Here is a 70,496-nt window from a genome sequence, read left to right on the forward strand (position 1 = left end):
ATGCCACGTCCCAGCAAGCATGTTTGATTACACCAACGCTGCTTCCGTAGCAGCTGTAAGATGGCTGCTCACAGACTGAAGGAACACCAGTCACACCGCTAACCCTCATCTTTTTCTTGCCACGAATTTGCAGCCGCGTCGCCGTCACCCCTGCGCCTCTTGTGTGTCGCTAACTAAAGCCCCCCTTGCTACAACAGGTAAACCGGAACGACATATTCGTGCATGAAACATAAGGTTGGGGATATACAGACTAAAACAGGAATTATTACACTCAGGTTTTGAGAATGAACAACATACTGGCTCAGCTACATACCCCCCCCCCCCTGAACTTCCCAGAACTGCTCTAGTACAGGTCAGTAGGTGAATTGTGGGTAACACCAGCATAGCTTATTGTTATCCCCCAGCATGCATCGCTGTGTGCAACGTAAGCATCTCCCAACTAAAAGGGAAAGTGACATAAAGAAGTGGGCCAGATTTCTAATGTCCACTTGCTGAAGAAAGTGCCCGATACCCAATCTTGTACTGATGATTAAAATAACTGTTACATCCGGGTAGCACAGCAGTCTATTCCGCTGCCTACCAACACGGGGATCGCCGGTTCGAATCCCTGCGTTACCTCCGGCTTGGTCGGGCGTCCCTACAGATACAATTGGCCTTGTCTGCGGGTGAGAAGCCGGATGTGGGTATGTGTCCTGGTCGCTGCACTAGCGCCTCATCTGGTCGGTCAGAGCGCCTGTTCGGGGGGGGGGGTGAACTGGAGGGGAACAGCGTGATCCTCCCACGGCTACGTCCCCCTGGCGAAACTCCTCACTGTCAGGTGAAAAGAAGCGGCTGGCGACTCCACATGTATCGGACGAGACATGTGGTAGTCTGCAGCCCTCCCCGGATCGGCAGAGGGGGTGGAGCAGAGACCGGCTCAGAAGAGTGGGTTAATTGGCCGGGTGCAATTAGGGAGAAAAAAATAAATAAACCGGTTACCCTGTCCTTGAGTTTACTCAAAAGACCGCACAATCGCAGAGAATTTAGGACTATCCTAATGACATGACAACCGGGTCCTACCTACATGAAAGGAGTTTGGGCAAACCCGCTGACCAGATTGTTTGTGTTTTTCTCTGCGTCATGCTCCGGATCAGTCTATTAACTGGCTTTACCATCCTGCCCACTCTTGTCCTGATGTGACCCACTGAACTACTTGGTGGCCGTCTGTCAGATTTTAAGACTACCTCAGGGGTTTCTCCTTTGGCTGCTTGAGTCTCCGGAAGAATGACGCCCAGTTTTGGCCGTTCACCACTGTCCTAATCTCTGCTTCATTGCTGCTATCCATATCTGTTTCGGTGCAAAGCTCTGTCTCATCTCTGTCGCTCTTTCCGACACGAACATATGGTTCACTTTCATCGACCCTAACACTGTCACTTGTCTGTGGCTTCTGAATGGCTGGTTCAGGATTATCAAGGGGTTCCGAAGGTATATGCTCTCTCTCTCTCTCTGGAGTCTGCGGGGGAAAGTAGCCTCTGCTACCCAGCTAGCAGTGCGTTCTGACCAGTCAATCTCAGATTCGGTCACCGGGACCAGTTTTATGTAGCAGCTTATAAGATGGCTGCTCACAGACTGAAGAACGCCAGTCACACCAGGAATCAGGTTCTGCACATTTATTCATTACAAGAGCTGCTCGCCTTTTTGCGGCACGTCCCTCCTATGTCTCTTGTGTACCACTAATTAAAGTCCCCCTTGCTACAACAGGTAAACCAGAGCTGCATATTCATTTATTAAACATAAGGCTGGGGATATACAGGCTGTAACAGAAAACATTGCACACAGGTTTTGAGAATGTTCACCAAGAAGAAAAACATATAAAATACAGATAATATGAACAACATATTGACTCAGCTACACTAGCAAGTTTGCTAGACCCAATAGAAGACAGCTTAGTTATAATGAGGGGAATACACATCTTTAGGCTACGGTCACACATGCGTGAAATCAACATTAGTGAATATTTGCCTCCCGGTCACTTCCATTCTATGGGAGCGAAGAGGCGAATGAAACATTCGCTTGCGGTGGCGACAGAAATTTGTGTCTTTGCTTCGCGTGGCGTTCAACTTTGGTGAACTTTGACCGGCGAACCTGCAGCCTCAACCAATAGCAAAGAAGTGTGTGTGGTCCCCAGTGCGTGGGGGTTAAACCCAGCCATTTAGGATGCACAAGCCAGTGCGTTCTTAGTGCCGGTCCCAAGCCCGGATAAATGGGGAGGGTTGCGTCAGGAAGGGCATCCGGCATAAAACCTTTGCCAAATCAAATATGCGGATCATAAATCAGATTTCCATACCGGATCGGTCGAGGCCCAGTTACCAATAACCACCACCGGCACTGCTGGCCAGCAGGGTGCCGGTGGAAACTATGCTACTGTTGGGCGAAGGAGAAGGAGAAGGGGAAGGCATGTCCAGAGGAAGCGGGGGAGGAGGAAGGGTAGGCGTGTCGAGGTGAGAGTCAGAACTTTGAAGGTTAGCACCATAACTGGTAAAGGGAGAGAGCTGGTTGATATGATGGAGAGAAGAAAGGTAGACATACTGGCTGTGCAAGAGACCAGGTGGAAGGGGAGTAAGGCCAGGAGCATCAGAGGTGGGTTCAAACTCTTCTACCATGGTGTGGATAGGAGGAGAAACGGGGTAGGGGTAATTCTGAAGGAAGAGCATGTCAAGAGTGTGTTGGAGGTGAAGAGAGTGTCGGACAGAGTGATGAGTATGAAGCTGGAAATCGAAGGTGTGATGATGAATCAGCACATATGCCCCACAAGTTGGGTGTGAGATGGAAGAGAGAGAAGAATTCTGGAGGGAGTGGATGACGTGGTGGGGAGGGTACCCAAGGAGGAGAGAGTGGTGATTGGAGTGGACTTCAATGGACATGTTGATGAAGGGAACAGGGGTGATGAGGAGGTTATGGGTAAGTATGAAGTTTTTGGGTAAGTATGAAAGCCAATGAAAGCCACTTTATTTGACATTGTATTCTTACAACGAATTTGTTCTCTGCATTTAACCAATTCTATTGTAGAGGAGCAGTGGGCAGCTGCAGTGCCCGTGGTATGGTGTCAAGGAGAGGAATGTGGAAGGACAGATGGTGGTGGATTTTGCGAAAAGGATGGAAATGGCTGTGGTGAATACATATTTCAAGAAGAGGGAGGAACACAGGGTGACATACTAGTATAAGAGTGGAGGAAGGTGCACACAGGTGGACTCTATCTTATGCAGGAGGCACGATCTGAAAGGGATTGGAGACTGCAAGGTGGTGACAGGGGAGAAAGGTAGCTAGGCAGCATTGGATGGTGGTCTGTGGGATGACTTTGGAGATTGAGAAGAGGAAGCGAGTGAAGGCAGAGCCAAGGATCAAATGGGGGATGTTGAAGAAGGAAGACTGTTGTGTGGAGTTCAGGGAAGAGTTAGGCAGGCACTGGGTGAAGAGTTGCCGGGTGGCTGGGCCACCACTGCAGAAATAGTGAGGGAGACAGCTAGGGAGGTATTTAGTGTGTCATCTGAACAGAGGAAGGAAGACAAGGAGACTTGGTGGTGGAATGATGAAGTACAGCAAAGTATACAGAGGAAGAGGTTGGCGAAGAAGAAGTGGGATAGTCAGAGAGATGAACGTAGACAGGAGTACAAGGAGATGCAGCGCAAAGCGAAGAGAGAGGTGGCAAAGGCAAGTAGAGGTGATGAAAGTCAAAGTCAAAGTAGCTTTATTGTCCCTTACAGGGAAATTAGTTTGCATTCAGAAAATATAAAACTCTCACACGGAAACAAAACATACAAACACCAAGGCGGAATTGACACATGACTGATGGACAACAAAAAAACAACAGGACATCACTATGTCAAATATGCAGACCATGGAAACAAGCGATCCGCAGACAACAGATGAACACTATCTGCTATTTAACAACTGAATGGCAGTGGGGACAAAGGAAGCCCTGCATGTCTTAGTCCTAATACAGGGCATCCTCAACCGACGACCTGAGGGTAACAGCTCAAACTCTGGCCGAAGGGGGTGACCTTGGCGCTACGGAAGGGAAGTAGCCTTTCTGAACACCCTCCTATTATAAAGGTCATTTGATGAGTCCATCAAGCCTTTTATTATTGGCCAGAGTCAAATGACCAAACCAAGCAACAATACAGTACATTAAAACAGTTTCAATTAAACTTGTATAAAAGAGAGTCATCATCTGGGGGGAGACATGAAATGTAGGCATCTTCCTCAGGAGAAAGGGTCTTTGTTGGACCTTCTCTGATGTGGAAGCAACACGGCTTTCAAAGCACAACATGTTGTCGAGAACAAACCCCAGATATTTGTAGCTGTCCACAAGCTCCATGTCAGCAGCTTTAACGCTGATTGGTACAGGACTAGGAGGAGTCTTTCTAAAGCTGATTCTCGTGGCTTTAGTTTTAGACACATTTAAGTGGAGAAAGAACTCATCACGCCAAGACGCAGAATCATCGACCACAGGTCCATGTTGTCCCCCGCCCCCCGCCCCTTCAAGAAGACTTAAAACCACTGAAGCATCCGCAAATGTGAATATGTGTCTGTTGGTATGGTTGCTGCGGCAGTCATTAGTGTACAAGATGTAGAGTAACGGGGAGAGACAACAGCCCTGAGGGGAACCGGTTGAAGAGTACAGCTGATTGGAAAAGGAGTAATTAACCCTCACACGCCGGGACCTATCAGTCCAGAAGTCCAGTATCCAGTCAACTAGATTAAGACCCAGTTTGAAGAGATGAATTAGCCTTTCTGCTAACAGAAGGCATATGAGTTTAAATACTTGGGGTCAACCGTTCAAAGTAACGGGGAGTGCAGAAGAGAGGTGAAGAAGAGAGTGCAGGCAGGGTGGAGTGGGTGGAGAAGAGTGTCAGGAGTGATGTGTGACAGAAGGGTACCAGCAAGAGTTAAAGGGAAGGTTTACAGGATGGTTGTGAGACCAGCTATGTTATATGGTTTGGAGACAGTGGCACTGATGAAAAGACAGGAGGCGGAGCTGGAGGTGGCAGAGTTGAAGATGCTAAGATTTTCACCGGGAGTGACGAAGAAGGACAGGATTAGGAACGAGTATATTAGAGGGACCGCTCAGGTTGGACGGTTTGGAGACAAAGCAAGAGAGACAAGATTGAGATGGCTTGGACATGTGTGGAGGAGAGATGCTGGGTATGGAGCTGCCAGGGAAGAGGAAAAGAGGAGGTTTATGGATGTGGTGAGGGGAGGACATGCAGGTGGCTGGCGTGACAGAGGAAGATGCAGAGGACAGGACAGGACGAGACGGAAATGGATGACCCGCTGTGGCGACCCCTGACGGGAGCAGCCAAAAATAGTAGCAGTAGTTTGTGGTTGACCCCACTTGGCTGTAGTTGGCTGTAGTTTTCTTAGTGAGTCAGGGTAGAGGAGACTTTGATTACCGCCGTCTAACCAGCTGGTATTATACGACATTGCCCTTGAAAACTACAAACTGCCCCACAAGAGAGATGCTGCCTGGCTAGCAGTGAGTTGGGGGACAGGCTTTCGAGGTACACAAAACTAACTCGTACACCGATGTTATTCCTCTGTATTTGTCCATGGAACTACGATAGGAAGTACAAGTGAGACGGTTAAGGGGAAACATTTATATATCTTTCTCTGGACTTCAGCGTACATTTTCGTGTCACAAAACCTTCATTATCTAACAGTAGCAAAGCTCTCGGTATGATCCCGGCTCTTTTATGAGGAGCTTAAACAGGTCTCCACAATCCAAATTCGTGGATTTTAGGTGAATTGGAGACCCAAAATAGGTTTCGGTGACGGCTGGTGCGCGAGTGCTTGTGTATGTGAGCCCTGCGATGGACTGGTGCCAAGCGACCCTGAACTGAGCATGAATGAATGGGCTGGATATTATATTATACCACAGGTTGTGGGTGCTTGTGGTACAGAGCTGTCAAAGCCGCACAAAACGCAAAGCATTCTGCTACACGCTAATAGCACGCAGACCTGTTTCGTATTTGCGCGGGATTAATGTACTTATATGACAGTAGGATTACACAGACCATGATGTGGGGCTTTTCAAGTCGCCTGTCATTTCTCTTATCATCATCGTCTGAATTTTATTATAACACTCATCGTATGGGTGGTGTATGTGGCACAGCTCTCTAATCTGGGCCCTCGAAGCAGTTTAAGACAAATCCAATCTGAGCTAACGATCACAGGAGAAAAGAGAGGCAGAAAAGGCGCGAGCGGAGGAAAGGGGAGGTGAAATGAAAGAACAACTGAGATTTAATCCGCGCCGAGACCACAACAAAAGGGGAATGCGAGAATAAGGAGCCTTTCATGGACGCGGCGGCCACAGCCAAAAACAAGCATCACTCTGCACATTCCCCGGCATTACTCTGCGCATGACTTACCAAAGAGCCGGCGGTGGAATATAAACTTGCCGGCCAGGAGGCCGGTGATGACGGCCAGTATCCAGCACAGCACTTTCAGGACATTCCACCCTCCCCCGGGGTACTTGTTGAACAGGAAGGAGAAGCAGTTGCCCACGACGATCATGTGGGCCTCCGTCTGGCTGTGAGAGACGGGGTCCTCGGCGAAGATGAGGAAGTTGAAGAAGGTGACCAGGTAGGCCACGATGAGACGGGACCACGGGTGCTGGAAATAGTAGCGAAAGCGGGCATCTATTTCCATCCTGGAGCTCCCCCGGCCACCTGAGAGCAAAGGGGGGGGGGAGGGAGAGGGAGAGCAAGAGAGAGAACATCTTTCCCTCAGATTGCTTTACAAAACACGGTGACAGTGGTAAAAAAAAACTAAAACACGCCCACACAGAGTTTCTAGATAGCGGGACAGGTTGTGCATCCAGCGCTGCTGTTATAACCCAGATAACCAAGAGAGGCCGAGTAACACCAGCTTTCCCTACCAAAACACGGCCTTAAGAGTTATTGTTTCTTCTATCTTCTTCCTTTAGCAGCCTGGAAATCCCTCTGGTTAAACAGGGGGACTGTTAGCATGAGGCATCTCTTTCTGAATTCCCATTTTAACAAGCATTTGTTGCTCAGTGACAATAACAACAAAAAGATGTTTTCAAATGAGCTCTTCGAAGACTGACTACTCGGTGGGTCGGCGAGGCACGTAAAGGCCGAGGCGCCTTACCTGGGCGAGGTAAGCTCTCCGCTTAAGGAGCAACAGTGTTTATTTAGACAGGCGATGCCCGCAGCCGCAGGCCGTGCGCCGCCCTCCCAGCTGCAGCAGCCATGCGTCTGGGTGGCGGTGGCAGGGGACGCCGACCTAAGCGCCGCTTGTGTAACTTCCCAACAGTCATCCCGTCTGCCTTTTTAAACCCCCACCCGGCCTATCGCTCACCCGTGAACTCCACCTCCTCCAGCTCTCACTGTGCTGCCACACAGCCGGTCTGGCTTTTTCCCCGGACCTCCGGGATCACACACACACACAGACACACACCCATGTCCCAAAATACCCACGGTGGCAATTAAGGGTGAGGTAACGCTCCTGGAATTAGCCCTGTCATATTGGACCATTGGCGTGGGTATTCAATTTCGCAGGCATCACACTTTGGTTTGCTCTGTGGCGGACTGGCAACCTGCCTTTTGTGCCCAGTGCATGCTGGGATAGATTCCAGCCCCCTGCGACTCTGAATTGGGTAAAGCTGGTACAGATGACGGACGGATGGATGGATGGATGGATGTTGTCTGGCAAGACTCCGACTGGTCCTGTGAGAAAGGACAGAGCCTCTTTAGGCTGCAACACTAAGCCTCCTCCGCTTTCATTTTCATTAAGCTGTAGCAGCTTCACGTGCACTTTCCCCTCGGGTCTGTCAGTGATTTTAATTGTTTTTATTTCACCGCAGACCACCTTAAAAAACTATATTTGGCCTCGGACTGACCAATAGGGGAGACCTCTGTGTCAAAGTGTTACCGGAAATACACGAAGGCGCTCCGTCAAACCGGTTCATCTCTGGCAGATTCTGAACGACTCTGTCTGTAATGTGACCAGCGCGAGTCGTTGGACCCAGACCTCCCCACCCTCCCCCACTCTCCCCCTCTCTCCCACACACACCACACACACACACCACACACACACGACTGCCACAGCAGCGATGCCGCCAAACGGCACTGCAAATCCGGGCCCGTCTCGGAGATTACGCACCAGCCAGCTCCACCGGAACCCTCCGATCACACCATTCCGACGCCGATGCGCACAGCGAGCTGGGACACGGCGAGGGACACGAAACAACACACCCCGAACCAAACGCGGAGACACCTTACCCCTGTACCCTCCCCTCTCCCCCCCCCCCCTCCCATGTGTGCAAGACGGCAAAGCCCACGCACCTGTTTGTCACCACGCCGATCTGCGGTTCCCCCCCCCCCCCGTCGGTCGATGGCCAGGACGCGTGTGCCCCCCGCTTGCCGCACGGCTTCTCGCTGCCACATCCAGTCCGCCTCTGCTCCCGCCCTCTGCAGTCACCCCCGACAGCTACCGAGGTGCACCGGGGAGGGCAAACGGGGCAGGATTACCCACGCGACCTGTTGTCCGCTGTGACACAGGAGCCCCCAAATCCTCTGCCATTGTGCAGGCGGGGGGGGGGGGGAGAGGACCGTCCGTGCACGCGCGCCCGTCCACGCCGGCTGCACGTCCGCGGGCACACGCTCGGTCAGCACGAGTGGAGGCGGACTTCCTGTTGGCTCGGATCCGTTGCTGAGTTTCCCGGGAAGCCCGCCGACGTGAGGGAGAGGCGCTTCGGATGGCGGAACGAATGGCAACGATAACAAAAAACGGGAGCGTAAAGTTCCGCGGCGCGCATATATACACACTCACGCCACCCGCGTGACGAGACGTGCAGCAGTGTCCTCCCCCCGTCCCCGCCGCTTCGCTGCGGTGGTATTTATCCGGCCATGTACGCGTTCATCGATTCGTCCGCACGGGAGAAGAGCTGCCTGCGCGCGGCGGCAGGGGGCAGGGCTGGAAGCGGCGCCTCCAGATGTTGCCGGATTTAGCGCCGAGCAGGCCTCCGTAGTGTCTTCCCGGTCGCGCGGCTAGGCTCGCGGCAAGCAGACGGGACTGCCCCGCAGACAGCCAAAACCCCCCCCCCCCCCCCCCCCGAGTGTAATCCAAACCCTGCATAGCTTCTGTATGGGGGGGATTCCTCAATTTGGGGCACTTCTGGCTTTTGAATTTTTTGAAAAAAATAAAAAAAATACATTTCTTTAAAATCTGTTTTTTTTTTAAAAAAGCTCTATTAATTAAATGGTCCGGAACAAATATCTTAGCATAGCTTTGATCGTCCTACAATATAAGTTTGATATCATGATGCTTTTTATCAAAGCTGTAACAGCAGCACGTGACGGCAATGGCACGTGATGGTAATGACGTTTTCACTTTTTGGAGATAAAGGTGGCCAAGTCTTAGACTTGCTAAGCTAACTTGTTAGCTAATGTAAACTACTAATAACACACGTTAGCCCCTAACTAACGGGTCTGACCCTTTAGCCGAGCGGTTAGTGATGTCGCCTTGTGGTGCGGTACACCTCGTATCGAATCCCGCACCGGGCAAGAAAACAATCGGTTACATTGGTGGCAGCGGCGGGATCCGGACGTGTGCAGATCCTCAGAAGTCTCTTCAGAGCGCGGGAAGAACAAGCGCTAGGGCGCGCTTCCGGGGAGGGTGACGACTGTAAACTACTAATAAGACACGTTAGCCCCTAATTAACGGGTCTGACCCTTTAGCCGAGCGGTTAGTGATGTCGCCTTGTGGCGCGGTACACCTCGTATCTAATCCCGCACCGGGCAAGAAAATAACCGGTTACACTAGCGTGCGATGTACCACGAATAAAGGGAAATGTCTTATTTTTGAACTAAATTACTCAACTAGTAACTTGTTTGGTACTGACGCCTAATAACCGTACTCTCAGATCAGGACGTGTACATCTTCACATCACTCACATTTGTGGACATGAAAGAGTCACGCTTCTGCCATGACCGGTCATGCGCATCTGGCATTTCTCGTTTCCATGGCAACCACGTTGTTGTTGTTTGAAAAGACGTCATTGCTCTCTAAAATGCTCGGTGTGACGTAACGTATGAGGGACAGCGATATTTAAGCATAAAAATGTGCAAATTGCACATATATGAATTTGAAATATGTCTTTTTAAATTACCATGAGGAGATGCAAAGTAAAGCCTTAATGAATTTAACCATTTGTATTACTTTATTATAGAGGGGAAGTTAAAAAGTCTGGGTTGGGGACAAGCCCAAAACAGTGAAATTCTGGCACATTTGAATTTTCAACATCCTGAAAAAGTATTAAAATATCATTATTGAGACACAAATCTTGTTTTGATAGCTAACAAAACATAACTCTAACAAATACATTGGTTTAAAAAAACAATTCTTGAAAATCTACCCTGGGTACAGAAAAACTCCCTTAATTGAAGAATCATCCATATACCTTTTAATCGTGAAATTAAAAGTTCTCATTGATACGAGCTGCACTTCCAATGAACCCGCTAACACTCGGCTAAGATCAGGTCTTAATGGGAAACTCACATCTATCACGTTGTGGTCTAGCCTTTCAAGACTAGAGTCACACAACACACTGTTACGTTGTTAATGTGGTGGTCCACAGTGTATGGTGAAGTTCTAGGCCTCTATGTCAGCTGTGTTTCTGTGCAATCTCAAGAAATAACTGGGGAATATATATTATTACTGACTCTTCTGTCAGGTTGAATCCTGATTGTTGAGACCACGTGTGTGAGGCTGCTAAAACAAAGAAGAGCTAACAACTAAAACTGTTGGCCCTCACCTTCTTAGAGGTATTAGTAGATCAGTACAGTTTCATAATGTAGTATATTAGTGCAGTGTATTAGTATGGGGCTATTAGTGGTAGTTTATATTAGTATAGTAGTAGTACAGCAAATTACTAAACTAATTTAGAATAAAAGTACGATTGTATTAGTATGATTTATTAGTTTATTACACGTGTGGAAATTGCCGGAAAGTAGAAACGAACGTATTTGTCATTTATTCTTCCGTACAAAATCACAACGAGAGCAACACGGCACTGCTCCAACAAACACAGTCCTCGCTCCACCCTGTCAGCCTGGAAACACTCTCTTAAAGGGCCCGTGTCTACCTAACACAGAACATCAACCAATTATGGTGAATTATGTCCATATAGCCCGCTACATATGTACCCCCACAATTCATTATAGAAAAATTCAACACGGAGGGGGGGGGGCGGATGGCCCGGCCACAACGGCTTTGCCGAACAGGTGTGGATGTTGGGGTACCTACAGGAGGGGCCTTAGGGACCCTGTGGTGGGGCGTGGGGGTAGGGAGGTAGAGGAACCTTAGGGGCCGGGATCAGGGTAGGAGGGTGCCCCCGCCGTGGGGGCTGGGCAAGTTCAACAGGTTGGTCTAAGGCCAGGTGAGCCAGTTTGAGGCGATTCACCGACATGTGCTCTGGTTTGTTGCCGACTTTCACGACAAAGTGCTTGTTCCCGGTCTCCAGGATGTGGAACGGCCCGTCGTAGGGAGGCTGCAGAGGTCCACGGTGGGCGTCGTGGCAGAGGAAAACGTATTCTGCTGGCTGCAGACTTGCAGGGATGCGAAACTGTGGGAGGCCGTGTTGCGAAGTGGGGACTGGTGCGAAAGCTCTGGAGTTAACAGTACCGCGGGTCGGGCCCTTTAGTCGAGCAGTTAGCGATGTCTCCCGCGGTGCGGGAGCGACGGGTTCGCGTCCCGGCTGCGGCAGTTCCTGTGGTTGCCCCCCGAATTCGCTACGGTACTGTTATGTGGCGTCCGCGGTGATTTCCCGCAATGCGAACTGCGCTTCAGTCTGGGCGAACCAAGCCGAGGCTGACCACTCCCAGAACCCCGGCAGCTTGAGAGAAACCGCATTAGTCGCCGTGTTCATAAAGATTTGTCTCTGGAAACGTCCAGCAGACAAACGTCGGGGTCACCGATGTGGAAATTGCAGTAAAGTAGAGACGGACAATTTCTCTCACTGACAACGCGTATCTTCTATTTTTCCGTCCGAAATCACAACGCGAGCAACATGGCGCTGCTCCAACGAACATAGTCCTCGCTCCACCCTGTCAACCCGGAAACACTCTCTTAAAGGGCCCGTGTCTACCTAACACAGAACATCAGAGTGCATTTGTATAATCCATGGATGGATGGATGGATGGATAACTCTAACCCGGAGCCTATCCCAGCAGTCAATGGGTGGAAGGCGGGGAGACACCCTGGACAGGCCGCCAGGCCAGCACAGGGTTCGTCCACCATCTATACACACACGTCTTTGGACTGTGGGAGGAAACCAGAGCCACCGGAGGAAACCCACGCAGACACTGGCAGAACATGTAAACTCCTCACAGAGAACGACCCGGGACGACCCACCAAGGTTGGACTTCCAACCCAGGACCTTCTTGCTGTGAGGCCACTGCGCCACGTATTTGTTATAATTTGGGAGCATATTTCGGTTATCTGCTGTAAACTAACTTACTAACTTGAATATGAAGAGGAAACGTTCATAACTGACACGTATGAAGTTCTCTTTGGGGGGGGGGGAATACCGCATTTTCTATTCTACTCTATCCTACTGTATTTTTCTATTTCGTTCCGTTCTAGTCGTTTGTTCGACCACGTGACCACGCCGTTGATGAGGTCACGCGCAGCGCGCAGTCCACTTCCTGGTTTTCAGCTCAGGTTCGGCCGATCAGCTGCCCCGGTCTGTTGCCGTACACTAAAACAACCATGTCGCATCAAACGGGCATCCAAGGTATTTGTGTCTCTTCTCTTTTAACGGCATCTTCTCCACACTCTCTCCCCGCCCCGGGAGCGCGTGAAGCCCGCTCAACTTTTAAGGACGGGGTTAGCTTAGCTAGCTTCCTCTAAAGCTAGCTTGACGCGAGCGAGCGTGCGCGCGCTGTGGATGAGCGCTGTCCGGATTTTGACTTCGCTTCTCCTGTCCGATCACACCGGGTGACATTTTTTTTTTAGTTGGCCGCTATCGAATTTACGAACCCCAAAAAATCGTTGAAACTGTGGACAAATCGCCTTTTTTTCTGTTTACCCGATTTTGTGAAGCTTTTCTGACCCCGAAGCGAGTCTTCGGAATTTACGGGGCAACGCCTTCATTCAAACGTTCCACGGACTCTTGCCGGTGTTCGATACATTGTATCGCGCCCCTCTAACGTAACGTTATTTTGTATCTCCCGTGTCTCTCTCTCGCCATTACCGCCCTGCTACCCGCGCTCTTTCGCCTCGCGTATAGCGCATTGCATTTTAATGGACGAAATAAGATGCATAAATATGGCTTGATTGATTCAAATCTGCTGCTCTAGTAGGTCTGGGCGTAGTTGACCCGTAGTTCTGCCTGCGAAGACATACCATCTGCTTTTCAAAGGAGCCCAGGAGGGTGTAGAGACTACAAAGCGGCAGTAGATTTGTTTATTTATTTATTTATTTTGTGGTGGTCTGCAACACTATGGACCCCTCTCACAGACGTGTCGTTGCAGCTGCTGAAAGTGACAATGGGTGATTTCGGTGTACCAAAGAGCAAGTGTGCTACTCATTATTACCTCTATGAGCTGCAACTGTGTTTGTCCTGCCATGACACCTCTGTGAAAAGGGTCCGTTCAGCTTTTACCGCAAGAGAAACAACGTTTTGGCTCGGCTGCTAGAGTCAACAATAAGCTTGCTGTTTAAACGAACTCTGGCAGTACTGAAGTGTGTTATGGAATTGTCATTTTGCTCTGGTAGGAATATTACGAAGTTCTAAGAAGTATGATTTGAGCATGATTAGAAAGCATGAGTGACGCAATACTGACCATACTGATGTGTGCTTACTATGTTGATCAACTGTAGGAGGCTCAGAAAGGCCGAAATTGTGCAGAACTTAGCCTACATCCCTTGAATGTGTGGAACATCTCAGATACTCTTTAGTCAAAATCAGCTTAAAAGGTTGCAACGATCGATATTGCTTACGAAAGAATGATTGGTTGTTTTTTTTTAAGGTTATCGCAATCCATGAACCATTTATTACAAATGATGTAATCCAGGTCTAATTTGTCCATGTTCCTTGACCCATGATAGGAGGCTAACTCATTCTGGTTATTTCCTCAGCGGGAAATGACGTGAAGGACATCTTTGCCGATGCCAGGAGCGGAGACCAATATCGAGTCTTAAAGATAGTGATTGAAGATGGTAAGCGGTGACCCAGAGGTCCCTAGAGTTTGTTTTATGCTTTTTCTGTCTTCTGTATGGGTGACAGCAACCCTTAATAGGTCTTCAATCCGCCATAGGCGACCCTAGAGTTTGAGGTCAACTGACAAGTCTTTGTCAAACATGATCCACCATTGAAGTGTTTGTTCTCGTTGTTCTTGTTCCTTTCTACAGAGCAGCTGACACTCGGTGGGACCAGAAAAGCATCAAAACAGTGGGATCAAGAGTATGATTCGCTAGTGCTTCCCCTCCTGGAGGATGACGTGCCCTGCTATATTCTGTACCGGCTGGACTCCTCCAACAACCAGGGCTATGAGTGGCTCTTCCTGGCCTGGTCACCTGACCGCTCTGTTGTAAGACACTTCACCATATGGTGCTTAAGGGATAATAACAAATAAAACAGCCTAATCCTTGTGGGTAAATTCAATAGTGCTGTAGCAGGCAGAATCTACAACAATGCAACCTTAACAACCTTTAACCTTAACCTTTAACCTTGCAAGGGACAATTGAGGAAATGTAATAACACAACTTACCTAATGGGGTTTTTCTATTAGCACTCTTTAGCCGCGGCGTGCCTTGATGAGTTATGTTTCGTTATGCACTCACAGCAGCAGATTCCTGCACCCACCCCTATTGTGTGGTATTGTTTAGATCCTGCTTGTGAGCAGGGCCAAAATGTGACAACGCCCACCCTCAACCAAGCTGTGTAGACATCACAAAATGTCGCCGTTCAGACTACAGAAAACGATAAAGAGTGCCCACATTTAGGACGCCGCCACGTTTGACACGCTTTGGTTTTACGGTTGAACTGCTGCCGATCGCGTATTTGCTCATTTGCCTGCGTTTCGCCATCCAGCTCCATGTCTTGTTAATCTATAGAAAAAAATATACCCTTAATAGAAAAACGGCAAACACCGTAAGCGCTAAGCCGAAAATCGAACCATACGTGGGAATGTGTCCTTTAAGTCCCCAGCTCAGGTGTTCAACTTGATCAAGGTAAGCGACTCCTGTTCCCTCGCTATTCCTGTCTAATGGAACATAGCTGGAGTCGTGCTTGCACAGTATGGCTGCTGATCACAGTTGCTCACGACACAGTACACTGCTGGTAAATTGTAACAAATGAAAAAGCCCCATAGTGTATTGTGGGCGGGGATGCAATTCCAAAGTAATTGCCGCAGTTTGCAATAGTCTTTTTATAATGTTGTGTAGGCTGGGTTTAATGGCGCAGTAAGTAAATGACTTTATTTATGTAGCACCTTTTGAGAGCAGAGATGTCACAAAGCGCTTCACAGAAGAAATAAAACATAAACGCACATGCAAACATAAAATACAATAAAAACATGAATACATGGAAAACAGAAAGATTACACAAGTGCAAGTCTAAACAAGTGGGTCTTGAGCTGCTTTTTAAAGGTGTCCAAAGCGAGAGGGTTCCAACGTTAAGGAGCCACAACCTCAAAAGTGCAACCTCATTTAGTTTTAAGCCTAGCTCGAGGAACAACCAGCAAACCCTGATCAGAGGACCTTAGAGACCTGCTGGTGACACAGGGCCATAGTAGATCTCTAATGTAGGCAGTTGATCATGAGAACTTGAAATTGGATTCTGAATTTGATGGGGAGCCAGTGAAGAGCAATCTGAATTGGTGTCATATGAGACCTTTTGGAGGACCCTGTCAAGAGTTTGTTTAGCAGCAGCACATTGGATCGCTTGTAAATGATCCAGGGTTGTTTTGCCGAGGCAGGTGAAAAGAGAGTTAACAGTTGTCAAGGCTGGACAATATAAAAGCACGAATTGAAGTTTCCCATCTCTGATTGAGACACAATAGGCCTGAGCTCTGCAGTGTTTCTCAGCTGGGAAAAACAAGAGCGAATCAGACACTTGACATGTTGGTCCAGAGTCAGAGCCTGAGCCATATTGACACCCAGATTTCTTATGGGGGATCTAACCGATGAGGCAAGAGACCCAAGACCATCTCTTATCTTAGGGACAAGACTAGGAGGGGCAGAAATAAGGATTTCTGTTTTGCAGAGGTGTAAAAACCAGGTCCAGAAAGTAAAAGTCCAAACCACGTATTTGCTCCACTCGTGCACTACACCAGCAGATGCTAGTCAACACCACACCTCAACTAGGTAGGGAAAACTAGCTAATGAAATCAGCTGGTGTAGTAACATGATTGGAGCAAATACACGGTTTGGACATTTACTTTCTGGACCTGGTTTTTACAACTCTGCTGTTTTGTCTGCATTTAGCTGTAAGAAATGGTCTGCCACCCAGTTTTTTATAGTCTTTAGGCAGTTATTTAAAGCTGACAATTAAGCTTTGTTTTGAGGTTTAAATGAGATGTATAACTGAATATCATCTGCGTAGCAGTAATAGGAGATACCTTTAAAGTGCCTTATTATCTGTCCAAGGGGAAGCATATACAAGGCAAGCAATAGGACCAAGGACTAAACCTTGACGCAAACCACAATACAGAGTTTCAGGTGAGGGGGCAAAGCTGCTAGCAGAAACTGCAAAATTCATCGGGGAGGGAGGAGGAGAACCACTGCAGGGCTGAGCCAGAGATACCCACCCACCGCCCAAGTCTCTCAAGCTAGATAAGGTGGTCCATGCTATTAAAAGTTGCACTGAGATCCAAGAGCACCAACACAGGACATTCTTCGAGACTCTAAAAAGAGGTGTTTCTGTTGAGTGTAACCGCCTCAAGCCAGATGGACTCAAACTCATCAAAGCTATTATGATCATTTATTGCAGTTGTGAGCTGCTTAGCAACCACTTTTTCTAAAATATTGGCTACAAAAGGGAACTTGGAGATAGGCCTGTAATGTTGGGGTAGAGAACGATCAAGGTTTGATTTTTTTTTTTTTTTTTTTTTTTTGAGAAGTGGTTGAATAAAACCTTGTTTGAATTGAGCAGGGACACGATCAGATAACAAAGATTTGTTGATTATGAAGAACACGGCAGGACCAGCAGAGCCAATGGCAGAGCACTTAGGGCTGTACCAGGACGGAGTCAGACATGGAGAAGGATGCCAAATTAGCTTTCAACCACTCTCACTCTCATTGAATCTCAGATGAGATCGGATGAGATGAGAGCATCATTGATACTCTCATCTCAGGAGGTTACGAGGGATCAAAGGAGAGACTTTCCCTCCTTCGATTCCTCGTAACCTCCTGATCAGTTTGAGACCGAAGTAGTCTAAAAATAAACGTTATAATTATAGTGTCCGGTGACAGGCATGTGCACGAGTCCATGAATACTGGGATGGCATCCAGAGCTTTACCTGTACCCCCGTCCATAGGGTTAGTGGTCGTGTCAGGAAGGGCATCCGGCTTAAAATTTTGCCAAATCATTATGTGGATTGACAAGACCATACTGGCTCAGTCGAGGCTCCATACGAGATTGGCTGAGGCCGCGGATAACAACGGCCGCCATTGGTACTGCGCCCTCACAGGGTACCGATGAAAACTGTACAGTCCGCTGTGGCGACCCCTGAAAAACAGGGAACAAGCTGAAAGAAGAAGAAGATAATTATTAAAAGTCCTCTTTGTCTCCTCTTCGGTTCGGCGATCATCTGTGATCATAATAACAATGCAGTGCACATTGTCTTATTTATACTGAAACAAGTGAATTAACCTTAGCAAGATGGTGGTGCCACCTTGTTGTTGTTTTCCTCATGTTTGAAAGTGTAGATAAGGGGGAAAAAAACCAGAATTTTTTTCTTCTATTTGACAGGATCACACTTTGTAGATAACGTGGCTCTGTATTGTGAGGTAGTTTTCTCCACAGACCTTTAATATTCGCTTGAAATTTGTTATCTGATCCAGTCAGACCCGGGCCATTGTGTTTGGAAACCATTTGTAATACAGTATGATGTCATGGCTGGTCAGGGTTGGCATGAAGAAGTAGAAAAAAAAAGAAGCGTAGGAGTGCTGCTGATGTGATGGGTGGATGTGGGGCGTTTCAAAGGAGCGAGCGACATCTGGCCTTAGTGCCGTGCCTGCATTTCGGTGTGCTCTTACCAAGTGGCCCCGGTGCATGCTGGGTAAGAGCCGCAAAAATCCCATTCCAGAAGATGCAGTGTTGCTCAGCATTCCTGCCCGGCTTCTCGAGGCGGAGTGCTTCAGGTTCAGGCTTGTTCGGAAGCTGCAGGTTTTCACAGCAGTTGCACTTAAAGGGATTTTCACTGGAACGTTGTGGCCTTCCACGTGTTCCGCTTGTTTTCGGGAAAACCGTCGCTTGACGAAGTGATGTCTCTGCAAAAGTAATTATGAAATTATGCTGTTGAATTTTTTTTTAATCCCCCCGGTTTTTCTCCCCGATTGTATCCGGCCAATTACCCCACTCTCCTGAGCCATCCCGGTCGCTGCTCCACCCCCCTCTGCTGATCCGGGGAGGGCTGCAGACTACCACATGCCTCCTCCCGTACATATGGAGTCGCCAGCTGTTTCTTTTCACCTGACAGGGAGGAGTTTCCCCAGGGGGATGTAGCGCGTGGGAGGATCACGCTATTCTCCCCAGTTCCCCCGAACAGGCGCACCGACCGACCAGAGGAGGCGCTAGTGCAGCGACCAGGACACACACCCACATCCGGCTTCCCACCCACAGACACGGGCAATTGTGTCTGTAGGGACGCCCGACCAAACCGGAGGTAACACGGGGATTCGAACCGGAGATCCCCGTGTTGGAAGGCAACGGAATAGACCCCCCCACCACCCGGACCCCCCCCCCCCCCCACCGTAGTTGAAATATTTGCGATGAAACTAGACATGATATTTCTGTATGTACTGTTAAAGTTTAGCACATGTCAGGTTTTTTGTTTGTTTTTCTGTGATTCACTGATCAGTTCTTCTTTTTCTCGACCACAGGTGCGACACAAAATGTTGTACGCTGCCACCAGAGCCACGCTGAAGAAAGAGTTTGGCGGCGGGCACATCAAAGACGAGATGTTCGGCACCGCTAAGGTCGGTCAGATGGATTACAGAGCATAATATATAATATACAGGTATTTTATATCAGGTATAAAACACTGCTGATGCCCCTTAGTGAAGCAGATTTTCTTAGAAAATGTGACTTTCTTTAACCGATCGTGTTTCTCCGAAGTATCCGTGGTACGTATGACCTGTAATTTACTGTTGAGATGTTCGTCACGAGGCTCACGCACGTCTGAGCACAGTCGATGGTGAATTACCCGCCGTCAGGCCTCGCCCTCTGTTGATAGCGCGTATTAAAGGTGTGACCAATGTACCGAATAAAATGCGTCTGTCCTCTTCCGACTGTTTAAAGTGAAATGCGTTTAATCCGCTGAGCGTGCTGTGATGTTGGTGTACGGATCAGGAGAGCGATGCTCTGGTTTCCTCCCACGGTCCAAAGGCATGTAGGTCAGGTGACCCGGCCGTACTCAATTGTCCCAAGGTGTGAATGTGTGTGTGTGTGTGTGTGTGTTGGCCCTGTGATGGCCTGGCGGCCCGTCCAGGGTGTCTCCCCGCCCGCCGCCCAATGACTGCCGGGATAGGCTCCAGCATCCCCCCGCCACCCCGAGAGCAGGATAAGCGGTTCGGGATCACGGATGGACGTTTCTCGGGTTATGTAACGAAACCCGTCTCGTTTGCGAACTCGAATCATTTTTTTGCCGATTCCTCCGTTGCGTCCCTCGTTTCCCGGAGAAATCTGGGGTTGCGGCACGTTTGCGCGAACCGATCTGTAATCGGATGGCGCTGTGATTTGACGCGACTCTAATCGGCGGCCCCGCGCGGCGCGGTTCTGTTTGTTTTCACGCGCAGGACGATGTGAATCTCGGCGGCTATAAGAAATACCTGACCTCCAAGGCCGCCCCCCTACCCCTCACCGCTGCAGAGGAGGAGCTGAGGCAGATTAAACTCAATGAGGTATGCAAGCAAGCCCACACACACACACACACACACACACACACACACTCTGAATAAGTCCACAAACCCCTGGTGGTTTCTATCTTGGGCCGCCTTAACAGGAAATGAAACAATGTAAGCGTCCTCCCGTGCATGCGATGGAGGACGCTGTAGCGAGGGAGTGCTGTGTGTGCGCGTCGGAGAAGGCCGGTGCTGCGTGCGCGCGAAGCGCCGCAAGGTCAGCAGCAGCGCGAGTGTGCGTCCGCTTGCTCGGCCGGCGCTGACGTGCTGATGCATTAAAACGGCAGGATGTTGGCAGAGATGAATCTAACGGGGCTCGTGCCGCTATCTGTTGGCCTCTTAAGTAATGCCTTGTGCACCGTAAGCGATGAGGATGCTCTAAGGAGAGCTTTCAGAGACCCCTGTGGAGTTTGGGGGGAGGATATTTGGTGATACTCGGCATTAGCTGTGTACGGTGTGCAAGGTCATGGTGCAGTTCTGGTGCTTGGTTGCAATGTTTATCTACCTTATTCAGACAAGACAGGCAGACAGGCAGGCAGGCAGACAGGCAGGCAGACAGACATACAGATGGACATAGGTGGATCGATAGGAAGGTTATTTTCATGAGGGGAGAAATTCTTTGCATTCCGTTGCTTACCAACACGGGGGGGTCGCTGGTTCGAATCCCCGCGTTACCTCCGGCTTGGTCGGGCGTCCCTACAGACACAATTGGCCGTGTCTGCGGGTGGGAAGCCGGATGTGGGTGTGTGTCCTGGTTGCTGCACTAGCGCCTCCTCTGGTCGGTCGGGGCGCCTGTTCAGGGAGGAGGGGGAACTGGGGAATAGCACGTGATCCTCCCACGTGCTACGTCCCCCTGGTGAAACTCCTCCCTGTCAGGTGGAAAGAAGCGGCTGGCGACTCCACATGTATGGTAGTCTGCAACCCCCCCCCCCCCCCCCGGATCGGCAGAGGGGGTGGAGCAGCGACCGGGACGGCTCAGAAGAGTGGGGTAAATTGGCCGGATACAATTGGGGAGAAAACATCCAAAGAAGGAAAAAACTTGCACATGAATACTAGATCCCATACCATTTACATACACAACAGAACAGATTAACACAATCGACACAGACACACACCCACGTCATAAAACCTGCAACACTGACATAAGCCAACAACACAGAAGCCGGTCAGTAGGCTAGTAGGGTCGTTGAAAGGTCACAGGAGTTTATTCAGTGCTTCTGTAGCAGGAGGAACAAAACTCGAGCTGAAATTGGCCCTTGTTGCACCCATAGGTGCTGTATCTGTGCTGGAGGGGAGCTGTTCAAAGCTGCTTGGCGTTCTTTGTTTGTTGCCTCTCCGCACCCCTATGGACAAAAGTGGTCGCGTTTTACAGAAGAACGGCTTCATTTTACTTCACTTTACTTCCCTTGTGCCATAAAGCTGTACATTCACCCTCTGGTAGCTGCTGCGTTTGTGTTGTAAAGCAGAGGGATGTGGTGGTGTTTTGTAAAGGAGAGAGATGTAGTGGTGTTTTGTAAAGGAGAGGGATGTGGTGGTGTTTTGTAAAGGAGAGGAATGTGGTGGTGTTTTGTAAAGGAGAGGGATGTGGTGGTGTTTTGTAAAGGAGAGGGATGTGGTGGTGTTTTGTAAAGGAGAGGGATGTGGTGGTGTTTTGTAAAGGAGAGGGATGTGGTGGTGTGTTGTAAAGGAGGGGGATGTGGTGGTGTTTTGTAAAGGAGAGGGATGTGGTGGTGTTTTGTAAAGGAGAGAGATGTAGTGGTGTTTTGTAAAGGAGAGGGATGTGGTGGTGTTTTGTAAAGGAGAGGAATGTGGTGGTGTTTTGTAAAGGAGAGGGATGTGGTGGTGTGTTGTAAAGGAGAGGAATGTGGTGGTGTTTTGTAAAGGAGAGGGATGTGGTGGTGTGTTGTAAAGGAGAGGGATGTGGTGGTGTTTTGTAAAGGAGAGGGATGTGGTGGTGTTTTGTAAAGGAGGGGGATGTGGTGGTGTTTTGTAAAGGAGAGAGATGTAGTGGTGTTTTGTAAAGGAGAGGGATGTGGTGGTGTTTTGTAAAGGAGAGGAATGTGGTGGTGTTTTGTAAAGGAGAGGGATGTGGTGGTGTGTTGTAAAGGAGAGCAATGTGGTGGTGTTTTGTAAAGCAGAGGAATGTGGTGGTGTTTTGTAAAGGAGAGGGATGTGGTGGTGTGTTGTAAAGGAGAGGGATGTGGTGGTGTTTTGTAAAGCAGAGGGATGTGGTGGTGTTTTATAAAGGAGAGGGATGTGGTGGTGTTTTGTAAAGGAGAGGGATGTGGTGGTGTTTTGTAAAGGAGAGGGATGTGGTGGTGTGTTGTAAAGGAGAGGGATGTGGTGGTGTGTTGTAAAGGAGAGGGATGTGGTGGTGTGTTGTAAAGGAGAGGGATGTGGTGGTGTTTTTTAAAGGAGAGAGATGTGGTGGTGTTTTGTAAAGGAGAGAGATGTGGTGGTGTTTTGTAAAGGAGAGGGATGTGGTGGTGTGTTGTAAAGGAGAGGGATGTGGTGGTGTGTTGTAAAGGAGAGGGATGTGGTGGTGTTTTGTAAAGGAGAGGGATGTGGTGGTGTGTTATAAAGGAGAGGGATGTGGTGGTGTTTTGTAAAGGAGAGGAATGTGGTGGTGTGTTGTAATGGAGAGGGATGTGGTGGTGTTTTGTAAAGCAGAGGGATGTGGTGGTGTGTTGTAAAGGAGAGGGATGTGGTTGTGTTTTGTAAAGGAGAGATGTGATGGTGTGTTGTAAAGGAGAGGAATGTGGTGGTGTGTTGTAAAGGAGAGGGATGTGGTGGTGTTTTGTAAAGGAGAGGGATGTGGTGGTGTTTTTATAAAGGAGAGATGTGATGGTGTGTTGTAAAGGAGAGGGATGTGGTGGTGTTTTGTAAAGGAGAGGGATGTGGTGGTGTGTTGTAAAGGAGAGGGATGTGGAGGTGTTTTGTAAAGGAGAGGGATGTGGTGGTGTTTTGTAAAGGAGAGGGATGTGGTGGTGTTTTGTAAAGGAGAGCGATGTAGTGGTGTTTTGTAAAGGAGAGGGATGTGGTGTGTTGTAAAGGAGAGGGATGTGGTGGTGTGTTGTAAAGGAGAGATGTGATGGTGTTTTGTAAAGGAGAGGGATGTGGTGGTGTTTTGTAAAGGAGAGGGATGTGGTGGTGTTTTGTAAAGGAGAGAGATGTGGTGGTGTGTTGTAAAGGAGAGGGATGTGGTGGTGTTTTGTAAAGCAGAGGGATGTGGTGGTGTTTTGTAAAGCAGAGAGATGTGGTGGTGTTTTGTAAAGGAGAGAGATGTGGTGGTGTGTTGTAAAGGAGAGGGATGTGGTGGTGTTTTGTAAAGGAGAGGGATGTGGTGGTGTTTTGTAAAGGAGAGGGATGTGGTGGTGTGTTGTAAAGGAGGGGGATGTGGTGGTGTTTTGTAAAGGAGAGGGATGTGGTGGTGTTTTGTAAAGGAGAGGGATGTGGTGGTGTTTTGTAAAGCAGAGAGATGTGGTGGTGTTTTGTAAAGGAGAGAGATGTGGTGGTGTGTTGTAAAGGAGAGGGATGTGGTGGTGTTTTTTAAAGGAGAGGGATGTGGTGGTGTTTTGTAAAGGAGAGGGATGTGGTGGTGTTTTGTAAAGGAGGGGGATGTGGTGGTGTTTTGTAAAGGAGAGGGATGTGGTGGTGTTTTGTAAAGGAGAGGGATGTGGTGGTGTTTTGTAAAGGAGAGAGATGTAGTGGTGTTTTGTAAAGGAGAGGGATGTGGTGGTGTTTTGTAAAGGAGAGAGATGTGGTGGTGTGTTGTAAAGGAGAGGGATGTGGTGGTGTTTTATAAAGCAGAGGGATGTGGTGGTGTTTTGTAAAGCAGAGGGATGTGGTGGTGTTTTGTAAAGGAGCGAGATGTGGTGGTGTGTTGTAAAGGAGAGGGATGTGGTGGTGTTTTGTATAGGAGAGGGATGTGGTGGTGTTTTGTATAGGAGAGGGATGTGGTGGTGTGTTGTAAAGGAGAGGGATGTGGTGGTGTGTTGTAAAGCAGAGGGATGTGGTGGTGTTTTGTAAAGCAGAGGGATGTGGTGGTGTTTTGTGAAGGAGAGGGACGTGGTGGTGTTTTGTATAGGAGAGGGATGTGGTGGTGTGTTGTAAAGGAGAGGGACGTGGTGGTGTGTTGTAAAGCAGAGGGATGTGGTGGTGTTTTGTGAAGGAGAGGGACGTGGTGGTGTTTTGTATAGGAGAGGGATGTGGTGGTGATTTGTAAAGGAGAGGGACGTGGTGGTGTGTTGTAAAGCAGAGGGATGTGGTGGTGTTTTGTAAAGGAGAGGGATGTGGTGGTGTTTTATAAAGCAGAGGGATGTGGTGGTGTTTTGTAAAGCAGAGGGATGTGGTGGTGTTTTGTAAAGGAGCGAGATGTGGTGGTGTGTTGTAAAGGAGAGGGATGTGGTGGTGTTTTGTAAAGGAGCGAGATGTGGTGGTGTGTTGTAAAGGAGAGGGATGTGGTGGTGTTTTGTATAGGAGAGGGATGTGGTGGTGTTTTGTATAGGAGAGGGATGTGGTGGTGTTTTGTATAGGAGAGGGATGTGGTGGTGATTTGTGAAGGAGAGGGACGTGGTGGTGTGTTGTAAAGCAGAGGGATGTGGTGGTGTTTTGTATAGGAGAGGGATGTGGTGGTGATTTGTGAAGGAGAGGGACGTGGTGGTGTGTTGTAAAGCAGAGGGATGTGGTGGTGTTTTGTAAAGGAGAGGGATGTGATGGTGTTTGGTAAAGCAGAGGGATGTGGTGGTGTTCTAGAAAAACAGCTTGCAAGATGGACGGCGATGAGGTATTGTATCTCATTGTGGCTGTGTATCCCATCTGTGTGACATAAATCGTTTCATCAGATCTCCCGAGGAATTTTTTTTTCCGTTTTGGATTTTTCTCCCCTTTTCCTCCCCAATTCTACTTGGCCAGGTACCTTATTTTCCAAGCCGTCCCAGCCGCTGCTGCACCCCCCTCTGCTGATCCGGGGAGGGATGCCGAATAGCACCTCCTCCGATACATGTGGAGTCACCAGCTGCTTCTTTTCACCTGACATTGAGGCGTTTCACCAGGGGGATATAGTACCGTAGGAGGATCATGCTATTCCCCCCAGTACCCCCCCCCTCCCGAGCAGGCGCCCCGACTGACCAGAGGAGGCGCAAGTGCAGCGTCCAGGACACATACCCGCATAGTGCTTCCCACCTGCAGACACGGTCAGTTGTGTCTGTAGGGACATCCGACCAAGCCGGAGGTAACGCGGGGATTTGAACAGGCGATCCCCGTGTTGGTAGGCAACGGAATAGACCGCTGTGCTACCCGGACGCCCCACTCCTGAGGAATCTGACCTGGCGACAGTTATTTCGCATTGTTATGTAACAGTACCTAATTTTCTCACCGATGGTCTAATCTGCTTTTAGGGGTATCAAAGTTAAACGGAGACTGATAAATAACTAGTGAAGGACTGCTCGTAGCAGCTTTAAGACGATTGTGAAGCAGGTCATCGTGCTTTAAGTGTGATCAGTCATAGATGCAACGTGGCATCCGTGAATCTAACCTCACGCTGTTATGTCTGAACCGCTCCTGTGAAGTGAGTCAGTCCTCGGCTGCAGACGAGGGAGTGCAGAAGGAGACTTCTGATGATCTACAACCGTAGCTTATTTTGGGGGGAGGCGGTCCTATAAACAGACCAGCTATGAGCACTTTAAAGGAAGTGGCGCTGTCTAATTGCTGCTGTCACATAAACAAGAACTGCCTCTCACAGCACCATAAAAGGAAGTTCTTTGATAGGCAGCGATCCTGTTCCAGGATGCAGCCGCTCAGAAGCAGCGGGCGAAAACAAGACGTCAGGGTGGAACTACTTCCCACTTGAGTCAGCTGTGGGGAGGACGATAATATACAATTAATCTGCTGAAAAGGAGGCTTTTGAAATATTCATCAGGCGAGCGCCTTGGAGGCTTTCGCCGAGTAGCGGGCTAAAGGTCCCGCAGTCCTGTTTGGCATGCAAGTCGGAGAAATTAGCGGTTCAGCCGTGTTTGCGAGGCATTCTCGTTTTTCTGAGAGCCGGGCTCTCTAAAAATGAACGCAGTCCATCAGAGTAGTATAATCCCCGCCCGGCAGTCGCAGCTCTGTAGGTGTTTTCCAGGAGGGCTGTTGTCTCTTTCAGTACAAACATGTAAGTTCATTTGAGGAGAACGTGGTAGTTTTGGGGGTGGTGCATTCACAGCTTTTATCGGTGTGTGTGTGTGTATGTGTGTTTTCCAGGTGCAGACGGACATTAGCGTGGACACCAAGCAGCAGACGCTGCAGGGAGTGGCCTTCCCCATGCACGGCGACGCGGTCGAGGCCCTCGAGCGCTTCAGGGACAGGAAAGTGAACTACGTCCAACTTGTGAGTCATATGACTTAAATCATGTTTTGATTCCCCGTCAGTTTTCAAGGTGAATCGGTCAAGCAGGCACATCATTTGTTTTCATTTGTAAGTAAGATACGGTAATTAGAGACGCACCGATCGATTGGCCGGTGACCGGAATCGGCTGATTTCCAGTTTGATTGGCCGTGACCGGTGACTGGCCGGTCAGTCTCAGATAATCCGATACTGTGCTGCTCAGATTTACACGCATGCTCTGCACAATGGTTCACGTCCATAGACTGGATCAAGTAATGGACGTAGACACTGCGATATCACCCACCATTGATTTGTGGACTGCTGTTTTGAAGCCTTGAGTTTGGCATTTTCCTGTCGCCATCTTGGTTTTTTTGCAACCAGAGGTGACCATATTTGGACGAGAGGGTGGAGCTGGGGAGGAGCGAGGGGTGGATCTGGCTAAGAAACCAAGGATACTATGCACGCCGGCAACCTGACTGTACCTGGTTCCGCCATACGAAGCCGCATTCCAAATTTATCACATGCTAAGACAACAAGACCAACTCGAAATGGCTGCTTCACATGAACAGTGTTAGTGTAGCTAAGAGAGTCGCTGATTAAATAATATTTTGCATGGATAGATTATCATCAACTGGACAGCACCCAAAAACAAGCTCACGGCTATTTAAACGTACACAGTGCCATGGATACACATTGCAACCAGGTCCTGACTCACCTTTCATTGAAAGCAGACACACCCCTAATTACGCATAACTGTAAGCCTTAATATAATTTAAACGGGTGAGTTTTTTAAAATTCACCCCGCGTCATGAACGGGGAAATTAGCTATAGAGACCAAAACCATTTTTTGTACCAGGCTGTAGCCATGTTTGTTTCTGTTGTAAAGTTGGCCGTTTTAACATGGGGATCTATAGGGATTGACTCGCTTTTTGGAGCCAGCCTCAAGTGGCCATTCGAGGAACTGCAAATGTTTACACTTAGCGTTGGCTTCGTTTTTCCGCCCTGAAGGGTGCCGCTTGTTCACGTCGTACACACAATGGCAGACTGTAACGCCCCCCACACGCACACACAAATGTTGTGGAAAACCATCGTTTACTTTGGGAAAGTAAAACATGCTAGATAAAGTGGGATATACTGCAATTCAGTTTCAGTGTGTACAAAAAAAGCTCCGTCCAGTAACCTAGAGCAGGTTTTCATTTTAAGATTTGTTTGAGTGAGAGAAGGTCCTGTAACCTGGTGCAGTTCTGGAGAAAATTTAGGTTATTTAATAGCCAGTATTTTACCATGAACATACAGTTGAAATTTCCATTAAAGAAAAGTTACGTAAATGTTTTTGTATGCTGTCAATTATGGTTCTTAGAAGAAAAAAATCAGAATTGGCCAAAATCAGAATCGGCAGTCAGACTTTTAAAAAAAACCGTTATCGGCCAGGAAACTTGTAATAGGTGGGTGCATCTGTAACCATAAATGTTTCTATTAAAAAAAAGCTTAAAATATAATTAACACAAAATTAAAGACTTTTTCTGTGTCTTTACTCGCAGACGAACAAAGAGATTGTCATGCTGACCAAAGGCCTATTGTGTCATTTCTGCACATTGAAATTCAAAAGGCTTGTCACAAGATCAGTTTTCGGCACAAAGCAATACTTGTGGCACTCGGATCGGGCGCTGCCTTGTCTCGGCGCCCATTTTTAAACAGTTCTAATTGTGCGGCGGTGAAAGAGCCATTGTTTGTGTTTTTTGCGGGACAATGTAAGGTAGACAGACGTTCCAATGAAGTCTGCTTTTGCTTTTTTTTACTCCATCCAAGGAACGCTGACAACAAGAACATGTTCATTTTCAATCAATTCATCTTCATAGTTCCTATTCCAGGTAAATGAGACCTCACAGTTGTTCTCATTGGAGAGCACTGGCGCAGTGGTGAATGCCTTGCTCACGGGCACCTTAACAAGAGGCAGAATAGAATTTTTTAAACTTGCTCTCGCTTTTTTAGCTGGCTTGGGATTCAAATAGCTGACCCTGTGGACAGAGCGGCATTCCTGTGACCCCCCCCTGAGGCTGACTTGTCATTGCTCATGTTGTGTCAACAGGAAATAGAATTTGAGAAGGAGCTGATCCGGTTGTGTAACACTGACCCAACAGAGGTCAAAGACCTGCCGAAGAGGATCCCGAAAGACTCGGCGCGTTACCACTTCTTCCTCTACAAACACTCCCACGAGGGCGACTACCTAGAGTCCACAGGTGAGTCTTACGAGTCTAATCCCACCGGGGGCTACCTAGGATGATCTCTTGATTTGGCCCCACGCTGAGGTGGATTGATTGCCATTGGTCATTTTTAGTATTTCCGCCTAACTTTAACTGTAATTCCTTACTTGTCTCTAGAAATCTTTAGATATCTTCTATATTCTTAGTTACTTTACTTGCTATACAGGATTTTGCTGATGTTTGCCATTCTGAAACCCCCTCAGTACAACCCCCGGCTGGGGGTTAAAGGTCATTTTCTTTGTTTAAATCAGGACCACTCAGCATCCCTTCTGATATTTTCTAGTCATATTATGCTTCAGCAAAGCCAGAATATCACACACAGATCCTTTTAGCTTGACCGTTTCGCCATGTTAAATTCGCACTATGTACAAACTTCTCTTGCTTTTAATAAGTTCATAACTTATACTGTTAGCCTTTATGTGTAATGACCATATTTAACTGTCATCTTCTTTCCTGTCACAGTCTTCATTTATTCCATGCCGGGTTACAAGTGTAGTATCCGAGAGAGGATGCTCTACTCCAGCTGCAAGAACCCACTGGTCGACATGGTGGAAAATAACCTCCAGATTGAGATCGAGAAAAAGGTAAGGTTCATCCCGCCGAGAGATGGAGGCTGATGGCGCATATGATAGGATGCACTCTGTGACACCCTGAAGGAAACATAAGTTTTGGGCGAAAATAGAAGATTAAAGTTATTGGCAATTTCAGTTTTGTTTTTTGTTTTTTTGGGGGGGGGGGGTTCCGCGTTTTCTCCCCAGTTGTACCCGTCCAATTACCCCACTCTTCCGAGCCGTCCCGGTCGCTGCTCCACCCCCTCTGCCGATCCGGGGAGGGCTGCAGACTACCACGTTCCTCCTCTGATACGTGTGGAGTTGCCAGCCGCTTCTTTTCGCCTGACAGCGAGGAGTTTCGCCAGGGGGATGTAGCGCGTGAGAAGATCACGCTATCCCCCAAGTTCCCCCTTCCCCCTGCCCCCCCGAACAGGCGCTCTGACCGACCAGAGGAGGCGCTAGTGCAGCGACCAGGACACATACCCACACCCGGCTTCCCACCCGCAGACACAGCCAATTGTGTCTGTAGTTACCTTCGGCCCGACCAAGCCGGAGGTAACACGGGGATTCAAACCGGCGATCCCCGTGTTGGTAGGCAACGGAGTAGACCGCCACACCACCCCTCCACGGTGATGTATTGTTTTGCTCTAGAGTGACGTGGAGATAAACATATTGGCTCAAACCACTTGAGAAAAGACACAAGCAACATACACATTGTAATAAAACCAAGCACACAGAGAAGCGACTACATCGTATCTCATTTTTTGTTCTTTTGTTTTGTGACATATTTTTCACCTCTGCTTAGGAGGAATTATTTCCCCACCCCCCATTTGTGTCTGTCTGCAAATTATTTCAAAAACGGAGTTCTCATCATGTTTTGAGAGTAGGTGGGCCCTGGGCAGAGGAACAGCCTTAAGATTTTGGTAATGGAATTTTATTTTTATATCCATCCATTATCCAAGCCGCTTATCCCAACTGGGGTCGCAGGATGGTGGAGCCTATCCCAGCAGTCACTGGGCGGCAGGCGGGGAGACACCCTGGACAGGCCGCCAGGCCATCACAGGGCCGACACATTCACACCTAGGGACAATTTAGTATGTCTGATTCACCTGACCTACATGTCTTTGGACTGGGGGAGGAAACAGGACCCCCAAGGTTGGCCAACCCCAGGGTTCAACCCAGGACCTTCTTGCTATTAGATGACCGCGCTAACCACTGCACCAACATGCCACTGTATTTTTATATACCTTTTGAAAAAAGTAGGGCTGTGTGTTGGCAAGAAGTTGGCGATACGTTTCATAACATGATACAAGTGTCACAATTCTATATCTTGTGATATTTTATGATACCACACTGTGATATATTGCAACATTTTATCACAATTTTAGAAGCGTCGTTTAGACAACGCCTCAATATGCATTAAATCCGAGTAATCTGAGCCGTAGCTAACGTGGTACTGGTGGTTATGTGCAGCCCTGTTACAATGCTGCATCTGCCACCTAGTGGTAAGACATGGAAACTATACAATGAAGTAGTGCCGCTGCCACCTCTCTGGGTTTTATTTGTAATCTGAAGAATCAGTGCAGTGTTTTTGAAGCTCGATAAACTATTTTGAAAGATAGTATCGTGATGCTCAAGTGTACGGTGGCCCAGTGGTTAGCGCTGTTGCCTCGCAGCAAGAAGGTCCTGGGTTCGAACCCCAGGCTGTCCCAGATCCTTTCTGTGTGGAGTTTGCATGTTCTCCCCGTGTCTGCATGGGTTTCCTCCAGGTGCTCTGGTTTCCGCCCACCATCTAAAGACTATGTTAGGGTAAATACTCCTGCCTGTGCCCCTGAGCAAGGCAATAGGAAAAAAGAACTGGAGTTGGTCCCCGGGTGCTATTCTGCGGCTCCCCACTGCTCCTAGCATAGGATGGGCGAAATGCATAAAAGGAATTTCGTTGTTTGTATGTACAATCAGGGGGTAAGCGGTTTGGATAATGGATGGATGGATGTACAATCACAAATAATAAAGTCGTCCTCCGACCACATTTTCTTGCAGCCCGGTTTAAAAAGCAATGTGATGTTCAGGATCTCCTATAGTGACGAGTGCTGACGGTGGCACAATTAAATTCATAAAACCAGTAAACCACCGTCACCACCTCGCCAGCACTTTCAGCTTGGCCACAAATTCTCGGCTGTTATTTTCACGACTAATGATGAGGTCTTGAATCCAGATTTCAGGCTTATCTTGTTGCGTATTAGCATATCTGCGTCGAATTCGGTTCCGCCCCTCCTCGCTCATCGACGCCTTTTCTTCTTTTTCAGCTGGAGATCGAAGACGGCGACGAACTGACCGGCGACTTCCTGTACGAAGAGGTGCACCCCAAGCAGCACGCGCACAAACAGGCCTTCGCTAAGCCCAAAGGCCCCGCGGGAAAGAGGGGTGGCCGCCGAATCACCAGACCACCTGCAGAGGGCGAAGAAGACGATTAGAGACCAGAACACCCCCGCCTCGCTCCTTTACCTGTGCCCCCACAATGGAACATTCCATTCATGGGAGGGAGGAGGGGGGGGGGCTATTTGACACAACCTTTGTTTAGAAAAAAAAAAAAAAACCCTGAAAAACCTTCATTTCCCACAAAGTTCATCCACAGACCGAACTATGCACACAATGAACTGAGCAATGACACACACGCACACACACACCCCAGAATTTCCATTTGTAGCTTGCCAAATGGAAGGTGAATGAGTATAGATATGTAAGTTACTGTATTCAAAAGGTATTTTGCAGAGATTCGAAGAGGCTGGGAAAAAAAAAAAGAGGCTGAGGTTTTTATGTTGTTGCTGCCAACTCCAAAACTTCAAAAAAAATGTCGTCGGTGCAACTGATGTGAACTCGTGCCATCGTGATAAAACTCTCCAATTATAAGTTCACGTACGCTTGAATTTCTTTAACTCGCATTCCTTAACACGTGTGTCGGCGCTGCACACGCTGGGGCATTGGTCTCCCGGTTGTTGTACGCCTGACACGAGGTTGGTCCAAAAGCAGAAATGAAACAAGTATTCCGCTTGTCATTCATTCATTTTAACTGTGCTCTTTTTTTTTTTTTAAATTAGATAAAATTTGATTTCTCTTTTTTTTTTTTACATATATATATTATAACTGTGATTTACATGGGGGAAAAAATAACAAAACACACATCTGCTGAGAAACTTATTTTTCTATGCAAGTGCTGTATATGTACATACTGTAGCTGTGTGATGGTCTGTGTTTAGGGGGGGGGGGGGGGCAATCTTGTCCGAGCTGATGATCTTCGTCAATGAGGGCCATCGTAGAAAAGAAAAGGAGAAAAAAAAAAAAACGGGCTTCCAGATTATTTCATCATGACGCCAACTCACATAGAGGAAGCTGTTTTTATGGCGTGGTTACAATACTAGATGGAAAAGAAGAAGAAGAAAAAACCAGCTACTGGATAGGAAAGGGAATACTGGTACCTTGATCATGATGTATGCCACGTCCACTTGTCTACTGATGAATATTAGGCAAAATACCAAGCTTCACCTCATGTTTTGAAGGGAAAAATCCCTTTGCATTCATATAGTGTAACTATAATAGAAACAAAACTCGTTTGGTCTTAATTGTTTTCTTACCAGAAATCTTTCTTTTTAAAGAAGAGAAATAAAATATTTAAATCATGCATCTCGTCTCGTGTTTTTTTTTCCCAACTGCCTGCATACTGAATGTGTGACATTAATTGGATATTTTCTGACAACATTTAAAAAAAAAAAAAAAAATATATATATATATATATATATATATATGACTCAGCATTTGTAAACATTTTTAACATTTGACTTATGATATCAAACCATCTCTATATAAACCTCAAAGTCTTGTCATTTCAATGTAAAAACCTGCAGAAACAGGAAGAACGGCTCTGTCATATTGTTTGGGGTAGATCATTAAAACAAGGAGCGTGTCAAAAATTAGGTATATACAGTTTATTACTATAAAAATAATAATAGCCTTTAGATGATCGTACACTGCCCTGTATCGCGGTACTGTCAAGAGTCCACGGGTGGGTTTTGGCAAGAACAGTTGCTGGTTAGAATACGCACCCCAGCCGCCATGAGACAAAAACAAAACTGTGAGAGTGAAATAGAGCTCGATGAAGGTGGGCTTTGTGATGATGACGGACTGGAACTGCTGGAAGAGAGAGCTTAGCTGAGACTGGGACTGCTGGAGGAGAGAGCTTAGCTGAGACTGGGACTGCTGGAGGAGAGAGCTTAGTTGGGACTGGGACTGCTGGAGGAGAGGGCTTAGTTGGGACTGGGACTGCTGGAAGAGAGAGTTTAGCTGGGACTGGGACTGCTGCAAGAGAGAGCTTAGCTGGGACTGGAACTGCTGGAAGAGAGAGTTTAGCTGGGACTGGGACTGCTGGAAGAGAGAGTTTAGCTGGGACTGGGACTGCTGGAGGAGAGCGCTTAGCTGGGACTGGAACTGCTGGAAGAGAGAGCTTAGCTGGGACTGGGACTGCTGGAGGAGAGAGTTTAGCTGGGACTGGGACTGCTGGAAGAGAGAGTTTAGCTGGGACTGAGACTGCTGGAAGAGAGAGTTTAGCTGGGACTGGGACTGCTGGAGGAGAGAGTTTAGCTGGGACTGGGACTGCTGGAAGAGAGAGTTTAGCTGGGACTGAGACTGCTGGAAGAGAGAGCTTAGCTGGGACTGGGACTGCTGGAGGAGAGAGTTTAGCTGGGACTGGGACTGCTGGAGGAGAGAGTTTAGCTGGGACTGAGACTGCTGGAAGAGAGAGTTTAGCTGGGACTGGGACTGCTGGAAGAGAGAGCTTAGCTGGGACTGGGACTGCTGGAGGAGAGCGCTTAGCTGGGACTGGAACTGCTGGAAGAGAGAGCTTAGCTGGGACTGGGACTGCTGGAGGAGAGAGTTTAGCTGGGACTGGGACTGCTGGAAGAGAGAGTTTAGCTGGGACTGAGACTGCTGGAAGAGAGAGTTTAGCTGGGACTGAGACTGCTGGAAGAGAGAGTTTAGCTGGGACTGGGACTGCTGGAAGAGAGAGTTTAGCTGGGACTGAGACTGCTGGAAGAGAGAGTTTAGCTGGGACTGGGACTGCTGGAGGAGAGAGTTTAGCTGGGACTGGGACTGCTGGAAGAGAGAGTTTAGCTGGGACTGAGACTGCTGGAAGAGAGAGCTTAGCTGGGACTGGGACTGCTGGAAGAGAGAGTTTAGCTGGGACTGGGACTGCTGAAAGAGAGAGTTTAGCTGGGACTGGGACTGCTGGAAGAGAGGGCTTAGCTGGGACTGGGACTGCTGGAAGAGAGGGCTTAGCTGGGACTGGGACTGCTGGAAGAGAGGGCTTAGCTGTGACTGGGACTGCTGGAAGAGAGGGCTTAACTGGGACTGGGACTGCTGGAAGAGAGGGCTTAGCTGGGACTGGGACTGCTGGAAGAGAGGGCTTAACTGGGACTGGGACTGCTGGAAGAGAGGGCTTAGCCGGGACTGGGACTGCTACAGAGTGAAGCCTATGGTCACATTTCAGTACGCGGACACTCTGGGGACACTCCCCCTGCTGCCAAATAGCGGAATTGCAGCCTCTGCCCTAACCATCCTACGGTCCACAAACACACTGGCCGCGTGCACCAGAAAGTGGCTCTGGAGCATCTGGAATGGGCTCACAGGGATCCTCTGTCTGCACACGCTGGCTTACGCGTCACTTTCCTGCACCCGATGCACCGAGAGGCTTCTGACAACCTCCTCCAGCTCTGCCAGGACCTGTAACATCAGATTACAGTTTTCATCACTGAAATGGACAAAACTGGCAGGGACAGTGAGACAAAACTGGCAGGGACAATAGACAAGGCTTTTTTTTTCAACGACATCTTCCGCATTTAAGCAAAAAATGCGATGCTGGAGGGAAGACACAGGCCAGGCACAAGATCTACAGCAACCGGGTTGACGTCATACGGCAGGTGCCGGGTTTTACAGTCCCAGGGGTAGTTTTACTGCTCTCGTGTTACCCTCTGCATCAAAGTGTTTGGGGGTTTTTTTTTTAATCGCTTTTATGGGTCTCATAAACTTTGAACCGAAGATTTGAGGGCCGGCCCGTCTTTTCCCCCTGCGGTACTCTACGGCAGGGGTGTCCAACTCCAGGCCTCGAGGGCCGCAGTGTCTGCAGGTATTTGTTGCAACCGTGCACTGCACCACCTGATTTAACTAATTAGCTCCCCTCCTGGATCAAGGAGGGAAAGGAACTAGTTTAATCAGGTGGTGTAGTGCAGTGTTTCTCAACCGGGGGTCCGCGGACCCCTAGTGGTCCGTGGTGTAATTGCAAGGGGTCCGTGAAAATAAAATATCTTTAAAAAAAAGATCCTATGACATTTATAGAAATAGGATTATTTTACTCAAATGTGACTGAGACCTTTATCTACCTAAAGTATAAAGGGTAACAGGACTTTCTTCTCTAATTACATCTGTTTCACAAGTGTAATTTATTGTATTTTAATAAGAGATCTCGCTCCTGTTTGCATTGTTAAAAGTTACTGCATAAAAATGCTGTTTTTACATCTATCTGAAAGTTACTGAATACATATTCTGTTTTGTTACATATATCTGAAAGTTACTGCATAAGAATTCTGTTTTGTTATATATATCTGAAAGTTACTGAATACATATTCTGTCTTGTTACATATATCTGAAAGTTACTGAATACATATTCTGTTTTGTTACACATAACTGAAAGTTACTGAATACATATTCTGTTTTGTTACATATATCTGAAAGTTACTGAATACATATTCTGTTTTGTTACATATATCTGAAAGTTACTGAATACATATTCTGTTTTGTTACATATATCTGAAAGTTACTGAATACTTATTCTGTTTTGTTACATATATCTGAAAGTTACTGAATACATATTCTGTTTTGTTACATATATCTGAAAGTTACTGCATAAGAATTCTGTTTTGTTAACTATATCTAAGTTACCACTGAAAGCTCTTATTTTTGCCCCAAAGAGTGAATAAATGCTATAATGCAATTTAAAATGCAGTTTCTACTGTTTCTATCAAATTGCAACCCCCCTCCCCCAAGATCAGGTGAAGGGGTCCTCAGGGTAGACCAAAAATACGCAGGGGGTCCAGGACCCCAAAAAGGTTGAGAACCACTGATGTAGTGCATGGTTGCAATACGTGCAGACACTGCGGCCCTCCAGGCCTGAAGTTGGACGCCCCTGCTCAACGGTCTGTACCATATCTATGCAGGGTCACGCCAGTAGGGGGGGGCGCGACCGTTCTTAAAATGTTTGTGAGCGCGTGCGTCTAAACTATACGTATGCTGTCGTAACACGTTAAACATTTTGCCCTTTTTTTGAATTAATATCAAAATCATCACTGGTACGAAAATTGGTATAATATATCCCCCTACACACCTCTTTCCCCACCTAGTTTCCCCCTCTCGTATTCTGTCACTTGGTATTGTCCGCGCGGCTTCGTCCGAGGTGAGATTGCGAAGAAGTCCGTCGACGGATATGTAAGTAAGACGGTCTCTGTCGCCTTAAACCTGCCCAAATAAAGCAGCCTATAAAGTGTTGGAGTGTTTCTGATGTGTCAACCTGCCTTTTTTGGGGTTGTCGCTTAGCTAAAAAACACGCTTCAGACGAGCTAGCTTTAGCTTCGCTGAACCGCGGGAAACGCCTGGCGCCCATTTCACGGTGCTGACGTCATCCGCCGGGCCAGGCGACTCAGGATATGCTGTGGACTAGAAGAGCCCCGCTACAACGTAGCGGTTTGGTGATCCACCCGTCTAAATCTCCCTCCTCTTCATCCTGCCAGCTAACCGCCTTCCCCCTGCCCCTAAACCCACCACCCCCCACTCCAACTCCCTCCCCCCAATTGCTCAGAATCGTCTGAAATGCCGAGAAAAGTGGTTTTTAGCCATTTTTAGAAAACGCATATTTTGCATAATTATGCATAATTATTGTAATTTTCTGCTATTTTTCTGGTCCTCTCTGGATCAATACCTACCACCTCCAAAAAAAAATCAGGTTCATAAGTGAATTTTTGCAAAAATGCATATTTTACATAATGCCAAAACATTTCTAAATCCCAGAAATTTTTTTTATATAGGTGAAAAAAATCAAAGATGAACAGAATCATCTGACATGCCAAGAAAAGTGGTTTTTAGCCATTTTTAGAAAAACGCATATTTTGCATATTTATGCATAATTATACATAATTTTAATTTTCTGGGATTTTCCCCTTACTCTCTGTGAGACAATACCTACCACCTCCAAAAAGAATTAGGATCATAAGTGCTTTAGTTTTCGGTCCCCTATCTACACTAACACACACACACACACACACTAACACCACACACACACACACATTACGAAAATATGGGAGTTGATAATGTTGTAAATAATATGTAACTCAGGATATGTTGTAAATAATATGTAATATTAGCTACTCGTTTGAAAATGCACAGTCAATACCAGACTTTCCAATTACAAATCAAAGACAACGACCCCGTTTCGTTCACAACAAAGTCAAAGCAGTGGGTTTGTCCTTGTTAGCTGTCTCATCTTCATATTTTGCTAACGTGTCTGTTTTAACCTAATGTGTTCGGGTAAACATGTGTTGACTGGTTTTACTGCTACATTTGTACATCCAACACTATGGGGTGTTAATTGATCAAAAATTAGGAATATGGTTACCTAAAATGTGTCTACAGTTGCTAGTGTAAACTACTAATAAGACACGTTAGCCCCCTAGCTAACGGGTCTGACCCTTTAGTCGAGCGGTTAGTGATGTCGCCTTGTGGTGCAGTACACCCCGTATCGAATCCCGCACCGGGCAAGAAAATAACCGGTTACACTAGATTGTGTTGTTTGTTGCAATGATCATATTCTCTCATGGAGCTATCTGAAACTTCATTAAAGCTAATCTAATCTCATTTAATTGTCCAGCATAATCTACAACCAATGAGGGGGGGAAACCCCGGAAAGTTAGGCCTGGACTTTCCATCACCGACCACAGCTGCGTCTCCTGTACCTGCTTGATGGCAGGCCGTCTGCTCTTCCTCTCCATCAGACAGCAGCAGGCCATGGCGTAGACGCCTTCTGCCTGGGACAGCTCCCAGTCCTTCATCTTCTCGTCCATAAAGGCCTCCAGTGTCAGGTCCTCATCTTCATCGTCTATATCGTACCTCAGCTCTATCTGGGGGGTCACACAGGATAACGAGAAGGCAAGGCAGATTTCTTTGCGTGAGTATATTTCATACACAAAGTCAAGTCAGATTGCTTTACACAGGGCATACAATGACGTTACATAAGGAATACAATTAGATTCAAAAAAAAAAAAATTTTTTTAAAGTAAATAAAAGATAAAAATGTAATGAAATAAAAGAACATTTAAAAGTGGATGTGATAACTTCCATAATATTGGCACCCTGGTCAGAATTCCCAACCGCAGTATTTCTTGTGACGAGGTCAGACAACAAAAAAGTGTGCATGGTGGATCAACACAAACACATGGAATGGTAATGGGTTTTTTTTTAAATTATTTTTGCTCTTTGTAAATGACATTAACAAAAGAAGAAGAAGTTCTAAATTACTAGACAAATTATCATTAGCGTGTACCAGGCCTCTGGCACTTTTCTGAGGGTAATGGGATTTTACCTAAAATGCATCACTTCCTGTCTGATACTAACACCTCTGGCCAGTGCACTTACCAGTACACCAGCGATAGAATAGAAGGGTCTCCAGTTCAGATGAATGTGTCATTGCATCTTGAACAGCCTGATTATAACATTAATAACAATTAAAAGTTAATGTTTTAGGGTCGAGTTTACCATTATGGCTGATTAAAAAGAAGGCAAGGACAGGCAGAACATTGCTTAAAAGGTAGAACAAGTAGGATTTTCCTAAAAATCAGTGTATAGACTCCTACAAAAACAATCCCTCTCAGTCATCACTTATGACCCACTAGACGTGTGTGGTGGGTCCAAGGGAACGAACGCCAGCCAGGATGACTGTTGGAACTGCCGGTCTGCATGGGCAAGCAGTTAGCTTTGCCTGCTCTGCTTTCGCGTCCTGTCAGACTGCCCTCGGTGCTTCCTCCTCGGGCGCAGCTCCAGGCAAGGGCCGTGGTCCCTGGGCCCACCAGACACAGCAGACCAGGCTCCCCAAGCCGATCCAACGCCAGCTCTCCCAGCCAGACACCCTCGACACATTTCCCCACACTCCACACGACGACACAAAAAACACCATACTCAACGCCAGGCGAGGCCGCCGCCAGACCACCCCCAGTGCCACCGGAACCGCCGGTCCACATGGGCCAGCAGCCAGTTCGGCCTGCCCCACTTCTGCGTCCTGTCAGATCACCCTTGATGTTACCTCCTCGGTCACAGCTCCAGGCAGGGCCGTGGTCCCTGGGCCCACAAGACGCAGCAGACCAAGCTCTCCCAGCTGATCCAGCGCTAGTTCTCCCAGCCATTAAACAAAGACAAAACTTAAACGCAGACGTGGACAAAGACACTGCATGGACGGTACTCGTGAGGCCGCCGCAAACGTGAATTCACGCCGCCATCTTCCCACACCGGTAATGGATGAGGCTGCTGAAAACGTGAATTTTGCTGCCATCTTCCCACACCGGAAGCGGTAATAAGAATCTAGCTGACCATTTATGTTTGACTTCAGCTTCCACACCATCTTTTCCAGACACTTCATTAAAATAGAGGTCTGGGCTGCTGGTCTATAGTCATTATTTTCCAGGGGAACAGCCTTTTTTGGAGGAGGAGTGATATAATTGCCTTTTTCCAGAGAGATGGAACTATATGTGAATCAACAGACCTTTGACAGACAGACACCCAGGTTGGTGTAAGATCCTTTGCATGTCTTCAAAAGGAAAGCTGAGACACCATCAGGGCCTGTTGCCTTATTGGTGTGTGTTCTTTTAAATAGTCTTGTGACTTCTTTGGGACTAATATCTATCCTTGGAACACAATCATCAATTGTTATGGTGTTAGCGGCACTGTCGCGTTCTAAAGAGCAATCATGTGAATCAAACCTAATGTAGAAGTTGTTCAAGTCATTTGTCATAGTACTGTCATCTGTTGTGTGCAGTGTTTCCTGGTGGGAGTCATATTTGTAATAGATTTCATAGTGGCCCACAGTGTCTTTGTATTATTTGCACAGAAATCCTTTTCAGTGGATTCCCTGTATTGTCTTTTTGCTGTGTTGACTTTCTGGTTCAATTCCCTGATCTTAGCTGCACTTGGTCCTTATTCCTGAAAGCAAGTCTCTTGTGTTTGATACACAATCCTTTATGTCCTTAGTAATGTAGGACTTGTTGTTAGGATGCTGTCTTATTGTCTTTTGAGGTATCAGCATCCACACAGAAGTTAATATAAGCTGTGAGGACTTCTGCGGATTTGTTCAAGTCAGACAGATGGAAGATTTATGATCTGCATATTTGATTTGGCAAAGATTTTACACCTGGATGCCCTTCCTGAGGCAACCCTCCCAAATTGTCCAGGCTTGGGACCGGCACTAAGAATGCACTGGCTTCGGGGTCCGCGGTGGTGTAGCGGTCTAAGCATCGGCTTTGTGTCGATGTAGTTGCCCACTGGGGACCGGGGTTTGCACCCCGGTCTCGTCAGATCCGACTATGGCCGGACTCGACGAAGCAGCAATAATTGGCAACGCTGTCTTCGGGAGGGGGGCAGAGTCGGCTTGTGTTCGTCACATGAATGCGTCTCTGGGTGTGTCGGAAAAAGCAGTGGTTCGGCCTGGATTCTCCTTGTCGCGAAAGTGGCCAGGCGTCTCCTTCGAGACTGCCGGCCGGAGAGACGCAGTTGGCGAACACATGCAGTATGAGGGTGGGGGTTTGAACTAAAAATAGGGATCGATTGGCCACTAAATTGGGAGAAAAAGGGAAAAATCAGAAATAAATTAAAAAAAAAGAAGAATGCACTGGCTTGTGCATCCTCAGTGGCTGGGTATGACATGCAGGTGGCTGGTGTGACAAGAGGAAGATGCAAAGGACAGGAAGAGATGGAAACGGATGATCCGCTGTGGTGACCCCTAACAGGAGCCGCCGAAAGTAATAGTAGTAGTAGTAGTAGAGACCGATGGAAGATGTCCCAGTCTCTGCTCAAGTAAAACCTCTTCAGAGTTTCAATACTGTCAGTGGACCAGACTTTAACAGTTTTAACAAGAGGTTTGCTCCTCTTAAGGACTGAGCAGTAGATGGAAATGAGCTGAACAGTGTTGTCATCCGAATTGGACAGTGGTGGATTGGCTCTAGCTGTATTTGCACTCTGGATATTTCCATAGCATTTGTCAAGAATTTTACTCTTTTCTAGTGTCACATTTAATATACTGTTCAAGACATTTCAAGTTTGCAATGGTTGAAATCTCCCAAAATGAGCATGGGAGCATCTGGTGTACATTTTAACTGTCTATGTACACAGTCCACCACTTGGGCCACGGCTGTCCCTGTGTTTCCACTTGGGGCATATAAACAGCACGAATCACAATGTTCCCAAACTCCCTCGGAAGGGAGATTGGCCGGAGACTCAAGCATAATAGCTCAACATCCGGGTTACAGATACTTTCTTGTGTGGCGTATTGCCTACATCACTTGTCATTAATATTAACGCATAGTCTTGTCTTACGCGACTCAGAACCTCTATCCCAACATGCCAGGGAAAAGCCATCCAACTCAACGAGCGAGCTAGAAATGTCCTGATGCTGCCAAATTTTTGTAAAAACCATGACACATGACTTATAGTACTCGTAGCGGGTTCTGGTGTAAAGTTTGAGTTCGCTCATCCTATTCCTCAGGGAGTGTGCATTACACAGGCTCATCGACGGCAAGTGTGGCCTATACCCTCTTCTTCTGAGCCCGTCTTACTCCCCCTCGTTTGCCTCTGCGCCATTGTTTTTGTGGCGTTTCCCCGTTCTCGGACCGATTGTCTCGCCATCAGTACCTCTATGGTATTTGTAGTTCCTCGGGCAGGTCACCAAAAAGGTGTATTCTTGCCCCACTGGAGGTTTGCAGTGACAGGAGTATTTCCCTGTTGTAAACACGTGTTTCATGGTTGTTTCCGGGGAATGTTGTTGTTTGACTGTGGCTTACTGCAAAAAGCAACAAAAGCAGTCCCGTGTGGAAAAATCTGCAAAAACTCGCCATTTTGCGGTGTTACGTAACATTAATACAAAACCAGAAATGAAACTGGGACATATCAATCACTCAATCACAATTAAATCACAGTTTATGCAGCAGCACAGTTGTCCAGGTTGCCAACAGAGCAGCGCCACTGGAAGTCACATAGAACGGTCCATGCGGTGCACAGAAAAACCCGCCGGTTGTTTAGCCCTATCAGCTGTATTGGGGCCCAGCCAAGTCTCTGTAAAACCGAACACACAACAGTCCTTCGTGCCCCTTTGAGAGCTTAATCGGCAATGAAGTTCGTCCGGCTTGGTGTCGAGGGACTGGACGTTAGACAGCAGTTTGTTGGGAATCGGGGGCCAGGTAGGATGCCGTCGTAGCCTCACCAGGGCACCACCTCATTAACCTCACCTCCGGCAGTGCTGTCTGCAGCCATTACTCCATGGTGGTACCTGTTTATTGTACGTAATCTCTCTCGGCAAATCCCACGGCTTCCAGCTGTTAGGAACGTCTAATCCTATGTCCAGTAAAGTCTGGCAATCATAGGTAATTGTGTGAGCGAGACGTGTTTTGTGCAACAGAAGCGACATATAACACGAGAACAAACAACAAAGCCAGAGAGTAGCTCATAGTCAGTCGCTATAGTACGGCGCCATCTTCATATTAAGTGATAAATGCCCCTTAAACAATCAGATCATATTGGCTTAATCCAGAATGGTGCCAGATGGCTGCCAAGGTGTGTTGTTCCCATCTGTTTTGTGTGAATTTGTATGTTTGTAGTGTCTCCTCCAACCAGATGAGATTCACCTTCCTATGAGAGGAACTTTTTTTTTGGATCCCCCCCCCCTTTTTCGCCCCAATTGTACCCGTTCAATTACCCCACTCTTCCGAGCCGTCCCGGTCGCTGCTCCACCCCCTCTGTTGATCCGGGGAGGGCTGCAGACTACCACGTCTCCTCCGATACATGTGGACTTGCCAGCCGCTTCTTTTTCACCTGACAGTGAGGAGTTTCGCCAGGGGGACGTAGCGTGTGGGAGGATCACGCTATTCCCCCCGGTTCCCCCTCTCCCTCAAACAGGCGCCCCGAGTGACCAGAGGAGGCGCTAGTGCAGTGACCAGGACACATACCCACATCCGGCTTCCCACCCACGTGCTACGGCCCCCTGGTGAAACTCCTCACTTTCAGGTGAAAAGAAGCAGCTGGCGACTCCACATGTATCGGAGGAGGCATGTGGTAGTCTGCAGCCCTCTCTGGATCGGCAGAGGGGGCTGGATACAATTGAGGCTGGATACAATTGGGGAGAATAAGGGGGGGGGGGGGGATTTTCCAAAAAAGACCCCAAAAAAACCACTGGAAGTATGAATACCCTCTCGTCTGGACCAGTTGTATACACATTTCTCCCATTTGTTAAACTGTTGTTGCTCTTTCACGCTCTACTTGTAGATATCAATCATTCCCTATCACTCTTACTTTCTTGCCGCCTTGGATATTAATGGCGAGGCAGGTATCTTTTATAGACACTCCAACATTGTTAATTCCCTGGAATGCTTTTCTTTTCTCCTCTACTTTACAATCTCTATGTACTTCATGTTCAATGCCTCACAAAGTTAAACCCCTTGTATGTGTAAACTCACTTGGCCGACCTTAAAAACTTTTATTTTCGGCTTCTAATTCTTGTGCTAGAACAATGCCAGAAACTGAAAGAGCCCCTATTGTGCTGCTCACCAGGAACTGTGGGTCACGCTTTTCATCGACTGGCCGGAGTCCAGACAGTATTTCCAACAACACCTGTAGATGACAGAGAGATGGGGTTAAACACCTGCGTCTGGACAAAAGCAAACCTTTATCCCCCCCCCATCGCCGGCCGATTCGACAGACGCGTTATAGGTCCCACCGTTCCCACAGCTCTCGTTGTGTGATGTGGTCTTTGCTGTATTCTGCACCACATGTGAGGTCAGCCAAGTTGATAAACGGAGCTGACCTTAGACCATTAATGTTAATGTCGTCTTGAACAGCGCTGAAACCTTTTAACTTGAATCATGGATTCATACTTAAACTGGGTGTTTTGAGCCTACCAACACTACATACAGCTGTTGTAGCAAATACCACGGAAGGCCATGGCCGCGTTTCCCGTACACACAGACTGCTCAGTATTACGGCTGCTCATGGGAGAGCCAGCCCTGGGAAAAACCAACATTGGAGCGGTGTCTTCCCGCTACCCCGCCCTGCTGTCCCATGTAGAGATGAAAATGACATGTCTTTACATTTAGTCATTCTGTTATGGCCTATAATACATACATGTAAACCTACCATCCATGTTACTGAGCTGTGTTACCGTACATGGACCGCTGGCAGATGACACGTGACAGATTAGAGTCTGCCTCTTGCCTCTAAAGATTATCAGAATCCCAGACTAGTCGTCTCTTTTCCCCCCCCTTTTCCCCCCAACTGTATCCAGCCGATTACCCCACTCTTCCAAGCTGTCCCGGTCTCTGCTCCACCCCCTCTGCTGATCCTGGGAGGGCTCCAGACTACCACACGCCTCCTCCAATACACGTGGAATCACCAGCCGCTTCTTTTCACCTGACAGTGAGGAGTTTCACCAGGGGGACGTAGCGCGTGGGAGGATCGCGCTATTCCCCCCAGTTCCCCCTCCCCCCTGAACAGGTGCCCCGACCGACCAGAGGAGGCGCTAGTGCAGCGACCAGGACACACACCCACATCCGGCTTCCCACCCGCAGACACGGCCAATTGCGTCTGTAGGGACGTCCGACCAAGCCGGAGGTAACACGGGGATTCGAACCGGCGATCCCCGTGTTGGCAGGCAACGGAATAGACCGCTACGCTACGCGGACGCCCCCACTAGTCGTCTCTTACTCAGTTACAGGTCAACACTGACCGTAAACATAGCAAACGGTTCATAGACATCAGATATGACCAAGAATTTAGCATATTAACGCATTCATTACCGTGGAATCCCCCCCCTCCCAGAATTGCCCCATGTACAAATCCTTGGCTCAAATAAATCCAGATTTAACATCATACTGTCCAAAACTTCGTTTTTTAAGATAACACAACTGACCACATGAACTACAGTACAATGCAATGCTAGATTGTCTTTTTAACGGTAACCAGTGATCTTAAAAACATCTCATAACCCCCCCCAGAGTCTACTCCCAAAAAGGTCCTCATTTTAACAAGTAGGCAGTAGTGTAAGCTGTAGTCCTGGTATCCTGGGCCTGGTTATGTATGCGTCAGTAGTCTCTGGAGAGCCATGCAAAGACAGAAATTGCTGAGTTGGCGTTCTTTTGAGTTTTACTGTTGTTGCAGTTTTTCCAATACTTTGTACAGTTCACAACAACACGATCTGTGTGTGTGTGTGTGTGTGTGCGTGTGTGTGCAGCTTACCACTCCAAAGCTGAAGATGTCAGACTTCGGCGTGATCTCACCCCTCAAAGCCTCGGGTGCCATGTAAGCGCGAGTCCCAATGATGTGCTCCGTCCTGAAGGTCGTGGACGTCCTCTTGGCCGACGCTCTGGTCAGCCCGAAGTCAGAGATCTTCGCCACTAAGTTTTCATCTAGCAGAATATTGGCGCTGTCGGAGGAAGGTGGGGGGGGGGGTAAATGCCTCAAGGACGACCCATGCATACAGGTGTTGATTGACACACCATACGTGACTCTTGTTCAGATGTATGGTCAGGTTTGATGTTGACGGTTGATGACAGCATCGTTTGAATGGAAAAAACAAACGTCTTAAGACCAGCGCCGTACCTTTTAACATCCCTGTGAACATGATGGTTGCTGTGCAGGTACTCCAGTCCCCGTGCTGTCCCCGCCGCTATCAAGCATCTCTGCAGCCACGACAGTGGAGGACTACTATCCTGTGAGGAGAATTTGTTTTATATATCTGTGCATAAGGAGGCAAAACTGTATGCATGATTTAAGTTCATTTTTGGGGGGGATTTTATTCTCCCCAATTGTACCTGTCCAATTACCCCACTCTTTCGAGCCGTCCCGGTCGCTGCTCCACCCCCCTCTGCCGATCTGGGGAGGGCTGCAGACTACCACATGCCTCCTCCCATACATGTGGAGTCGCCAGCAGCTTCTTTTCACCTGACACTGAGGAGTTTCTCCAGGGGGACATAGTGCGTGGGAGGATCACGCTATTCCCCCCAGTCCCCCCCCCCAAACAGGCGCCTCGACCAACCAGAGCAGGCGCTAGTGCAGCGACCAGGACACACACCCATATCTGACGCCCGACCAAGCCGGAGGTAACACGGGGATTCGAACCGGAGATCCCTGCGTTGGTAGGCAACAGAATAGACCGCTCCGCTACCCTGACGCCCGTCTGTGTTCTTTCACATCCATCCGAGGAGGACGTATTTGAAGACAAAACCAACTACATTCTATTAAATCATATTTTAACCCTGATTTACACTCAGATGGATTACTGCGATCAGCGAGCGACGTCCCAGGTCCTTACCCTGACTTAAGCCACACCACACCACACCAAGCTTCATTATATACGTGTATACCCAAGAACCCACAAATAAATTGTATTGAACTGTTGTCTGTTGAGGCTGGGTTGGTATTCTCACCATGCAGTCTAGGCGGTCCAGCAGAGAACCGTTGGCCATGAAGCTGTACACCAAACACAGCTGCTGTCCATCGCTGGTGAAGCCAACCATGTCCACCAAGTTTTCATGTTTCAATCTGTGAAATAAAAATCACAACAGGACGGTGTCAAATGGCAGTGGCTCAGAATGTGCTTTAACTGGAGTACTGGAAGGGTGGAGGGAACCGCACGGGGACACTTTTGAGTAGTTGTTGACCGGGCTTCCCAATTTCCTTCAATTCTTCTTCTTCGTCTTTCAGCTTTTTTCTCTGTTTTTCAGGGGTCGTCGCCGCAGCAGATTTTACAGTCTCTGTCAGGACCCTGTGAGGGCACAGCACCAATGCTGGCCGCTGTTAATGCGGGCCTTGACCCATCCGGCGTGGTCTTGTCAAGCCGTATACCGATTTGGCAGAATTTTACATCGGACGCCCTCCCCGACACAACCCCTATCCCTATGGACGGGGGGCACAGGTAAAGCGCTGGATGCCATCCCAGTATTCATGGACTTGTGCCCATGCCTGTCACCATTTTCTACCAAGTGATTTTCTAAACTTTTAAGTATTGACTGCAAATGGCCTCATCTGGTAAACTCTGCCCATCTAAATGCCTTAAACTGGGCTTCATTAGATGCTGCAAATTGCTTTCATCTTCTATTTGACCCAGATCTGTATCAAATGATGCCCCAAGCACAAAAACCACCTACTATATGGCGGTGCTGTGGTCTTCGTCTGGCCTTCTTCTCCACAGACGCACCAGCGACGCCATTACTCTAATGCGCCATTAAACTGATTTAGATGCCTGCTTGAGAGGCCGCTCACGTCGTAGCGCTGCAGCTAATAAAACTGATTGAAGTGTAATGGTTACGAGGTGGTCCTCGCTCAGAGAGAGAGAGAGAGAGAGAGAGACTGACTTACACTTTAAGAGTTTGGATCTCCTGGTTGAATTGAACTCGTAAGTCCTCCAGCGCGATGTCCTCCATCTAAAAGTAAGGACATTTATGCTTTGTTATTGTTATGGATCGAGAAGCCGTCGTCGTGTCTTGCGTGCAAATTCATGCGAAGGATCAGACACAAACTCACGTCATTGAGCCTCTTCACAGCGACCGGGTTGTTATTGACGAAGCCTTTGTAGACGGTCCCGAAGCCTCCCTCCCCCAGTCTGCTTCCGCCGCACGACACCGGGCGGTCATCGAAGTTGCCTGTGATTTCCATCAGTTCTTGGTAGGTGAAACTTAGACATCCTAATTATTGACAGATAAAGAAGTGTCCTAATTAGCACCAATGCTGCCCTCTGCTGGTTAAACCAAGCGGCCCGCGTCACGTCTCCAAACCAACAGGTCATCTGTGAAGAGATGTGCTGGACTCTGCTTTAACGCCCGTATGAATTGGTCAACGCGTGTCGGGTGTTATAAGAGTATAGTTACCCCGGATAATAAGAAATAATCCGTGCTCCTGCAGTGCCAAGTTGAAAAACAGAAACTAACAAGGCAGGAGATTTATAAAAACTCAAGAAATACCCACAATAAATATTAAGAATGGAGTCAACCTACGTAACATTTCCTCTGAGAGACCGTAACCCCATGCAGCTGACACGGACCTGACATCTATGGCTGCAAAGGAAGTCTGTGCAGCAGTCTATACAAGGAGGAAAAACTGAACTCAGGTGACCCCCCCCCCCACCACCACCACCACTATACTCCTGAAGAGTAAAAGCACCTGTGGGCTCTGGTTCACTTCTCCCTCGTGGATCTTCTAGTGGTAAAGTGGGAGCGTCAGGAAAAGACCGTCTCTCCGTCCCCTGCAGGACCGCCGTCTCGAGGCCGCCTTCTGCCTGCGGCGCCGAGCGGATGGGCTCTCTCTCTGGTGGACTGAACTTTTCTTCTGTGGTTTCAAGAAAAGAGGAAAAAAACGGAGGTTTCCGCAATAATTTACTCAAGTCAGGATTATAAAACTAGGCCTACGGGACATTAAGCGATGGCACAGTTCGACTTTATTGTCATTGCTCAGAGTCTTTAGTATGTGATGAACAATGAAATGTGGAATTGCATGTTTTCCAAATGCAGATGTTCATCTTCCACATGTGAGAGGTGCAACGAGGCATCATGTGCTGCTAATACTACTAGTAGTACTACTGTATGATACGCAGTGAATACGTGATTTATATATATATGGTGGAGTATAGACGTGTGCACAGGGCAACAGTGCAGTGCTACAGTTTATACAGTACAGCTACAGCTAATAAGGTTGTTAGCAAGTTATGTGCACGGTCCAGCGTCCACGGTCCACGGGCCGCACCATTACAGGGAGAGGGAGGTGAAAGCATACCAGGTAAAAGTACCCTGGCGGGTGCAAATAACTTGTGGCTCTTTAAGATGTCCACCAGTTCCCCCACAGTGGAGTTGGCAGTCCCCCAGTCCTGCAGGAGTTCAATGGTGGGGCTCTTCCCTTGAACGACAAGGGCCTCGAATCTCCTGTGGGGCAAAATTCAGATTACTGTGTGGGTGTGGGTGTGTTTTGGAGGGGGTGGGGGTGCGCATAATGATCAAATGGGCACATTAGGATTGTGTGTGTGTGTATGTGGGGGAGAGGGAGGAGGGGGGGATGCGTCTCGTGACCGGAACAGGTAAAGCGGTGGTCCGGAGGTCTTTCCACCCACCTCACATGGTGCTGGGAGTACCTCGGCTCCCCGTTGCTCCTCCGCACGGAGACCAGCACGTCTTTCCAGCGGTGCTGGGGGTCCAGAAAGTCGGACAACTTCCGCAGGGTGCCGTAGTTCAGAGCGCGGATGTAAGTGGACGAGGTCGTCGTGCCGTTCATGTTGCTGCGGTACCGACCCGCGGTGACGAACCCGGGCTTCGCGTCACCGCCTAATTCCGCGTTCCTCCGCGTCGCTGGGTAGAACCGGAGCGGGCGCGGCGTCCTGCTGCCGGCCGGGGGGAGGGGAAGCGCCGCATTTTCCGGCGTTGAGCAACTCGTTGCGAAGACCTGCTGACGTCACCGCCCACAACACGGAACTGAATCCCGGCGGTTCTTACGTGTCGGTCTGTGATGTTATTTTGGGTCTGACGGGGGATCGGCTGTTATGAGTGTGCGCGCGCGCGCGGTTTTGACCGTTACAGTACACGCGCTTGGGTGTTTTCCGTGCGTGCGTGCGTGTGTTATGATTGAGTTTAATCGTGTAACGACAACTTAAAGTGTTAACTCTTAAATGTGAAATTGTGTGTTTTTTTTCAGTCACATGTGCTCTGCCCCCCGTGTCTGTGCACAGCAAGTCACGCAGCCCAGATGCTATGCGCGTTTCTTCCAGTGATTCTTTTGAGACGCGTATTATTTCTAACACTGTGACGTCACTTCCGCAGAGAAAGACGTGAAATCGTTACTTTAACGTCGCTGTGTCGTGCAGATTCGGCTGCAGGAGTGTTCAAGGCGGAATAAAGTGTTTGAAAGGGGGGAAAAGATTCAACAATTGGTCAACTGATGGCAAAATACAATGCAAATCCAACCAACCATGTATTCCGGATAGTTTTATAACTTTTTTATTTCCTTAACATATGTACACAGATGTACGCGTCGTCGTTAGAGCAAGAAGACAACGCAAGAGGCAAGACGTCCAACTAAAGTTTAAATCACAGAGACAAGACAGAAAAGACAGTGGTGTAACCCTGTAGGCTCTAGCAGGGTTTATACCTACAGGCCCCCCCCCCCCCCCACCAAATCAAAGAAATCCAACTCAGGAACCACAGACTGACAAGACTGTGCAACACTGCTAAACGTCACGCTCCTACTTACTTTGTTCGTTCTTTTAACTTTTTACTTTACTTTTATTTTTGTAACTTTCTTCAGGTAGAAAGGGGAAGCGAGCGGCAGACGCGCGCCCTCTGGTGGACAAAAAACCGAAGCGTCACATTCTGCTCTCCCTATGGGAGACTGCTGTGGGTCTCCCAATTAGGAAGTCCAGCACCTGCCTGCAGCTTCTCATTCAGGGCAGATACGAACACCGCCAGGGTGAAATACGAGCCAGAGCGGAGAGCTTTTCTGGCCTGGCAGTTTTACACTAATTGGAACTTGGAAGTCACTAAAACACATTTTATCATCGTTTTCTCCCTCCCCATTTGTCTCTTTTCCTCTCAGGCCTCTTTTTCTTCTCTCCGTCCGTCTTTATTTCAGAAATCTGATCTGCCCACGGTCTGTTAGTTGCTTCATCTGTGGTGTGTCTTGGATATGACTGATGGCTTCCATCTGGTGGCTTCGGTGGCCTGACTGGCTCCGCGTGAGAGACGTGGCTCTGGGAGATGCTGCTAGATCGTATGTGCCATCGAGTTTAATTTGCCTCGCAAGTTTACACCATCCATCAATCCCGTCCATTATCCAAAACCGCGTGCCGCGCTCTCGGGGTCGCGGGGACGCTGGAGCAAGTTTACACACGCAAGGAATTTGTCTTTGTGGTTCCTTATGTCTCTCTTGCTTACAAAGAAGACACAAGGGACATAATGCAATATTGCAAAGGTAGGAAAAACGTCTTGAGAATGTTAAAGTCAGCTCAGCTCAGGCAGTATGGATTATGCAGAATCTACTCACATATTTTCGTAATGTGTGTGTGTGTGTGTGTGTGTGTGTGCGTGTGTGTGTGCGTGTGTGAGTAGATAGCGGGACCGAAAACTAAAGCACTTATGATCCTAATTCTTTTTGGAGGTGGTAGGTATTGTTCCAGAGAGGACCAGAAAAATAGAAAATTATGCATAATTATGCAAAATATGCGTTTTCTAAAAATGGCTAAAAACCACTTTTCTTGGCATTTCAGATGATTCTGAGCATTTGGGGGGAGGGAGTCGGAGTGGGTGGGGGGGGGCGGTTAGCTGGCAGGATGAAGAGGAGGGAGATTTAGACGGGTGGATCACCAACCCGCTACATTGTAGCGGGGTTCTTCCAGTGCAAAATAAAGAACAGGCAATGGAGGCTACGCATAAGACAACAGCTTATAGCCTCTAACTCAAAGTATGATTCTCACCGTTGGCCACGTGGGCTAACGCACCAAACGCTGGTGTTGTCCGTCACAGCGAAAAAAAAACCCCACGTGCATTAAATTCTGATGCCCATCTAGCAACACTGCCTCAATGTCGCTCGCCCGCCCACTCGGACTTGATGACGCAATCACGAACCCTTGGCTGCTGCTGAGGTGAAGGCCGCTGGGTTCTGATGTAGAAGAAGTTAAATTGGATTTTTTGTGTTTTAAAAAAAAAAATTATTTAGACATTGTTGAAAAGGCGTAAAGCAGTGTTTCTCAACCGGGGGTCCGCGGACCCCTAGTGGTCCGTGGTGTAATTGCAAGGGGTCCGTGGAAATAAAATATCTTTAAAAAAAAGATCCTATGACATTTATAGAAATAGGATTATTTTACTCAAATGTGACTGAGACCTTTATCTACCTAAACTATAAAGGGTAACAGGACTTTTTTCTCTAATTACATCTGTTTCACAAGTGTCATTTATTGTATTTTAATAAGAGGTCTCGCTCCCGTTTGCATTGTTAAAAGTTACTGCATAAAAATTCTGTTGTTACATATATCTGAAAGTTACTGAATACATATTCTGTGTTGCTACATATATCTGAAAGTTACTGAATACATATTCTGTTTTGTTACATATATCTGAAAGTTACTGAATACATATTCTGTTTTGTTACATATATCTGAAAGTTACTGAATACATATTCTGTGTTGCTACATATATCTGAAAGTTACTGAATACATATTCTGTTTTGTTACATATATCTGAAAGTTACTGCATAAGAATTCTGTTTTGTTAACTATATCTGAAAGTTACTGAATACATATTCTGTTTTGTTACATATATCTGAAAGTTACTGCATAAGAATTCTGTTTTGTTAACTATATCTAAGTTACAACTGAAAGCTCTTATTTTTGCCCCAAAGAGTGAATAAATGCTATAACGCCATTTAAAATGCAGTTTCTACTGTTTCTATCAAATTGCAACCCCCCTCCCCCAAGATCAGGTGGAGGGGTCCTCAGGGTAGATCAAAAATACGCAGGGGGTCCAGGACCCCAAAAAGGTTGAGAACCACTGGTGTAAAGTATAAGAAGGGAAACGTGTCAACAGCCTAAAACAAAAGTTGATTTTCATTTCACGGCGTCTTTACATTAGGGAAAAGCTCGAGTACAAAGAACCATTGAGTCTTGAACACGTTATCATAGTTTTTTTGTCTGTCCATCCAGCCGTCTGTCGGTCCACCTGTTTTTCCTCTGTCTGTGGATAGTGGCGATAGGTACTTAGTGTGTTTGTGGTCCGCCAGCTGTCCTTTGTTCTGTTTGTTAGATCATGTGGGATCGATTCCATGTGATGTGTTGGGGGGGGTCACAAAGATGAAGACCCAACGTGATGTAGAGGCCCAGGGTGAAGTGTGTGTCATTTAGCACATTACAGGATGCGGTGTGTAGAAATGCTGACCAATCAGGAACAATTTATTGTCGTTTCTTTCATGCACTTGTGTACACAAAAGAAACGAAATTCCGTTTCCCCCAGCCCACAGCAGTGCGACTTAACAGACAAAAATACACATCCAGAATTCCCAAAAACGACACCATCAAAAACATACAAAAACAGAGAACAAAGCAAACACACACACACACACACACACACACACACACACACACACACAGTTAACAACACAGTCCAAAAATTCCACTGTCCAGAGAACGAACGCCAGCCACGATGACTGTCGGAACCGCCGGTCTGCATGGGCTAGCAGCTAGCTTAGCCTGCCCCACTTCCGCGTCCTGTCAAACCGCCCTGGGTGTTTCCTCCTCGGGTGCAGCTCCAGCAGGGCCGTGGTCCCTGGGCCCACCGGAGGCAGTAGACCAGCCTCCCCCCGCCGATCCATCGCCATCAAACGAAGACAAAACAAAACTAGACGTGGACAAAGACACCGCATGGACGGCACTGGGCGAGGCCGCCGCAAACGCGAGTTCGCGCCGCCATCTTCCCACACCGGTGCTGGGTGAGGCCGCTTCAAACGTGAGTTCGAGCCGCCATCTTCCTACACAGGAAGCCCGCTTAAACCAGCGGAAACAGAACATCAGGAATCAGGAACCCTTTATTTGTCATGTCACCACATGTACTTGCGCACGGGAAGTGAAACGAAGTGCCGTGTCCCCCAGCCCACAGCAGTGCAACACACAGACAAAAACACATTTAAGAACTACAGGAGCACACATATTCAAACTAACACATATATATAGAAACCAAATCAAAAAAAATCACTGTCCAAAGGAACAAACGCCAGCCAGATGAGTGTTGGAACCGCCGGTCTGCATGGGCTAGCAGTTAGCCTAGCCTGCCCCAATTACGCGTCCTGTCAGCTCCAGGCAGGGGCCGTGGTCCCTGTGGCAACCGGACGAAGCAGACCAAGCCCTCCCAGCCGATCCAGCGCCAGCTCTCCCAGCCAGACACCCTCCCCACACTCCACACGATGACGTCAAAAACACCAGTCAACGCCAGGTGAGGCCGCCGCCAGACGGTCCTCGGCGTTGTCGGAACCGCCGGTCTGCATGGGCTAGCAGTTAGCTTAGCCTGCCCCGCTTCCGCGTCCTGTCAGACCGCTCTCGGTGTTACCTCCTCGTCCTCGGGTGCAGCTCCGGGCAAGGCCGTGGTGCCTGGGCCCACCAGAGGCAGCAGACCAAGATCTCCCAGCCGGTCCAGCGCCAGCTGTCCCAGCCAACAAACGAAGACAAAAATTTAGAAGCAGACGTGGACAAAGACACCGCACCAACGGTGCTGGGCGAGGCCGGCGCAAATGTGAATTCGTGCCGCCATCTTCCCCCACCGGAAGCGGACGGTCACACATTAGTGTCGCTAATTAAGAACCCAATAAAGCCACCGCTCCCTCCATCCAAAATATTACACACTGTCGTCGTGTCAGAATTTAAACAGCTCCGCTAAGGGTCCTTCCTCCGACACAGCATTGTTTCTTAAATGTTGACGGTTCAATGCCGTTGCAGGTCACGTCGACCAGAGGTCACCCCGAGGACTTAATCTCCCCGGGGACTCCGATATCAGACGCGGGCCCGCTTGTTGTATAGCCGGGCGACGCCAGACACGACAGTCTTCATCACGAACGCACACATTTGTGGCGCTTTGGTGCGTCATGTGCCGCGAGGGAGGCCGCGTGTCCCTAACGGCTTTTTAATATCCTCTGACAAAGTGAGCACATGGTCTGCATTTCCCCAAAAGGAGTCTCCTCCGCATGTGCAAACGAACCGCAATCGAGTTCTTTTTGACGGAACAGCGAAATTACAGCCCTTCACCCCGCCGGTGGTTGCCAGAAGTGTGTATCCTCTTAATCTCTGTGTCGTTTGATAAAGCCTTTCTCATGCACATTAGTGTGTGTGTGTGTGTGTGTGTGTGTGTGTGTGTGTGTGTGTGATTCTGGGTTTTTTCTTAATGGTTATTGAGTTTGTTTGCTAAATGGTAAAGTGTTTGTCTCTGTTTGTGTCTCTCCTTTTCTGTGTGAACATGCAGTGTGTGTGTGTGTGTGTGTGTGTGAGTGCGTGCCTGCCTACTTATGTGTGTGAGCAAACACACGCCCAAGGTCGTGAGCCGCTACGTGTGATGTTTGTAATGTAAAGAGATTGCTCGGTGCCACGGGGGATTTCAAAGGGGCTCCGGGTTTGACGGAGGCCTGAAACTGGCAAGCTACCCCCCCCGCCCCCTCCCCCCTCAGACGGGGCTGTTTACACCGGGCATTAACAGGCGTCTTGGGTGATCCGATCACAAGCGGAAAGCTCTGATTACGTCAGATCACACCTGGCATGTCTCCACGCCAGTGGCGTAACTAGGAATATTTTTGTAGGTGGGCCTGAGTGAAAATGGGTGGGCCAAAATTTTCCGGCAATAATCCTTCAAACAAGACGCAAATTCGAACACATTACGGCAGTAAACACACAACACAGGTTTTTTAGTACGTGACCAAGAAACATACTAAAACTTTAATAAAAACCCACTTGAACAAAGTCATTCTCGCCAGGCTCTGCACAACCATTTAAACATCACTGAGGAAAACAGTCTAAAAGATCATGATACAACATGTAAGCTATAGGCCTATAGTACACGTTTTATAGCACAATGTGTAGACGCCGAGGGCGAGCGTTGAAGATCGAGATTATTTCATCATAGTCCAAAGAGTCAGTAAGTTCCCTTTCAAAGGACAACGGGGATAGACTGTTGAGGCGTGCAGTTAGCATGGAAGATCTTAGACATGTTTTGATGAGGCCTGTAGTGGAGAAGAGTCTGTCAACAGTACATGAAGTCAGGGGAATGGTGATCATTGCCCTTAACAGTCTGTTAATGTTTGGGAAAACGTCAGAGTTGCAGCTGTCCGGCACTTCAGTGAGAGATGGGTAACACTGACCTCTCTCCACTTCACGACGCAGTGCCTGAATGAAAACGGTCCATTCCGAACCCTCAAATTTACCAAGTGCAATACAATGGGGGGGGGGGTTGCTAGCCTGATGTTTCGAGCATGCCTGGCGGAGGTGCTTCCAGTCTACAAACCCGCTTCGAAAAAACGTGTTTTCCATATGGGGCTCGGGGGAAATGCCTACACATTTTACAGAAAACAGCGTTCCTTGCTGAGCTGTATTCCAGCCACTTCAATTCTTCATACCACTTATGGGAAAAAGAACGTAATTTTCCTGAAATGTTGGTTGCGGGGAACACTAATTTAGGCTGCGAGGGTGGCTCATCCACAGCAGACACATCTGACGGTGGCATGGTCAAGGGAATCGTCTCACCGTCGTCAGAGGGGGGAGGAGAAGCTGCCTGCAACGGAGAAGCTGTAGCCTCCTCTGTCGTTCTCTCCGGCGGTATCTCACTCTCATTGGGCGGCTCAGTCGGTGCTGGAGCAGGCGTGCTTTCCTCCTCCTCCATCCGTGGCTTTTTAAAAAAGCGGAAGATTGAACTTTGTTTCGCCATTCCATAAGTTATGGCTAACTGTTGGCTATTGGCTAGTTAGCAGCAGTGAAAAACACAGAGCGTGACGGTATGAGCGCTCAGATTTTGCAGTTCTACGTACGTAAAAAGGGCCGGCCTACGTGCTTGTAAGCCAGCGTGATTGGGTGGGCCTGGGCTTGACAGGCCAGGCCCACCCGTGGTTACGCCCCTGCTCCACGCGCGTCTCGAGCGGCCACTTGTGATCGGATCTGAATTCCCCGCTCCGTATGCAAATAAGCACGTACGTCACCGTGGTAGGGGGTGTGGCTTAGCGCGGGTGGCGAGAGGGGGCGCTGTAGGGAGAGCAGCGTTTACCGGTCCGCACGAGCGAGCGAGTGGAAGACGTGATTAAACAACGCTCGTGTCAACCGCCTCGAGCCCTCCCCGTGGCACGTGTCGCAGTCGCGTGGATAAACACGTAAACAAGCGCCGAAACGTGAGGCGAGAGGAGTCGAAGCGACAGACATGTAACACAATTTGACATCCTCGCTCGCTCGAGCCTCATTTGAACGTGCCTCCAATTGGTATGACGTGTTGCACATCTGTAAGCGCTTACTGTCAATTATTCCCCCAAATTATGTTGTCATACAAAATTTAAAGTGCTCTTAAAAAATAAATCGTCCCGTGTCCCAACTGCCCTTTTCTTTTATTTCTGTTCCGCTTTGTTGTGAAGCACACGTTTTTAAAAAGTGCTGCGTAAATAAACGTTGTTATTCTGATGACGATGATGTTGAGGATGACGACGATGATAATCTGTCTGAAAGCCTTCAGACCCCTGACCTGATATATTGCGTTTAGGAAATGGTCTGTTGTGGGTGGGAAGCTTCACATTGTTACAATGGCATGGGTGCAGCAGATGCGCGTGGCGCCAGATCCAGACAAATGATCTGATGAAGGAAAATGAACTGAGTGAATTAGGAGCGTCGGGCGTCGGTTGTTTGCCTTCTTTCGTTTTGTGCTGAAAATACACAGCAAAAGCTGAAACTCGTTCTTATACTGGAAAACGTAAACGTCTGAACACTAGAGTTTGTAATGCTCAACTCGAACCCTGTCAGGCTGGACCCGATCACGCTCAGATTATTTGATTATGCCCGTGGGTTTGAGAGGGCCGGGCTCTGCACTGCGGAGGCTAAATGAACTGGAACCTAAAGTTGAACTTGAATGAGCAAGCAGGCGGGGGCTCCTCCACAGTTGTGGGTCTGATGTGTGTCAGAAACTACAGAAGAAGTGTGGGGGGGGGGGACTAAACCCAGAGGAGGCTTTGGTGACACGGCCCTTCAGTGTGGTCTGAGACACGTGTGTTTACACTTCAAATGTGATGTGGACAAATGCGTCCCAGGCCACCTCTGAATGTGGCCTGAGCGATCGGATCTCAAGACGCATTGAGGACGCACTGGGTGCATTCACACCTGTACTTAGAGCTGTCCACTTGTGATCAGATCACCCAAGACGCATGTTAATGCCGGGTGTAAACAGCCTTTGTGTGTGTTTGTATGCCATTGCATGCTCTGGTGTGTGACATCTCTCACACCTGCATGCATGGGTCTCTTTGAAGTGCCTAATTGTCTCCTGTGGAGGGAGGGAGGGGGAGAGAGAGAGAGAGAGAGAGAGAGAGAGAGAGAGAGAGAGAGAGAGAGAGAGAGAGAGAGAGACAGAGAGAGAGAGACAGAGAGAGAGAGAGAGAGAGAGAGAGAGAGGAGGTTAAAGGGAGAGTTAGCTAGAGAGGGCGGATGGGGGGCAGGTTATGATTTGGAAGAGTATGTTAGAATAAAAGATGAACTTGAACTGAAGGAGATGGAACACAAGATGTGCATGGAAGCGATAGTTCGAAGCAGGGCTAGATATGTAATCGAGGGAGAGAAATGTACGGGGTATTTTTTTAGGGTTAGAGGAGATGAAACAAGAAGAATTATTCAGAACAGGTGGAGGGGAAGGATGGTAGGAAGCTCACAGATCTTGTAGGGATAGCAGAAAGAGAAGAAGATTTTTCTTTAGAGAAGAACAGGTTGATGGAGGTTGATGCTCTGGTGTGTGACATCTCTCACACCTGCATGCATGGGTCTCTTTGAAGTGCCTAATTGTCTCCTGTGAAGGGAGGGAGAGAGGGGGGGGTAAGGAAAACTGGGGCACAAGACAGGGAGGCAGATAGACAGGGATGCAGTGTTGCAGAGGAAGAGAGACAGGTGCCCCTGTCGGTCTGGAAACTGATCCAGTAGGCAGTGGGGATCCAGTAGGCAGTGGGGAAGGGCCGTCGATCTGGGGGAAGGTAAAGAGGCAAATAGGGCTGCTGCTAACATCAGCACAGACGAAACCTTCCAGCACATATAACTTTGATAGCTTAATACATGAAGCTAGACGTGGGATTGGGCGACTGATAAGATCAAATGCCACAATGTTTCAGCGACTGAATACATCTAATGATGTTGAGACGATATTTTGGGGACGACTATTGGTGCTTTCATAAGGTATTTATGCACCGATATCGATACTGGTATCAGATATCAGGCCCATACCAATAATATGTATGCACTGATATCGATACTGGTATCAGATATCAGGCCCATACCTAGCTAAAAGTCAAGTCAAGTCAATTTTATTTGTATAGCCCGATATCACAAATTACAAATGTTCCCCAAGACTAGAATCCGATACCAAAAGCCATGAGTAACATATCCGCAACCCTGAGAGCAGGATAAGCAGTTTGGATGATGGATGAATGGCTTGATTTATTGCGTTTTTGGCACACGGAAGCCATTATTTCCTTAATAACGCAAAACAAAGGTGGTACCAGCAATTATTTTGCCCACTGGCCTCAAACTAATGGTGTAAGTCTGCACCGTTTTGCAAAAGTAATGGATCAGACTTGGCATCAGTCGATACGTGAAGACTCGTGCTTGGAATCGGTATCGGCGGCGGAAAAAGTGCGTCCCTAATTTACACACAGGAAAACGTTGAGGAAATGATCGTTAGCGATGTGGAGATGATGACCAAGCGGGTAGACATCCATTGTTCCTTTAACTAAAACACTGGAGCAAGTTCAGAAAACCGTCTCACTTGACTGCAATGCGGCCTTTAAGACCAGGGAAAGACGACCTTTCAGTTACGTCACCGTGTTGCCACAACCACAACCCCGCAACACAACTAGTCTCATGCTGATATCGTGTCTGTGCATTATCCAGCTCTAGCTAGATTGTGTAAACAATGACATTTCTATACATGAACGTCCAGCTGGAGTGTACAGCAGGCCTGTGGTGGCGCGCAGCACTGTGAAGGACCGCTCGCCTCGCACAAGCGAACCACGTGCCGCACCGGGCTTACCTTTACTTTCTTCAGCCAGCCCTCCGCAAGGTCTGTGTACAGATCAGACCGTCTTCCACAGGCCTTGGTGAAATGTATCAGCAGTCCTCTCAGGTTCAACGTGCCGGTCAGTGGTCCGTCATGGCGGAATTCAAATGAGCCAGATGAATGAGGAAAGCCGCTCAGAGAGAGAGAGAGAGAGAGAGAGTGAAAAGTGAAAAAGGGGAAGATGGGAACAACGCCGGGGTCTAATAGAGGCGCTTCTTTCAGGGCCCTCTGTGTGCCTGCTGACTGTCTATACAAGGCCCTTTGGCACTGTGGCGCTGATGGACATTGAGAGCTCACCGCAGGGGTCTGCTCTCAGACGGGAACGCTGCTTGGCCAGGGCAATGTAGTTCACAGCAAGGAAAAAAGAAAAGAAACCCCCCCCCGAAACAGACTCCATCCAGCCAGGTGGATACTTACACTCATCTTTATTGCCTTGTTGTTGCGCAACGTGTTTTTATTGTTATGTTTTCACAGAATTTATTGGGCCTTTTATGCTCTCTGCCACAGTGCGCCCAGCCTTTTGTTGATCCATAATCCCGTTCAAACGAGCTGATTGGACTTGTATTTGCCGATACGGCCCATAGAGGGCAGTGATATCCTGCAGTAACTCCGGCCGAACAGGATGTCAAAATTAGCACCTATACTTTCGACAGGATGATGAAAGGTTATTCATGGTTTGCGTTGAAAATGAGCCTACCCACACTTCCAGGAACGGTGACAATTAGTTTCAACAAATTTTTAACGTTTTGCTCTTAACCCGGAACAGTCACCGGGGGGTGTTGGTGTGAGATGGTTTTGCCTACGGAGACACCCAGAGATCTGGGTCAGCTGTGTGTTGGAAAAAACACAAGCTGGGTTATCACGAACGTAAGCTGACTACATCCCCCCCCCCCCCGCTCCCCTTTTAGGGCTTGTTGCATGTCCAGGGCGGGGAAACATCTGGAGTAGCTGTTTTGGTGGATGAGCTTACATGCACCGCCCACACTTACGTGCACACACACACACACAAGGCCCATCGGTGGGTCCGCTTCCCATGGAAGATCCGGCGACATTTGGAGGGGTAGCCGGTTGGTGCGTTGCACTCGAGCGGTCACCGACATTGGCTGATTGCGGGAGGTTGCCCTCTCATATTTCCTTCGAAACTTTCTGGCCGCGGTCCCAAATTATCCGTCCAGCCGAGCGCACAGACATGAAGGACAAAAAAAGAAAAAAGGAAGAAAAAAAAAAGAAAAGAGAAAAGAAATACCCCCCGTGACATCTCGACTGCTGGGAGGCTACTTGTTACACTGCTCCAGTCTGGGATATCTGGCAAAAAGCCACGGGGCCACGAATGCGAGCAGACACCCGACTTCAGCATCCGCACGTGAACTGTGTGACAACCAAAAACAGACAAGCAAACACCGAGTCACACTGACGGTTAGCCTGGGCTCATTTAAAGTTTTAATGACCTTGTTTGGTTTTGTTTTTTTGTTTTTTTTTGTTTTAGACGTACCAACGTGTAGCCGCTTCTTAACGAGAGTTGCCATTTTCTTTTGTGCGGACACAATACCCCCCCTCTCCCCGAGGGTCAGGGCTCCGGAGACATGCATTGTGGTCCATGTCGAGTCTATGACCTCCATTGTTCAAAGTCAGCTTTCCTTGCAGGGTCTTTTTTGTGGGGGGCTGACCCAGAGATATGACTGGGGCGTGATTCTTAGCAATGGCTGGGGTGGTGCAGGTCAATAGTCCCCCCCCTCCCCCCTCCCAGTTCTTTCCAAATGTCGGAAAGGCCTTCTGATCTCCCTTAGGCAAATCATGGATGGTAGGTAACCCCCCCCCCCACTCTGCTCCGCTGAGGACGGAGGGGAAAGGATCCAGCGTGGCCCTTGGACGTGCCAGCAGGGACCCTGTAATCCAGCGCTTGTCAGCACTAATCCACAACTTCACATCCACATGTGGAGGAAATGCTTTTACATCCCCCCCCCCCTGAAATACATCAGCGAGTATGATCCTCGACACACAGGCCAGGAGTAGGACATCATAAGGGAGTGGTGCAGACAGACCTTTAAAGTCTTGTCGTTTTGGGGCTCTCAGACTACACCCGGAGCTATTTATTTTGAGGCTATTGCATATTTCAACACGTTGGTAAATTTTTAAGAATGATTTTGCTAATAACCACGGTGTGGATGTTGCATCACCGGACTATGACGGGGATCACGAGTAGAGGTTTTATTCATTTTGTCTGTTGTAATATTTTACTGTTAGCATCTCGCAGGCGGCAGCGGCTCGGGAGGTGGAGCAGGTCGTCTGGTAACTGGAGGGTTGCCGGTTCAATCCTTGGTTTCTCCAGGCAGAAAGGTCGAGGTGTCCGGCGTAAGACACCTCGACCCCTATTTAACTTACATGGTTGACACCACCATTAGTGTGTGTGTGTGTGTGTGTGTGTGTGTGTGTGTGTGTGTGTGTGTGTGTGTGTGTGTGCCCTGCGGTATTAATTGTAAAGCACATTCTGTGGCTGTTGCAGCTAGAAAAGCACTATATACTAAAATGCAGTCCATCCATTGTCATGCTAGTGCTGCCAGTAGACATCAGTGGCAAATGCAGTGTATACTAAGCTAACAATTGCTAACAGTACTGTAGCGAATTTGGGGGGCAGCCGGGACGCGAACCTGGGTCGCCCGTACCACATTCGACTGCGCTAACCTGTCAACTAAAGCAGTGGTTCTCAACCTTTTTGGGGTCCTGGACCCCCTGCGTATTTTTGATCTACCCTGAGGACCCCTCCACTTGGGGGAGGGGGGGTTGCAATTTGATAGAAACAGTAGAAACTGCATTTTAAATTGCATTATAGCATTTATTCACTCTTTGGGGCAAAAATAAGAGCTTTCAGTTGTAACTTAGATAACAAAACAGAATTCTTATGCAGTAACTTTCAGATATATGTAACAAAACAGAATATGTATTCCGTAACTTTCAGATATATGTAACAAAACAGAATATGTATTCAGTAACTTTCAGATATATGTAACAAAACAGAATTCTTATGCAGTAACTTTCAGATAGATGTAACAAAACAGAATATGTATTCAGTAACTATCAGATATATGTAACAACACAGAATATGTATTCAGTAACTTTCAGATATATGTAACAAAACAGAATATGTATTCAGTAACTTTCAGATATATGTAACAAAACAGAATATGTATTCAGTAACTTTCAGATATATGTAACAAAACAGAATATGTATTCAGTAACTTTCAGATATATGTAAAAAAACAGAATGTATTCAGTAACTTTCAGATATATGTAACAAAACAGAATATGTATTCCGTAACTTTCAGATATATGTAACAAAACAGAATATGTATTCAGTAACTTTCAGATATATGTAACAAAACAGAATTCTTATGCAGTAACTTTCAGATAGATGTAACAAAACAGAATATGTATTCAGTAACTTTCAGATATATGTAACAAAACAGAATATGTATTCAGTAACTTTCAGATATATGTAACAAAACAGAATATGTATTCAGTAACTTTCAGATATATGTAACAAAACAGAATATGTATTCAGTAACTTTCAGATATATGTAACAAAACAGAATATGTATTCGGTAACTTTCAGATATATGTAACAACAGAATTTTTATGCAGTAACTTTTAACAATGCAAACGGGAGCGAGATCTCTTATTAAAATACAATAAATGACACTTGTGAAACAGATGTAATTAGAGAAAAAAGTCCTGTTACCCTTTATAGTTTAGGTAGATAAAGGTCTCAGTCACATTTGAGTAAAATAATCCTATTTCTATAAATGTCATAGGATCTTTTTTTTAAAGATATTTTATTTTCACGGACCCCTTGCAATTACACCACGGACCACTAGGGGTCCGCGGACCCCCGGTTGAGAAACACTGAACTAAAGGGTTCTGACCCGTTAGCCAACGGGCTAGCGAGTCTAGTCATCCGTGGTCATTACAATACTATTGTAAAACAGCATCAAAGTCTACCCATACCAAAAGTGGAAAGAGTCAATATTAGCAGGGGACGTAGTTAAAAACACTATGAGGAGTTTTGGATTTTGGTTGACTTTGCGTACCCCTGTAGTAGGGCTGCCAACTCTCACGCATTGGCGTGTGACACACGCGTTCACCTTCAGCCTCACGCTCTCATGCTGCCCAAACAAATCTCATGCCAAAACCCTGCGACAGCAACAGAGATGGACAGGCGAACGTATTATTGTCAACGTCTTTCTCGTATAGTAACGGTTAAACAAAGCAAACGACTTTGACTCTAGAAGATAGCTGAATAGTCGAAACCCGGGTGTTTCCGTTGAGCTGAACGTGGTGCGTGTTGCTTATCTCCATGTTGATTGGACACCTGCTCAAATTCACAGATGGGAGCCCAGAGGCCTTTCAAGCAAGCCAGCCATACTCCAACCAACCTGGCATGAACCAAGCCAAGGTAAGTGACTAGGACAGCTATCAATCATGGGTTAATTAACTAGCTAACTCAGGATGTTTGTAATATTTGTTTTGAATAAGTGCTCTGTAAATTACAGAGTCGATTTAAGATAGTTTAAACCATGTAAACAGCTAGCTAGCTTGCGTTAGCTGTCTAATGTTAAGTGTACTGCAGAGAAAAGAATGAAAGCAGTACACACACACAAAAAGCGTTCGGTTTTTCTTGGTGGCACAGCTTGTTCTATGCTTCCCTCACTCCAATGCAGATGCAGAATAAGTCTTCTCAATGTGTTGTATGCATGTTCAATAATCCAGGTAAGGAAATCACAGAACGGTGAATCAGTTCATCTGGGCACAACGTTTAGTGGGACAAACATTTCATCACTCATCCAAGTGACCTCTTCCTTCTCAACTGACTGCAGGAATCCCCCAAAGTTATAAACAGCACAGTTGCATAACGACCGAAGCCAACAATTGGTTTCATATGCATATAGGTGTGAGCATTAACTAGAATTTCAATGGCCATGTGTACTATTCACAGAGGATTGGGGAATAGTTGCAGTCGCAGCATTGTAAGATGATGTAACCGGTTATTTTCTTGCCCAGTGCGGGATTCGATACGAGGTGTACTGCACCACAAGGCGACATCACTAACCGTTCGGCTAAAGGCTTAGACCCGTTAGCTAGGGACTAACGTGTCTTATTAGTAGTTTACAGTCATCACCCTCCCCAGAAGCGCGCCCTCGCGCTTGTTCTTCCCGCGCTCCGAAGAGACTTCTGAGGATCTGCACACTTCCGGATCCCACCGCTGCCACCAATGTAACCGGTTATTTTCTTGCCCGGTGCGGGATTCGATACGGGGTGTACTGCACCTCAAAGCGACATCACTAACCGCTCGGCTAAAGGGTCAGACTCATTAGCTAGGGGCTAATGTGTCTTATTAGTAGTTTACAATGACTATTCCAACTGTTCCCCAGCTGAGACTGAAGAGGTCACTTGGATGAGCGATGAAACGTTTCTCCCACTAAACGTTGTGCCCAGATGAGCTGATTCACTTTTCTGTGATTTCCTTACCTGGATTATTGAGCATGGATAAAGATGTTTTTGATTCATATCGGCGAGGATTACCGTAAATTTGTAGATGAGTAAGAGCAAGCGGCATGTAAGATGGCCGACTACACGAACCACCTGAGATTCAGCCTCAGGTGCAGACAGAGAGGGATTACACCTAAGAGCCTGCAAATGAAATCTTCGGTCAAGGGCCAACGAGCTAACAAGATCCTCCAGAAGGCACAGAGCCAGGAGCAGATCCAACAGAGATTCACGTCGCGTCTAGACGAGACCGCTTTCCAACGTGTGATTGAGTTCATGCATGGAGAAGGCTCGTCTAGCGCAACACGAAACGTTGAAAACCAGGCAGCAAAAGAAGTTCGACCTACTTGCTGCACGCCAGAGACATCGGCAGACAACGGATGGCGCCCTCGAAGGCAGACGGACGCCGGACAAATGCCAGCGATGTGGACAAGTGGGTGAAGATCCTGACCGACAGACAACTCACCCACGCGGAGAAAGACATACTCGCTAAGGGGCTGAATTTTGCTGTCACGTCGACGCAAATCCCAGTAGAGGAACTGATCACAGCCATGGAATTGGCGATCCGTAACAACAACATCACGGATCTGAGCCTGCCTCAGCAATGCGAAGGCACTGCCGTCCCACTTCAGCAGAGACGAGAGGAAAGCTCTCACGACTCTCGGGAAGGACAAAAACACCATCCTTCCAGCAGACAAAGTTAGATGCACTGTTGTATTAAAGCAGACAGACCACCATGAGAAATTTAGGACGTTACTTGGCAACATAAATACTTTATGAGTCCCTCAAAGGAGCAGTGGTTACAAGAGAAAGGTGATAGATTGTCAGAAGCTGTTAGAACAGGACAATGCTATTAACAGAAATTTGTACCATAGATTATACCCAGGGGAAGCTACACCTAGTCTGTATGGTTTACCTAAGATACATAAACAGGATGAGCCATTACGGCCTATTATTTGTATGGTTAACTCAGTGACCTATACCATCTCTAAGTTTCTGGCATCTGTTCATAACCCGTTGGTAGGCAGTGATGAATATCACATTCAGAACACTATGGATTTTGTGGATCACGTGAGGGACATCATTATGGAGGGGGATGAAACAATGGTCTCTTATGATGATAAGTCTCTTCACGTGTGTTCCTGTTGATGAAGCAGTGGAGGTAGTCCGGATGAAATTACAAAACGACCCCACTCGTAGCAATAGGACCACCCTTAACACTGACCAAGTTAGTCTGCTCCTTAAACCATGTCTTCAGTCCACATACAGGGGGCAGTACTATAAGCAGAGGCGTGGGTGTACTATGGGTTCCCAGTCTCACCTGTAGTGGCCAACTTGTATATGGAGGAAGTGGAAAAGAGGGCTCTGATGGCCCATCCAGGGACACCACCTAGCCATTGGTTCAGATTTGTAGACAACACCTTAAAATTAAATCTCAGGATGTAGCACATTTCACTTTCCACATTAACTCTGTGGACACCACATCAAGTTCACCAGGGAGGATGTGAAAAATGACAGGTTAGCCTTCAGACTGTGAACTCGCAATTGGTGATGGGGGACATTTGATTGTTGATGTTTACTGTAAACCAACACATACTGATCAGTGCTTAGGGTCTGACTCTCATCATCCACTGGAGCACAAACTAGGAGTCATCAGGACGCTGGACCACCGAGCTGACAACATCCCCACCAACACAGCGGCTGGGGAAAGGGAGAAATCCCACATTAAACAGGCCCTGATTAAGTGTGGTTATCCCTGCTGGGCGCTTGTCAAAGCCAGGAAGATGGCCACACGGTGCACCAGCCGATTGAAGAGAGAAGGACAACAGCTGCCTAAGTGTAAACCAGTGGTGATTCCGTATGTGGCGGGAGGGTCGGAACAGTTGAGACACATATTTTCCAAACACCGCGTCTCGTTCGCCCTCAAACCCCAGAACACGATGTGCCAGAAATTGGTCCACCCCAAGGATCGGGTGCCCCGGCACAAACGGAGCAATATAGTGTACGCCGTTAAGTACCGGGAGGATTGCAGTGAGTTGTACATCAGGGAAGCCAAACAGACGCTGGCCAAAAGAATGGCACAACAACACAAGCGAGCTAACACGTCAGACCAGGACGCCGCAGTCTACACCATCTACACAGGCCAGTGGCCACTCTTTCAAGGATGAGGATGTGCACATCCTTGATAGGGAGGAATGCTGGTTTGAATGGGGAGTCAAAGAGGACATCTATGTGAAGAGGGAATGTCCATCCCTGAACCGGGGGGGGGGGGGGCTAAGAGTACATCTGTCACCATCTTACAATGCTGTCATTGCAAACATTCCCAAATCCTCTGTGAACAGTACACATGGCCGTTGAAACTCTAGTTAATGGTCACACCTATTTGCATGTGAAACCAGTCGTTGGTTTTGGTCGTTATGCAGCTGTATTGTTTATAAGGGTGGGGACACCTGCAGTCAGCTGAGACTGCTGAAGTCACTTTGATGAGTGATGAAACGTTTCTCCCACTAAGCTCTGTGTCCAGATGAACTGATTCACCTTTCTGTGAGTCTTCTCAGCAACTGGCCTGAACAAAACAGACTTACACTCGACGGGGCTTACCCCACTCCTCTGAGCCGTCCTGGTCTCTGCTCCAACCCCTCTGCTGATCCGGGGAGGAGGGGGCTGCAGACTACCACATGGCTCCTCCGATACATGTGGAGTCGCCAGCCGCTTCTTTTCACCTGACAGTGGGGGGTTTCACCAGGGGGATGTAACACGTGGGAGGATCACGCTATTCCCCCCCCCCCCGAACAAGTGCCTTGACCTGACCAGAGGAGGCGCTAGTGCAGCGACCAGGACACATACCCACATCAAGTTTCCCACCCGCAGACACGGCCAATTGTGTCTGTAGGGACGCCCGACCAAGCCGTAGGTAACACAGGGATTCGAACCGGCGAGCCCCGTGTTGGTAGTTAACGGAATAGACCGCTACGCTACCCGGATGCCCTTGTTTCTGTTTCTTGCTACCATTCTGATTCTCCTCTGCCTGTAAGCCTTTGTTTTTGTTTTGTTTTTTTGTGTGGATTTTTCTCCCCGATTGTACTTGACCAATGACCCCACTCCTCTGGGCCGTCCCCGTCTCTGCTCCGCCCCCTCTGCCAATCCAAGGAGGGCTGCAGACTACCACATGGCTCCTCCCATACATGTGGAGTCGCCAGCCGCTTCTTTTCACCTGACAGTGAGGAGTTTCACCAGGGGGACGTAGCGTGTGGGAGGATCACGCTATCCCCCCAGAACAGGCGCCTCAACCGACCAGAGGAGGCGCTAGTGCAGCGACCGGGACACATACCCACATCCGGCTTCCCACCCGCAGACACGGCCAATTGTGTCTGTAGGGAGGTAGCACGGGGATTCGAACTGCCGATCCCCGTGTTGGTAGGCAACGGAATAGGCCGCCACGCTACCCGGACGCCATTATTGCCTTTTTAACGTAAACGTCCAATAAAACGCAGTTTTGCTATTGGAAACGATACGTCTTTGCTCTTCATTGGTGAACGAACCTGTGTGCCCTTCATCGGGTGAGTGTACGTCTAATATTGTGAGAATTGTGAGGGGAAGTCCCCGGGGTGGCGTAGTCAGGCTACATCCTTAGATCTTGGACGTCCCGTTCCCGCCACACGTGAAAGTCGCACACTTTATTAAACCCTGATGGTGAATTAAGTGCAAATATGTGCAGGTGATTCAGGGCGCGCACGCGTGATTAAGTCCGTGGCATCACAATCTCCCTCCGGCCAGGTACCCGGAGTTGGCAACCCTGCGGCCGTGGACAAAAGCGGTTGTGTTTTGCGGTAGAAAGGCTCCCCCCCCCCCCACCACCCTAAGTATTGCCTCTTTTCATATGATCTTTGTTTTGGAAGAGGAGAGAGAGGGAGATGCAGCAGTGTTTTGGAAACACAGATGTTTGCAAGATATTCCGCCATGATGTAATGTGGCCATGATGTAATGTGGCCATGTGTCCCGTCTGAGTCCCGTAAGTAATTTCCTCAGATTTCATGGGGAATCCCGCTTGGAATCATCTCATAGCGATGTCTAATCCTCTTACCGATCGCCTTATTTGATTATTTCAGTCGTACACAGGCGCGGCAAATTAAAACGGACACCGATGAATTAACGATGAAAAGCTCCTCGTAGCAGCTTTAAAGGCTACTTGAGGGGGGGGGTACAAATTATACACCCGTATGCGTTTTAACATTGGACTCAAACAGGGTTAGATCCGAAACCTCTTATTCGGGCCTGGAATTTTTGCATCGCGCTCTAGAGGTCCTGTTGTGAGGTCGGGTCTCATTGCCGCCATATGGCCGGCGTGAGAGGTCATAGGTCAAATGCTTGATATCCATTGCTGGTCTCCCCCTCATGTTCTCATTCAAAGGGAATCTCTCGGAGGGGAAGTTTTTCAGGCCGGTGAGGGGAGTCGTCTCCAGGTGGGCAGGGACACGAGCCTACGGGAATTACGAAATACAAAAGCG

General features: G+C 48.0%; 4 protein-coding genes across 5 annotated transcripts in view; 2 read left to right on the forward strand and 2 right to left on the reverse strand.

Moving 5' to 3' along the window:
• Positions 1-6,155: 6,155 nt before the first annotated feature.
• Positions 6,156-14,805, reverse strand: LOC130113995 (transmembrane protein 117-like). Its single transcript, XM_056281712.1, has 3 exons — positions 14,775-14,805; positions 6,408-6,707; positions 6,156-6,199 (listed from the first exon to the last, which is right to left on the reverse strand). The coding sequence occupies exons 2-3, from the start codon at positions 6,685-6,687 to the stop codon at positions 6,156-6,158; spliced, it is 324 nt and encodes a 107-aa protein (XP_056137687.1). The 5' UTR covers positions 6,688-6,707; positions 14,775-14,805.
• On the forward strand, positions 12,723-32,990 carry LOC130113679 (twinfilin-1-like). The gene is made up of 9 exons (XM_056281259.1): positions 12,723-12,796; positions 14,143-14,223; positions 14,416-14,594; positions 19,111-19,206; positions 20,026-20,130; positions 26,374-26,499; positions 28,586-28,736; positions 29,223-29,344; positions 31,618-32,990. Exons 1-9 carry the CDS (start codon positions 12,772-12,774, stop codon positions 31,783-31,785), a joined length of 1,053 nt encoding a protein of 350 aa, XP_056137234.1. The 5' UTR covers positions 12,723-12,771; the 3' UTR covers positions 31,786-32,990.
• A 1,717-nt stretch (positions 32,991-34,707) lies between these two features.
• Positions 34,708-50,147, reverse strand: irak4 (interleukin-1 receptor-associated kinase 4). Of its 2 annotated transcripts, XM_056281257.1 has the most exons (11): positions 49,755-50,147; positions 49,424-49,569; positions 48,815-48,979; positions 48,179-48,339; positions 48,014-48,078; positions 47,083-47,197; positions 46,256-46,365; positions 45,893-46,079; positions 44,210-44,272; positions 38,362-38,526; positions 34,708-35,083 (listed from the first exon to the last, which is right to left on the reverse strand). In XM_056281257.1, the coding sequence occupies exons 1-11, from the start codon at positions 49,913-49,915 to the stop codon at positions 35,015-35,017; spliced, it is 1,407 nt and encodes a 468-aa protein (XP_056137232.1). In that variant the 5' UTR covers positions 49,916-50,147; the 3' UTR covers positions 34,708-35,014. The 2 variants fall into 2 exon arrangements, with proteins under 2 accessions (XP_056137232.1, XP_056137233.1); XM_056281258.1 differs by lacking the exon at positions 49,424-49,569 and having other exon boundaries at positions 49,755-49,845.
• Positions 50,148-64,798: 14,651 nt separating this feature from the next.
• Positions 64,799-70,496, forward strand: part of LOC130113996 (uncharacterized) — a 37,089-nt gene continuing 31,391 nt past the window's right edge. Inside the window, exon 1 of the mRNA XM_056281713.1 lies at positions 64,799-64,897. Coding sequence (XP_056137688.1) covers positions 64,799-64,897 — 99 coding nt within the window. The remainder of the gene's footprint in view (positions 64,898-70,496) is intronic.

Source organism: Lampris incognitus, chromosome 6, assembly GCF_029633865.1.
Source record: "Lampris incognitus isolate fLamInc1 chromosome 6, fLamInc1.hap2, whole genome shotgun sequence".
NCBI lineage: Eukaryota > Metazoa > Chordata > Actinopteri > Lampriformes > Lampridae > Lampris > Lampris incognitus.

What these genes read in the sequence shown, in the direction of transcription:
- LOC130113995 (XM_056281712.1), bottom strand. Translation starts at nt 6,687, where the DNA reads ATGGAAATAGATGCCCGCTTTCGCTACTATTTCCAGCACCCGTGGTCC. An exon ending in ATTCCACCGCCGGCTCTTTG is followed by an intron (nt 6,200 to 6,407) that starts GTAAGTCATGCG and finishes TGTGATCGTTAG; the next exon opens with CTCAGATTGGATTTGTCTTA.
- LOC130113679 (XM_056281259.1), top strand. Translation starts at nt 12,772, where the DNA reads ATGTCGCATCAAACGGGCATCCAAG. An exon ending in AAAGATAGTGATTGAAGATG is followed by an intron (nt 14,224 to 14,415) that starts GTAAGCGGTGAC and finishes TCCTTTCTACAG; the next exon opens with AGCAGCTGACACTCGGTGGG. An exon ending in GGTCACCTGACCGCTCTGTT is followed by an intron (nt 14,595 to 19,110) that starts GTAAGACACTTC and finishes TCTCGACCACAG; the next exon opens with GTGCGACACAAAATGTTGTA.
- irak4 (XM_056281257.1), bottom strand. Translation starts at nt 49,915, where the DNA reads ATGAACGGCACGACGACCTCGTCCACTTACATCCGCGCTCTGAACTAC. An exon ending in CTGTGAAGAGGCTCAATGAC is followed by an intron (nt 48,079 to 48,178) that starts GTGAGTTTGTGT and finishes CCTTACTTTTAG; the next exon opens with ATGGAGGACATCGCGCTGGA. An exon ending in GTTCACAGGGATGTTAAAAG is followed by an intron (nt 46,080 to 46,255) that starts GTACGGCGCTGG and finishes TTCCTCCGACAG; the next exon opens with CGCCAATATTCTGCTAGATG.